The 72,089-nt window shown below is 39.4% G+C and overlaps 2 protein-coding genes across 2 annotated transcripts; one reads left to right on the top strand and one right to left on the bottom strand.

Annotated features, from left to right (window-relative positions):
• Positions 1-16,712: 16,712 nt before the first annotated feature.
• LOC115254336 (proteoglycan Cow) lies at positions 16,713-44,840 on the top strand. The gene is made up of 3 exons (XM_029851760.2): positions 16,713-17,125; positions 17,202-17,342; positions 43,551-44,840. The coding sequence occupies exons 1-3, from the start codon at positions 16,744-16,746 to the stop codon at positions 43,661-43,663; spliced, it is 636 nt and encodes a 211-aa protein (XP_029707620.1). The 5' UTR covers positions 16,713-16,743; the 3' UTR covers positions 43,664-44,840.
• LOC109621549 (cilia- and flagella-associated protein 36) lies at positions 44,483-56,340 on the bottom strand. Its single transcript, XM_020075600.3, has 4 exons — positions 56,003-56,340; positions 55,448-55,910; positions 55,169-55,343; positions 44,483-47,473 (listed from the first exon to the last, which is right to left on the bottom strand). Exons 1-4 carry the CDS (start codon positions 56,103-56,105, stop codon positions 47,198-47,200), a joined length of 1,017 nt encoding a protein of 338 aa, XP_019931159.3. The 5' UTR covers positions 56,106-56,340; the 3' UTR covers positions 44,483-47,197.
• Between the last annotated feature and the right edge of the window lie 15,749 nt (positions 56,341-72,089).

Genomic DNA, 72,089 nt, shown 5'->3' with positions numbered 1-72,089 from the left:
AGATAGAAGATAGAAGATAGAAGATAGAAGATAGAAGATAGAAGATAGAAGATAGAAGATAGAAGATAGAAGATAGAAGATAGAAGATAGAAGATAGAAGATAGAAGATAGAAGATAGAAGATAGAAGATAGAAGATAGAAGATAGAAGATAGAAGATAGAAGATAGAAGATAGAAGATAGAAGATAGAAGATAGAAGATAGAAGATAGAAGATAGAAGATAGAAGATAGAAGATAGAAGATAGAAGATAGAAGATAGAAGATAGAAGATAGAAGATAGAAGATAGAAGATAGAAGATAGAAGATAGAAGATAGAAGATAGAAGATAGAAGATAGAAGATAGAAGATAGAAGATAGAAGATAGAAGATAGAAGATAGAAGATAGAAGATAGAAGATAGAAGATAGAAGATAGAAGATAGAAGATAGAAGATAGAAGATAGAAGATAGAAGATAGAAGATAGAAGATAGAAGATAGAAGATAGAAGATAGAAGATAGAAGATAGAAGATAGAAGATAGAAGATAGAAGATAGAAGATAGAAGATAGAAGATAGAAGATAGAAGATAGAAGATAGAAGATAGAAGATAGAAGATAGAAGATAGAAGATAGAAGATAGAAGATAGAAGATAGAAGATAGAAGATAGAAGATAGAAGATAGAAGATAGAAGATAGAAGATAGAAGATAGAAGATAGAAGATAGAAGATAGAAGATAGAAGATAGAAGATAGAAGATAGAAGATAGAAGATAGAAGATAGAAGATAGAAGATAGAAGATAGAAGATAGAAGATAGAAGATAGAAGATAGAAGATAGAAGATAGAAGATAGAAGATAGAAGATAGAAGATAGAAGATAGAAGATAGAAGATAGAAGATAGAAGATAGAAGATAGAAGATAGAAGATAGAAGATAGAAGATAGAAGATAGAAGATAGAAGATAGAAGATAGAAGATAGAAGATAGAAGATAGAAGATAGAAGATAGAAGATAGAAGATAGAAGATAGAAGATAGAAGATAGAAGATAGAAGATAGAAGATAGAAGATAGAAGATAGAAGATAGAAGATAGAAGATAGAAGATAGAAGATAGAAGATAGAAGATAGAAGATAGAAGATAGAAGATAGAAGATAGAAGATAGAAGATAGAAGATAGAAGATAGAAGATAGAAGATAGAAGATAGAAGATAGAAGATAGAAGATAGAAGATAGAAGATAGAAGATAGAAGATAGAAGATAGAAGATAGAAGATAGAAGATAGAAGATAGAAGATAGAAGATAGAAGATAGAAGATAGAAGATAGAAGATAGAAGATAGAAGATAGAAGATAGAAGATAGAAGATAGAAGATAGAAGATAGAAGATAGAAGATAGAAGATAGAAGATAGAAGATAGAAGATAGAAGATAGAAGATAGAAGATAGAAGATAGAAGATAGAAGATAGAAGATAGAAGATAGAAGATAGAAGATAGAAGATAGAAGATAGAAGATAGAAGATAGAAGATAGAAGATAGAAGATAGAAGATAGAAGATAGAAGATAGAAGATAGAAGATAGAAGATAGAAGATAGAAGATAGAAGATAGAAGATAGAAGATAGAAGATAGAAGATAGAAGATAGAAGATAGAAGATAGAAGATAGAAGATAGAAGATAGAAGATAGAAGATAGAAGATAGAAGATAGAAGATAGAAGATAGAAGATAGAAGATAGAAGATAGAAGATAGAAGATAGAAGATAGAAGATAGAAGATAGAAGATAGAAGATAGAAGATAGAAGATAGAAGATAGAAGATAGAAGATAGAAGATAGAAGATAGAAGATAGAAGATAGAAGATAGAAGATAGAAGATAGAAGATAGAAGATAGAAGATAGAAGATAGAAGATAGAAGATAGAAGATAGAAGATAGAAGATAGAAGATAGAAGATAGAAGATAGAAGATAGAAGATAGAAGATAGAAGATAGAAGATAGAAGATAGAAGATAGAAGATAGAAGATAGAAGATAGAAGATAGAAGATAGAAGATAGAAGATAGAAGATAGAAGATAGAAGATAGAAGATAGAAGATAGAAGATAGAAGATAGAAGATAGAAGATAGAAGATAGAAGATAGAAGATAGAAGATAGAAGATAGAAGATAGAAGATAGAAGATAGAAGATAGAAGATAGAAGATAGAAGATAGAAGATAGAAAATAGAAAATAGAAGATAGAAGATAGAAGATAGAAGATAGAAGATAGAAGATAGAAGATAGAAGATAGAAGATAGAAGATAGAAGATAGAAGATAGAAGATGCTACTGTTTAATATTGAAAACCGCCAATTGACAAGACTTTCTCAAAATTCGTAAGTAACATAAGCCTACTCCTGGTATTTGCTAGAAGCAGTGATTTGTCAGTGGAAACTGGTACGCGGAGTGTAATAGGTTCAGGGAAGTTCGAACATGATGTTTTCCTGTATATGAACACGAAATTCATTCCTATCAGCTCGGTGTATGTATGTACAAATGTACACGTCCCGAATATCAGAGCATCAAGAACACGTCGGGTATGGAACTCGAATTAGGATGAGAACGGAACGAATTACATTGCCAAGCCAACAGCTCATAGCAAAAGCGGAACCAAGTACAATGGCAAACACGAGAGGGGGCGTTCAGGGCTGTCGGATATAAGGTCATGAGAGCGTAATATGTTTTCTGGAGGAAAGGGTTGTGATGAGTGGAAGAAGAGCAGAGGAAGGAATGATTTAAAATCTGCAGGGTTTTGACTAGATGATTTATGCCACATAATGAGGGATCAAAGAAATGTTCTTCGCAGCTATTTGACTGGCTTGTTGAAATAATTTATTGCTACCACCAGTCGGTGTTGTTGAGGTGTATGCTTGTGTGTTTGTGTTTTTAATGCCAAACACGAGAGTACATAAATTTGTAAAGACTGTTTGAGCAACAAAGATTGAATGAAAAAAATGCCCTCAAAAGTGTAGAGTCAAGAAAAAAATAAAAATTAAAGTAAGATTTGCCGAAAATTTAAAGTGCTCTTCAGGTACCATCTTGAGCAGTAAAAGATGGAGTCATTCCGCGTGTAGTATTTATTTACATTAAAGGACCCAGAAGCTGCTGCTCTATAGTCCACTAGGGCACTACGAGAGCGATTACAGTTGACAGCTGCACTTTTACTTTTGACAGCGCCTAAATGTACTCTACTCTACTATATCGATTATCGAACTGGTTGCTTTTTGTGCTTTCACCGTTCTACTCAATCCATAATAGATCGATGGGCACGAGAGTATTAATGTGTGACTGTTGTGTCTTTTCCAGTCCGATTGAAAGTCTATTGTGAGTTGCCTTCCGCCGATGTCCAAGTATCTGGGTCTGTGGAGTTTAGGATTTCTCTGGGAAGGAATCACGTGCAGCACACTCAACTTACCCAGGCTGACGCCGGTTCGCAAGTAGCAAGAGTAATGCGGTTGGGTGTCACCTGGAGTGGTTGCAATGCAAGCAGGGATACAAGCATTGCCCGCTTGACAGTTCATACCACAGCCAAACGCACCATAGCGCCTGCTGTGGTTAATCTCACTACAACAGCTCTATGCAGTAAATCATATATCTCACAGGGCCCGAGGCTTAATGGAGCGTTTCAAGGAATTTAAAAGGGTTGCATGGGTATTCAGAAGCGTTTCAGGAGATTTCAGGCTGATTCAAAAGGTTTTAGACGGGTTCCATGGAGTTCATGGGATTATATCAGGCTTCAAGAGTAGTTCAATGGCGTATTGGTGAGGTTCATGGGTGTTTTAGGGAGAATCGGAAGACTTCAAAGAAGCCAAAGTGTTTCAAGCGCGTTCCAGCGAGTTTCAGGGGGTTTCAGGTACTTCAGTGGTTCTCAATGGCATTTCAAGGGATTACAGATAGATACTTAAGAACTTCAGGGGATACCAGGGGGTAAAGGAAGTAACTGGGAGAGTCAGCGTCGTTCCAGGACGATTCCAGACGGTTTTGGGTTACTTGCATGAAACTCTCATGCAACTCCCGAAGATCCCAGAAACTCACTCAAAACCCCCGGCATGAAGCTCCTTGAATCTTCAAATCTTCTTGAAACTTCTTTGAACCCCCTGAATGCTTTTTGAAACCTCTTTGAAACCCCTCTGGAACCCCTTTGAAAATATATAGAAGCTGCAATGCAACGGCGGTCAGACGTCAAACTCGTTTTGACATCGACTTTGACATTGACAGTGCCCAACCAGTGAACATTTTACCATCGAGACAGCCCATCTAACGAGCCGCCAATGAGCGAATCGGCACTGGATCCCTTACCGATCAACGTTCGCGGACTCGACCGCGGCTGATCGGATATTGGGTTCTAGTTCGCTAGACCCTCACCTCAAAGGCTTCGGTCGGTGCTGCAGGTAACGTGTGGGCTGGCAATGCCGTGACGCTCAGAGACCACCAACCCTGAAATCGCAAAGCCGTCCGATCCTGTTCCAGCACGTGTAAATGATATTGTTGAGCATCCTAAACCCTCACCTCAATGACTTTGGTCATTTTTGCCCATGGCTTGTGGCACTGCAATGGTGAGACGCATGACAATCGCCAGAAAGTGACTTGCTTTCATGAAGCTGAAGGATGACAGTGTTACGAACAATATCACTTCGACTATTCAGGACTTTTCTTTCACCGTCTTATGAAAATGCGTCCGCGCGGTTTGAAGGACCTCACTATTCTCCCCTTTCTACCGCTTGTGCTCACATCACCAATTCGCCACTCTCACTTTCTATTCCATCCCCTTCTCCTCCTTTGCTTCTTCTGGTGAATCAGTGATGACAGCCGCTTCGACTAACAGTTGACGTACTGGCCTTCTACGGTAGCCGCTGTTATCGGCTTTCCACCGCCAGCCTCAATATCAAATTCCCTTTCACAGCTATCCATGCTGGTCAACGTTTTAGTCCCGGCTCCGGTCCCTTCACTGGCAAAGATCCTCGTCATCATCGACTTTCAACGCTGGCTTACACAATCGTTTTGTGCGCCAACATCTACCGCCGACTTCCATCGCTTGCCCTTGTTGTCGGCTAATCAAGCCGCTCTCGTCAACCATCATCGCCAGTATTCACATTGTTTTGTGCATTTCGTGAGTAAATAAACATTCTTAAAGTACTCCCCAAAACAATACAATAATAAGGTTCGAAACGTTTCCTACGTCCTCTCTAGAGGCATTTCAGGGCATTTTAGAGCGTTTCAGGAGGTTTCCGAGGCTTTTTAGGGGGCTTCAAAGGTCTCAGTGGAGCTTCACAGGCGTTTCAGGACATTTCAGAATGTTTCAGATGCGTTACACGGGGCTTCTGGGGAGTTTTCGGGGGTTTTCACAGTGCGTCAGGTGAGTTACAGGGGATCTAAGAGAGTGTCAGGGGGTTTTTGGAAGCATTTATTGATGTTTTGGAGGATTTTTAAAAGTGTCTAAAATGGTTTCAGTAGCGAATCAAGACGTTCCAGACTAATTGCGCTTGTAGATACGATGACCTAAAGGCAGCTCTTCGAGATTATAAAACAAACATCACCTTTTGACAGCACCTTATTGAATAAGGCTGTACAAGCATGAATTTCATTCAAACACACAGATTATGTATGTACCTTTAACCTTCAATAGTCCCGATAAGCAGCCTATACCGTGTCTTAAAACCACCATACAGCTGCGAATAGAGCCTATGACAGACTGAAAAACCTGCGCAGTTATGAAGTAGCCAATTGTGGTTTTGAACTCTATAAACTAACGCGACAAACCCTGTTCAACATTGCATCAGAACCTCAAATCCACAAATCTCAAGAGGAAATTCAAGAGGAAATTATCTTACAACAGTGTAATTTTATTTGGTTCTTGGTCACTTGTAATAAACTTAACCCTAGTAAGATGTTGGGATCAATATGTCCCATCCAAGCTCACTGAGCGTGCGCTAAGCCATCATGGAGTTTAAATAATAAGAACCGGTGCACTTGGTTCAGCTGTTTACTGTTTGTGATATGTATGCGCTCAAAATCACGAATAGGTGCAAAAGTCGACCATCTTGGGATTCAAACGAGCTTCTCCTTAAGCATAGTGAGCACAAATGGACAATTCCGAATTGTCCAGTCAAACAATAAATAAATAAATAGAAGCATTGCTGTAATGATTAATCTCATATTGAAATTTTCAATAATGCAATGCTTCAAGCGAATCTGCCATAGAAGTAAATACAAACTGAATATCTCACAGCTTTTTCAAAGATTCTCATCTGTAGCAGCATGCTGCAATCAAGCTGTTCAAACAGAAGCTTGTTCAGATCAAAAGTATGCAAGAAATCATCAATCAGATGAACAATTGAATGCCAAAGGTATTAGGTAGTTGGAATGCAAATTACATGATGTTTCTGCTCTTGGCGGGTTTGGGTACTGGTGACGGCATCGGCATGGTCGTCGTCCCGAAAGGAAGAAGTGCAATCAATGTAATTCGCTCTTCTGGTGTTTTACAATGTAACGCTATTACATTCAATCCGCCAACACGAGCGAGAAGCGCCAAACACAGCAGAATCCAATCCAAAATGCATTCCAATTTCGTTTCATCTCATCCACCCACTTTCCGTCTTTTTGGTGAATAGAAAAGAACGACTCACTAGCTCTTTACATTCAGGACGGTTGGAGACAGGGGTTCTCAACCTGCTCCATGTCGGACACTATTCAACTAAACTCCAATATTATAATAAAAAGTGCGTTATTGTCTCCTATCACAAGAAACATCAAATCGGCACCAACATTTCAAAAGGTCGTAACTGCATTTACAACCAATGCCTTCTCACAAAGCTGTGGAGCGTATCTCATCCCTCTCGAGCAATCCACTAGCACAAATAGAAAGATAGAATCCTCCTCTTTCGACTAATGGATGTGAATTGCGTGAAATGAATGAAATACGACCCACAGCTCTGTGAGAAGGCATTGGTTTCAAAAGCAGTTACGCCCTTTTGAAATGTTGGTGCCGAAATACATTGGAAGTGAATCAATCTCCGATTGAGAACCACTGTACCAGAGGGGAACATGTGATGATGACGATGATGATGCAGCTCGTGAATGTCGGAAAGTGTGTCAAAATCACCATTCCATCATCCCACAGTATGTAGTGGCAAACGGTACGAAGCACCCAGGATGTGAGACAACGGCAGAGAGCAAATGGCCACTCCAAAAAGTGGCCAAATGGTTCGGCGAGTGGTTGAATTCTAATTAAAAGCCAACCGTAAGCTTCGCTGGCCGTTCGTTGTCGTGTGCCAGAAACGTGTCCAATTCCACACCATGGCGTTTTTGGGGTTTTACGTTGAGATTTGCCTCCCATTGTACGGGGTGTGTTCCTCTTCTTCGGTTGGTTCGGTCCGGACTGGTCACTGCTGGCTCAGCCAGGCATGAAACGGTTATTCGCTTGTGGAAGCTGGTACCCGAACGCGGTTGGCTTCCTCCTGACCAGTGGCTTGATTTGTAGCCTTAATAGGCCTATGCCTGCAGAAAGCGCACTAATCCGAAAACTGGAGATTTGTGTTGCGTTGTCGGTCAAACCGGGATGGACCGGGGATGGGCATCGGTTGGGGATTGTCGGCTTGGCACTTCATAAATATAATTAAATTCTTGCACTCCGGACCAAACTGACCTGGAACAATTTCGTTTTATTTGGATTGAATAATGGTTGTGGTAACTGCGGAAGCTGGGCATTGCATCGCTCGAACTAGGGACTTTGCCATCACTGCATGTGTAGAGCAATCAGAGTTATGTTTAGTTGTATTTTCTCGGTGGATGGAATCGAATGAACCAGGAACAGCTTTCTAGACTTTAAGAAAGCATGCTTTATATAAGATGTACATTCGTTAGGGTAGGTCATATCAGATCAATGCTATTTTTTTTTTTGGCGTGGCAGGCAATCAGACGTCGCCTCCCTCTAGACAGCATTGTTGGGAGCCCTTGTAGGAGCCCCTAGCAACACTGCGAAAATTAACAAGCCTGGTCAAGAGTCCGGCTGTTTCCTCAACCAAACTCCGTGTACCTAATTCAAACGTATTAGTTCGCTTTATTCACTGTTGCACCATGCACCACCATTTACTCCCTAGAGCCCCCCAGTCACATATTTAACAGGGCATAAACACCAACGCAAAGGATCTATCCTTCAACATCCCATTGCTGCGTAGAAGGGGAGCAGACTTCCAGAAATGGTGTCACCGCGTACGTTTGTTCCACGAAGGATATTTGAACTAGTCTGGAAACAACCGTGGTGAGCAAAACTTGAATTTGAAGGTAGTTTACTCGTCTGCGGATGAAGGGAGGCGGACGAATACGTTCAGACGCATCTTCTGGAGTTTGACGGGCTTTTGAGGAAGTTGAAGATGGCCGGGGCACTGCTAACGGAAATCGATCTAGTGTCCCAGCTCTTCTGGGCGCAACCAGACTCTGTTGATCCTCTGAACAAGTCAGCAGCGTTCCCAAGTGATGAGTGGATAACTGACACTGAAGAAGATTACAAGTGGTATTCGAAATACGCGTATCTGTCAAAGAATAAGCTAAATATGTATTTTGTATTTTTATTACGTGAATTCAACGTTTGTAGTATTTAAAAAGGAAGTTCCTTACGCTACATTAGAGTAATGCGGGGCAAAAGTTCGCACGGGGCAAAAGTTCGCAGTGAGTCTTTTTCTGAGCACGAGTTAAGAACCCAAACAAATCTGTATGGGTTCGACACATAATCAGGTCAGCTACTCGTCAATAAAATTTGGAACGATTTCGTTATGGTTAGGCAGAGTTATGCGAAAAAATGTGTTTCTAGGGGTTTTGATAGAATTTTTGGACCTTTTGGAATAAGAACTTTTAGTAACAGGAAGAAGAAGAATCTCATAACCTCTTTATGTCGGAGAATCGTTATTCCATAGTAGTTCGCGAGGTGCACTCGAATAAACAATAAACTACTAGTACCTTTTGCAGAAAGGGACATTGTTGAAACCTCGACAGTGGGGCAAAAGTTCGCAGTAGCTGTGGGGCAAAAGTTCGCACTAGATTTCTGAGTCTAGTACATCAATATAATTACAGAATCTTTGAAGCAATGATAATTTCGTATAGAAACTACTATATATGCATAATATGAGTAGTATGCACCCTGAAATCGTTGCGACAGAGGGTCTGAACTTAGTTTTGTAAGAAGATTGATTGTAAATCAAACATTATGTTCACGCATTTAAATCAATAAATGAAAAATGGCTAAAAAACATTTTAAAACATTTTCTTCGTCATCCTCGTCGTGTCCTTTCGTATGTTTCTGAAGGTCTTATGTTCATCTACTTTACCGGGGTCTTTCATAGCTTAGTTTGTAAATTCACAGTTATAATCCATCACCATACTGCGGGGATAAGATTCAATAACAGTCCCGTTCAACAATTTTGCTCCATATTTGATTTTTTTTTTCATGCGTTTTGTGCAACACGTATCTCTATGATTACCCCACAATGTATTTTAACAACTTCAGTAACGCTGTAAAGGACAGCTCTTAGGTAATAGTTGTGGAAGTCTTCATAAAACACACTCTATACAAAAGTTGAACACCTGGTCGTATTCCAGTTGGGTCGTAATTCTAAGAACAGAAAGAAACAGATTTAATGGATAGAGTGAAAGGATGAACTTGAATTAACTTGAAATAAATGAACATCACACCAATAAACTACCCTGTACAAGGTGCGAACTTTTGCCCCGCAGAATGCGAACTTTTGCCCCCACTATGGGGCAAAAGTTCGCATTGGAGTACTTGTTTTAAAAATTGTATTACTAAAACTACAAAAGGAACGCGAAAAAATCTAGTACTACGTTTTGAAGGCAACATGATAGGGACGCGTTTAACGAAGAAAAACGATATTATTTTCTTTTCGTTCAATAGTTATTTTGTGAAGTCTGTTAGGTGCGAACTTTTGCCCCGCATTACTCTATTATATGAGAAATAAATAAATAAAAAAATAAATAGGGCGGAATTAAAAGGTACAAAACTGATTATACTCATTCGAAAAGGGTATTCTGCTTAGAGTGTTTGAAAAGTCGGTACAGTAGCAAGTTGTTGGCCACCGGGCACCTCCGGTTGGTCTGTACGAGCTTGAGTTATCGTTGGTGGAAGCAAAGACGAATCACTGAGAGGTAGTAATCCCTTTGCCATAGTCGACTCGAGCATATCGGCCAACGTGGATTGGAGACCATGGCCTGTATAGGTATACTGAAACATATGGACGAAAAGGCAAGCAAGATCGATTTCAGTGACACTTGTGTACAAGCCAAGCAATGTCGAGAACTGTTCAAAGGAATACGACCAAGGACTAGCCGGCCCTGGAATGGAATCTTTCTAATGTTTGCGAACCTATTAACTTGCACGATTGGTGCTCGAATGGTGCATGGTTGGTTCTCGAAACGTCAAGTTTGATGAGTCGTGCTTTTCGAACGCTTCGATGAAACAGGAAGACGAAGTCTCGTTGACTGTTTACTTCCTGCCTGAGCGAGAGGGGGGAAGGAATGACATCAACGAAGCCAACCGAGACCGTGGAATCCAAAATAAAGCAGAGGCCATTGGTCAAGGTTAAGAGCCAGCTAGAAAGCGCATTCCATTCGTCCACAGAAAAACGCAAAGTTTCTGCGAATTTACGTCTAGGCATTGCGAACGGATACGCCGGCTTCTGGTGAGTTATTTGACTACTTCATCGGATAGGATGTAGAGCTGTATTATTATTTGATTTCTGCAAATGTGCCTGAATCCTACGGAAAAATGACCAAGCGTGCTAATCAAGCCAAGTGGATGACTGCCGTCCCAAGTAACGCATTCAAATGTCACAGAAGAGTCACGCCAGCGTCGATTTTGGTTGCGCAGAAGTCACAATGACTTAATTCGAACAAATGGCACTTACTTACTCAATTCTAACAAATAGCACTCACGCCCAAGTAACATATTAAAAAAAAATCACTACACCATCTTAGGACACCAAATTAGGATGATAGTGTGTTATAATACACAGAACACCTAAATTAAGTTGAAGAATGTAAAAATTGATTAAGATACTAATCATGATTATTATAAAAAAATAAAAAAAAATAAAACTACACCATCTTCAGCCAGAGGCTGCACATACTAAACATTACACTAACACGAGACAACGGACAACACACATAACACCTAGTGGCCCAATGGATAATTTTTCGTTTTGACGAAAGGTTTCACCGATTGGAGCGGGAATCGAAACGCTACGAAACGCTTAGACGACTGACGCCGCTAACCGCACGGCCACGAAGCCTATATTTTAGTCAAACAGACTATAAGATGTTCTTGGAACCGTCATAAAATAAAAAGAAAATCTATTCGGTTTATATTGGAAGGGAAATGGCGTTCAGTCTTTGGAGGAATAACTCAAAAACGGATTCTTAAGCTTTCATCCGACGTTTCGGTCGCTATATTGCGCCTTCTTCTGGGAATCTGTGGACAATGGTTCGATTTATGTTGTGTTTATGTTTGTGTTTATGCTACTCACTAACTATGCTCCGTTTTGTCGTCAGTATGAGCCCACAGCATAGGCCACATTTGTCCCAGACGTAACGTATCGCTACAACAAGAATTCACATGAGTACCAGGCAAGCATGCTGCGCAAGTAAACTTTCCGTTTGGTTTTACTTACTCTGCCGCCACCGGCGGATGGATGGGATAAAATATCCGAAAAATATCCGAAAAAACTATCCGGGTCGCAGAACAGCGATGCAGTTGCCCGTTTTGGCGCCACTTTTACTCTGTTTGTGTTAACTCTTGTTGTACCGATTCGTTTGCCTGTTGGACGGCCTGGCTTCGTGTATTGTTTTTTAAAGTGTGTAGTACGCCGGCGTACGTATTGCTCAGATTGTCTGCATCGGTGCGCTTGTTCACTGTGTTCGGTGTGTTTGTAATATGACATGTTTCTAATATGTGTAAGTTTTGCTTCTTAAGACTAGCATCCACGATTCGTGTACGATCGAAAGCGAAGACATGGCGGTTGGCAGCCGAGTGATCTAGCAGCGCTGTTCGTTCTCGTAGCTGCGCTACCTCCACGTCCTCCGTCGTCTTCCCTTGGTCCCACATGTTTTCCAGCCGGTTGGAACAGGAGCGGTGACTGGAGATCCTCGTTTGTAGTTTGTTTGATGTCATGCCTACTGCATCGCTGTTCTGCGACCCGGATAGTTTTTTCGGATATTTTTCGGATATTTTATCCCATCCATCCGCCTGCGGCGGCAGAGTAGGTAAAACCAAACGGAAAGTTTACTTGCGCAGCATGCTTGCCTGGTACTCATGTGAATTCTTGTTTTAGCGATACGTTACGTCTGGGACAAATGTGGCCTATGCTGTGGGCTCATACTGACGACAAAACGGAGCATAGTTAGTGAGTAGCATAAACACAAACATAAACACAACATAAATCGAACCATTGTCCACAGATTCCCAGAAGAAGGCGCAATATAGCGACCGAAACGTCGGATGAAAGCTTAAGAATCCGTTTTTGAGTTATTCCTCCAAAGACTGAACGCCATTTCCCTTCCAACATAATCACCAACAGTCGAAATTCGAAGAAATATTCGGTTTATAGCTGTTTTCAAAACCTCTTCAAAACTGATTTGTCATCAAAATGTTACTTGGGAGTGAATTCCGCGTAACCAAAACCTGCGCTGCTGTAACTCCTCTGTAACATGTGTGTTGCATGGGGTATGTGACGAGGGTCCATGGTTCCATAGAGGACAATGGACTGGCGAATTTTGAACTGTCTTAATTAAGTGAAGCCACTGAAATCAAAAAGGGTTATACTTCTGAAGGATGATGCGTTCGGCAATGCTGTCAAACACAAGGCAAGACTGGTGGTGAAAGGATTCCTGCAGAAAGCTGGAGTTGACTACTGTGTGGGGTGAGATGGCAGCACAATATGCCACTCTATATTACGTACTCGGCCGCTGATCGCTGTCCGATCAGGAGTCACAGTCAGTCAACGGCAGTGGAGCGGTTCGTGCGGTGTTGCCGTGCGGTGTCACCCGAGGCAATGGATCTCCGTAATGGGTGACTTCACGGTGGCGATTTAGAGTTGCGCAACTACAAGGAGACTTTCGCTACTGTCGCAAGGCTTGCCACCTTCAGTTGCTATATGAACTGCTGGAACCAGAAGTGCAAAAATCGATCGCAGCCCCGGTACTTGTAAATTTTCCTCAGCTGTTCTTCCATCGGAAGCGGCTGGCACTAACCCTCTTCTTTGCTAATAGCTCTAATGGACCCTGATAATTAAATATCGGCAAACGGCAACTTATAATGGACCCTCAGTCGGAATGGAAAAGGAACAAGAGGATCATTCCCGAACACCAACTTTGCATGGTTGTTGTCTGGCACTCTTGCAACCTGCACACCGCCGAAGATCGTCTTTTGCACGCATCGGACGAAAACAGCGAGTGCTTGCAGTTTCTTCTTGACCATGATCCATGTCTCGTGTCCGTAGAGGACCACCGGTCTTATTAGCGTTTTGTACATGGTGCACTCAGTGCGTGGGTGAATCTTTTTAGACCTCGGCATCTTTTGGAGACGGTAGTGGGCACGACTTCCACTGATGATACGTCTTCGTATTTCACGGCTAGCATTGTTGTCAGCCGTCAGTAAGGATCCAAGGTAGACGAATTCTTGCCCTTTCCGTCTATCGTCACATTACCACCTAGACGGACCCGGTCGTGTTCGGTTGTACTTGTATTTCGTTTTGGACGCATTCACCAGCAGTCCCACCTTTACTGCTTCGCGTTTTAGGCGGGTATACAGCTCTGTCACCGTTCCAAATGTTCTGGCGATAATGTCCATGTTGTCCGCAAAGCACACAAATTGACCGGCTTTTGTGAGAATCGTTCCCCGGCTTTAGAGCCCAGCTCGTCACATCACACCATTCAGAGCGATGTTGATGAGTAGGCATGAGAGTCCGTCACCTTGTCGCAGTTCCCAGCGAGATTCGAGTGAACTGGACAGTTCACCCGAAACCTTTACGCAGTTTTGCACACCGTCCATCGTTGCTTTAATCAGTCCAGTCAGCTTCCCAGGAAAGCCGTTTTCGTCCAAGATTTTCCATAGCTCTGCGCGGTCACTACTGTTGTATGCCGCCTTGAAGTCGATGATCAGGTGATGCGTTGGGAATCGGTATTCACAGCATTTCTGGAGGATTTGCCCTACGGTGAAGATCTGGTCCGTTGTCGACCGGCCGTCGGTGAAGCCAGCTTGATAACTTCCCACGAACTCATTCATTTTGGGTGACAGACGACGGAAGATGATCTGGGATAGCACTTTGAAGACAGCATTCAAAATAGTGATCGCTCTGAAGTTCTCACATTCCAAATGGTCGCCTTTCTTGTGAATGGGGCAGATTAACCTTGCCCCTTCCTTCCACTCCTCCGGTAGCTGTTCGGTTTCCCAGATCCTGACTATCAGCCGGTGCAGACAGTGGCCAACTTTTCTGGGCCCATCTTGATGAGTTTAGCTGCGATACCATTCTTACCAGCTGCTTTGTTAGTTTTGAGCTGATGAATGGCATCCTTAACTTCCCTCAGCGTGGGAGTTGATTAATTTCCGTCCTCCGCTGCACTGGGGTCGTCGTTTCCTCCGTTGTCGTGGTCTCCCGTGACTACGTTCTCCACGCCTTTCAGGTGCTGATCGAAGTGCTGCTTCCATCTTTCGATCACCTCACGTCCGTCCGTCAAGAGGCCTCCGTCCTTACAAGCAATTTAAATTTAAATATTGAAATTTTGATGCATATTTTGCACCGTGAAGCACTGTTTGCAATTCGAATAGCATAACTTGACACTAAAATTGTTTTCCAACACAAGGTTATTTCATTTATAGCGAAATGTATTATCGTCGCACCACCAAATGAAAGTCGTCGCTAGAAGCACATACGGAGTTGCAGCTGCGAAGTAAAATTGAATCTATTTCTGTTGCGATTGTCATTAAGCTAATTAAGAGCTACAATATGCACTAATCCAAACTGTGTTTCGACATTTCTAAATAGACTAAAAATAAATTTTCACACCACCACTTTACTTTACTTTGGATTTCAAGCAAAAGTAAAATATCAAAAATTCAATTTAATTAACGCCAAATCAATGGTTTTTATCAATATTCAGGCATGGAAGTCAGATTAAGTTAATTCACATTTAACCCTCGAGCGATCGCGCTGTTGTATTTTGTACAACACGATGAAAAAATCTCGCTTTTTGTACTCAGCATTAGCGTGGTGCTGACGGAAGTAGTAAACCGCGCGAGTTACGGAAGGTTAATTTCTGACATGTTTGAGGCGATAATGCCTGAATAATAAAATACAATGAATTTTAATATTAGTATCAATTGCCAAACCTACAAACTAGCAACATGGCCAAACCAAGAACTAAGCGATCTGCGGTCTCCGTTTGGCAGCAAATTGGTCTCAAAGTGGTTGACTACGTGTCGCATCCTATCCTAGCTTTTGCCTTACTCTTATTTAATTTGAACGTAGTAGGTTAATTTTAAGTTTTGACTTAGGGTGATCCCTACAAGAACAGGTTTTTACAATAATTTTTTATTTGATTTTTTTTTCGAAGATGGTTAAGTTCCAGTGGTAACATAGAAGAATGGCGTTTCTGCTACCGCATTTACCGGTAGCTTTTGCGAATCCACTTCAGAAATTCAAAATGTTCAATATGCGTGGCAATTTTGAGCGACAAAACAATGTTTGTGCATCACGTATTCCTATGGCAATTCTAATGAACAATTTGGGACAGATTTTAATGTGATTCCAGTTGGTTGTTGTATTTTATGTATGGTTGCAGAAATCCAATCGCGTCCAGCTGTCATCACGATTTGATTACTATAGTTGGCCATGGAATCAATAAGTACTATAGGTCACTGCATGAAATTCTATCCATCTCTTTCACTCTTACAGAAATTTTGTAAACAACAAGGCCAAGAAACTTCAAAATCCCATACAAATTCAAAACAGTGCAGTGCCCTATAGGCCACTGCATGAAATTCTCTCCTTCTCTTTCACTCTTACAGAGATTTTGTAAACAACAAGGCCAAGAAACGTCAAAATCCCTTACATAATCAAAACAACGCAGTGCCCTATAGGGCACTGCATGAAATTCTTTCCTTCTCTTTCACTCTAACAGAAATTTTGTAAACAACAAGGCCAAGAAACGTCAAAATCCCATACAAATTCAAAACAGTGCAGTGCCCTATGCTTCATATTACATACTACATCTTAAGCTACATAGCACTTATATTGAAACTTTTCACACAAATTTTATACGATAAAAAACACTGCTATCTAAATTCAACTTCACGATATAGGCATAAGTGAACCCTATTGCGCTAGGTGATATCAAGATTGTGTATTATTATAATACATGAACAATAATTCATACTCACATGTGGAACAACCAATTATTACCTTCCTTCTGTATGAAGCACATTCCAATGATAGTCCTCCACAATGCCGCATCGACGATGCGGCATCGTCGAATTGAACAGGTGATAATTTGTGCTCAACCTATACGCAGCACTTCCTCATGCATTACTCAGGACTCCACTCCTCCCTCTGGAACATATAATATCTCAATCCTTTATGATTAATTTCTAACACACATACAAGGTGATACATTCATCACACGCGACTGACCTCATTTCACATTTATGAACTTTACCACCCACCACCCCCACTCGCAGGCTACCCGATGAAATCTATCGAGTGCAAACCGCAGCAGCTGACCGCCATCGGTAACCGACTGCTCGATTGGTTCTCGGTCATCATGGCCGACAGCAAGAAGCGCCGCCAGCACCAGCAGCAGAAGAACAAGGTTCACTTCCCGGCCGCGTGCAAGCTGGAGGCCCGCTGGATGTTCGGCCATCTGGATCTGAACAACGACGGCGAGCTTTCGTCGCAGGAGCTGTACGACTTGGAACACGACCAGAACGAGCGCTGCATCAAACCGTTCATCGACACGTGCGACCTGGACCAGGACAATACGATCGATCCGCGAGAGTGGTGCCGCTGCTTCGAGAAGACCGACCGGCCGTGTGCCGCCGTCCGAAGGCGTCTGGGAACTGATTTGAATGGTGAGTTCTAGTCGTGGTCGTGGGGAGTCAAGTAGTCAAGTAAATATGGATTTATAATGCGAGCGTCTTTTTCCAGGATCAGGATATGCACCGGATTGCGACAGTCAAGGATTCTACAAGCCGACGCAGTGCCACCAGGCTGTTGGGGTGTGCTGGTGCGTGGATGAGCATGGTGTTGAGTTTGCTAATACACGCACACGCGGAAAGCCCAATTGCGGTGAGTGATTAATAATGTATTGTAGCATCATTCAAAAAGTTTATGTAAATGAGCGGATGTCCCGGATTGTGCAGGGAAGTCCCGGATTTAAGCAAGCGGATTTAACTAACTTCCCCGATCAGAACTATTATAATATGTCAAACATATATTATTGTACTATTGGAATATCTAGGACTGAAAATAAGGATTAAGAGTTACGTGTAACGCAAATGGTTTTGCTCCCAGGTATACGTATGTTATTGTTACAATATATCATGTATTTTGAGTATCATGAGACATAATTGGTTGTATTGCTTATACGTTGCAAGAGGACAGTAAGCTTCCCTGAGCGTTGGTAATGCCCCTGGTCCGGACGGAGTTCCCAATTTGGCCTTCCCGGTGAGTATGGAGATCGTCGGCTTCGCTGTCGACATTACGCTGGCAGTCTACGGTTAATCGATCGAAGAAGTAGAGTTGACTACTGCCCACTCGATCGAGGTAGTGGAGGCGTGGATGAGATCCAGGAAACTGGAACTCACCACAAAACTGAGGTGGTGGTTGTGAACAATCTAAAGTAGGAGCAGCAAATGGCGGTCAGTGTAGGCGATTGCACCATCACTTCCTAGCGCTCCGTCAAACACTTGGGTGTGATGATCAACGATAAGCTCACCTTCGGTAGCCACGTTGTTTATGCCTTGTACAAATGAGCCTCCACAGCTATAGTGGCACTGTTCCAGATTACGTCCAATAGCTATGGTGCCTATCGGTATCCTTATCGGAGAAGACATAGAATGCTTCGAAATTTTCGGCAAAAGAGGCATACGCAGGTCTACCAAGATGGCTTCCGTGGTTAAATGGCAGCGCGCGTGGGACATTTACACCACAGGAAGGTGGACTTTAGAGATGGGCAAAACAGTTCTTTTAGGAGAACCATTCGCGATTGAACAGTTCCCTTTATAGAAGAATCTTAGGCATTCTTTTTCCATCAACAGGAGTTGTTCTTTCTGTAGTTAGAATTTTCCGTGGCGTAAATTTAAATTAAAAACACTATACAATAGGGTCTTGTACCATTTGGGCAGGTGTACCTATTTTGGGCACTTGCCGCTATAACTAAGTCAATTTCAAATCGATTGATTTGATTTTTTGTATGGAGTTAGATACTGTGCGTGCCTATCTCTATACAAAAATTCAAATCAATCGGTATGAAATTGACTTAGTTATAGCGACAAGTGCCCAAAATAGGTACACCTGCCCAAATGGTACAAGACCCTACTTATTAGCGTGGGACACAAAAAGATATTTTACTCCTGTACCCTTTTTGAGTTCCATTTTGGCCCCATATCAACTGTGCAAAATTTCAGCTCGATCGGAGAAACTATATTTTAGCGCCAGCCGTTTTAATTTTTCATACGATTTACTATGGGGAAAATCACTTTTTCAAAGAAAAATCGCCACAGGTTGCCCCTTAACTCCTAAAAATATATCAATGAATGGTTTCTGTTGGAAATTTTACGAGGAACAGACCCTCCGAAGACCGCAAAGCGATCTAAGGTATGTGGAAAAAGTTATTCACTGAAAACCGAATGACATACCAACGCTGTTTAACATGTAAGGAATAACAATAAATAATAAAATCTCGTCATTTTATCGATCGGGTAAGGCTTAATAACTTTTTTCACAAATGTAGCATCGCTTTGCGGTCTTCGGAGGTCTGATTCCTCGTGAAGTTATCTACAGAAATCATTCAACGACTTATTTTTAGGAATCAATGGGTGACCTCAAGCGATTTTTCTTTGAAGAAGTAGATTTTCCCCATAGTAAATCGTATGAAAAACTAAGAATGGCGGGCGCTAAAATATAGTTTCTTCAATCGATCTGAAATTTTGCACGGTTGATATGGGACCAAAATGGAACTCAAAAAGTATACAGGAGTTGGAGTTTTTCCATTTTTTGTATTTTCCCATATAAACCGTGTACCAGGCTACTACTTATCTGTATTGGACATAATATCTCTAATGTTGTTACACCTGATATATGACATATGAACACTGTGGGGAGAGTGAAGAGAGATAAGAAGAAGAAGAGAAAAAGGAGAGTCTGAGGTCGGGAGTGAAGAAAAAAGGATTGGAGAAAAAAAGGGGGAGAAAAGTATTGATCACAATCGTGAACGGTCGCATGTTTTGGAGCTCCGGTCGAAACACGGAATCAGAAAAAGGTGAACGCGGTACACGTGTCCGAAATACCGTCGTAAGGGAAGTAAATACCCGTGAACCCGTGAAAGCCCGTACATCTGAGGGCACGACCTCGTGGTACGAGCTGAATCGGAGCGGGCGAGCCCTCTTGTGCTGGTGGCTGCCCCCAAAGTTATCGTCACGCCACACGCCCCAGGTGAGCCATAGTCTGCGTCATTGAGGTGAGGGCCTAGCAAGGTCCGGTGGGTTTGCCCCCGCTTGCTAGGTTCAATATCCAAAAGCAATGTCGGCTGTTCGAGTCCGTATGAAGTTGATCATCAATATTAACTTCTTTTCTCGATCAGCCTAGATAGCTGTGTAGTGTCGGTAGCGATTGTCTCAATTGGCTAAGAATAACACTACGGACCGCCTGTTCCGGTGGTAAGAATCCACCAACAGGTGACCCCTAATTCATGGTGTGATGCGGCTTTATGCTTACCGTGCCTAGGAATGAATGGCTAGGGGGGTCTAATAAAAAACCTAACCGCTAACGGAGCCTGTGGAGTACCAGGGCGCCCTCCACAGTATGTAGCCCTTACTGTGCTAACCGGAGCAATGGTGCAGTGGACCTTGTGTTTCTCCGAGACAATCAGCTGCCCTTCTTTAGTCTCACTTGAGGCTAAATAAGGGCGGGATTATGAAGATGTTGTTAATTAGTTTAAATTTTCACCTATATGGTTTCGCATTATGCGATTTACACAGTGTATTCTGTGTATCCTCGCCTTTGGCGTTTTCCAATCGATACCGATTTGGTTTTATTGTTGCTGTTCTTTGTTGTGCTGTTGTTGCGAAGAGTTTAATCTTACCTAGTTTGGGTAGTGGCTACGGTTAAGATAGCTCAGATCAATCTTCAGCATAAAAGAACAGCAACGATCAATCTTTGCAGACTTATGCAAAATGGTACAGCCCAAGTGGCCTTGCTACAAGAACCTTACTTTCGTAAGGGAAATTTCTATCTAGGAAACCTTGTGAACCCGGTGTTTCAACCTTCAGTAAACATGAAATGGCAAATTCGCGTGTCATGCCTCGAGCCTGTGTGCTTGTCAACAACGCAATAGTTGCTACACTCATCTCTGAACTAACCACCAGAGATGTATGTGCTATCACAATTGATGTATCTGTTGGAAACCTCAACAGGAAATACGTCTATTGTTCTGTGTATTTACCGCATGATGAACCATCCCCTACGGATGCTTTCAAACAAGTCATCGCATACTGCACTTCAAAAGGCCTTCCGCTAATTGTTGGTAGTGATTCTAATGCTCACCATATCATCTGGGGCAGCTTAGACATTAACTTGAGAGGCTCCAGTTTGATGGAGTACTTAAGTAGTACAGATCTTGCATTACTTAACATAGGCAACCGCTCAACCTTCATGGTATCTGCTAGAGAGGAAGTGTTAGATATAACGCTTTGCTCTAGCAGAATTAGTCACGAGCTGACCAATTGGCATGTGTCAGATGAAGAATCTTTATCTGACCATCGCTACATCTTTTTTGAACATTTAAATGTTACTTCGCAAACATTGCGTTTCAGGAATCCTCGGTCAACAAACTGGGATCTTTATACTGATTTGGTTGCAGCCAAATTTCATGGATATTCACCATCCATTGACACTCCAAGTGATTTAGATGATGCCGTTGATACTACAACGACCTTCATCATGGAAGCTTTTGAAGAAGCATGCCCTCTACGGTCTGTGAAGATCACAAGAGGAACCCCTTGGTGGAACTCTGATCTGGCGAAACTCAGGAAACATTGTAGAAAGAGTTGGAACAGACGACGTTCGGCTGGTTCGGAGGCTTTCAGGTCGGCTCGCATGGCCTACAGGAAAGCTCTCCGGTCTGCTGAACGATCCGGCTGGAAAAACCTTTGTACAAATGTTTCCAGCTTGAGTGAAGTCAGCCGGTTAAACAAAATCCTTGCGAAATCTAAGGACTTCCGGGTGAACGAACTTCGTTTGCCAAATGGCGATCTGACTTCCTCTGATGAGGAAGTTCTGGAATGCTTATTCAGCACACACTTCCCTGGATGTGTAGATATTACATCTTCGGATGATCCTGATGTCTTTTCTTGTAGTTATGATTCCTTAGCTTCGGCTCGGAGTATTGTAACTATAGAATCGATTGAGTGGGCTCTTAATAGCTTTGCTCCTTTCAAATCTCCTGGGGCAGATGGGATTTATCTTATTTTGCTTCAGAAGGGATTTGATTATTTCAAACATGTTTTGAAAAACTACTTGTTTGCAGTTTTGCTACAGGGTATATTCCCAAATCCTGGAGGGATATTACTGTAAAGTTTATTCCGAAAGTGGGTCGTGCGTCGTATGAAGAAGCAAAGAGTTTCAGACCTATCAGTTTGACCTCTTTTCTTCTGAAATGCTTGGAACGCATTGTGGATCATCACATCCGTGATGTTCATCTGGCCAACGTGCCTCTTCATGTGAACCAACATGCCTACCAATCTGGTAAGTCCACTGTCACTCTTTTACACAAGGTTGTTTACGATATCGAGAAAGCATTCGCTCAAAAGCAATCTTGTTTGGATGTTTTCTTAGATATCGAGGGTGCCTTTGACAACGTGCCTTTCGATGCCATATTGGAAGCCGCACGGAGTCATGGTATATCTCCAATGATTTCCAATTGGATTCACCAAATGATGATGATGATGATTGTGTACCCACCATCAGCGCAAGGATTACCTATGGCTACAGAGTCATACCGAAACGGAATGATCTACCTGATGGTTTGTTGTAGCAGGGTAAGCTAAATTCACTGGAGACCTTCGGAAAACAACATGATAATTGTTATCTCGTGACAAAGTCTGGCCACCCCACGAACATTTGCCCGGAAACCAGTTCATTTAACTTCCTTAGGCTACCCCTCCGAAATCCCCATATGTCATGTTCAAATATAAAAAGTAATAATAAGGAACGAACTCACCGGGTAATCCTAACCAGCTGGTTTTCTATGTTTGGCTTTGGTCTCAGCATTTCCGAACTCGGAATAACGACGGACACGAGCACCACGATGCAGACAATGTGGTCTCTTGCCACCGAGACACCGTCGATCGTTTACACAAAGTGTGAACAAAAAACACAAGGAAAAATACGAAAACGCGGGAACGACGAAATGCGGCAAGTTTCAGCCTTCGCGCCCTGCTTGTCACTGACGACCGACGACCGTTCACTCTTCCACCAGCGTTCCACTCAAGTACGAACGAAAACACAAAGAAAAATACGAAAACGCGGGAACGACGAAATGCGGCATGTTTCAGCCTCCGCGCCCTGCTTGTCACTGACGACCGACGACCGTTCACTCTTCCATCAGCGTTCCACCCAAGTACGAACTAAAACACAAGAAAAATGCAAAAACGCGGTAAAGACGAAATGCGGCATGTTTCAGCCTCCGCGCCCTGCTTGTCACTGTTATTTTTCTAATACACCAATTTATCCAAAACTTCATCTTCGTTTCTAAATTCACTCTATTTAATTTGAACATATTTATGTTTCGAAGGAAAGCAACCAAGTGGCCGGTCTTCCAATTGGATTCACCAAATGCTCAAAAACCGATATCTCTTCTCGACATTGCGTCTAGCAGGGATTAGGAAATTGAGTGTTTGTGGATGCCCCCAAGGGGGAGTCTTATCACCGCTTTTGTGGAATCTCGTAGCAGATACGCTATTGAGGCAACTCAATAATAGCGGTTTTCCTACTTATGGTTTTGCCGACGACTACCTAACATTGTTAGTTGGTATGTGCATCAGCACCCTTTTCGATCTAATGCAAAACGCCCTTCAGGTAGTTGAGGGTTGGTGTCGCCAATATGGCCTTTCGGTTAATCCGAGTAAAACATCTATTGTTCTTTTCACGGAAAGGCGAAACCGTAATGGCGTTCGACCTTTGCGTCTCTTTGATTCTGAAATCGATGTGACTGAACAGGTAAAGTACGTTGGAGTCATTCTTGATTCCAAGCTGTCCTGGACACCTCACATTGAGTTCAGAATCAAGAAAGCTTGTATGGCCTTCGGGCAATGCCGGCGTACTTTTGGTACAACTTGGGGTCTAAACCCCAAGTATATCAAATGGATCTTCACAACTGTGGTTCGGCCAATATTGGCTTATGGATGTCTTGTGTGGTGGCAAAAGGGTGAAGTGAGAACGGTCCAATCAAAATTAGGCCATCTCCAAAGGATGTGCTTAATGGCGATGTCTGGAGCGTTCTCTTCAACTCCCACGGCAGCGCTCGAAGTTCTCTTTGACGTTGCCCCACTACACATTCATCTCAAACAAGAAGCCCTTTCTTGCACTTACCGGTTACGGGTACTCGGTCTACTAGGGGAAACTCCTGTGAACCGCACATCAACACACACCTCGTTGTTTCCACTTTTAGTGAATTGGGACAAAATTGTCCTTGCTCCAAGTGATCTTACAATTGCTTGTAATTTTCCATATAGGACATTTTCCACGAAATTCCCTTCCCGGGAAGAGTGGACATCTGGTTATCTCGAAAGAAGTATTTCAGACGGCATCGTATGTTACACTGATGGCTCCCTTCTTGAAGGTCGAGCAGGTGCTGGTGTTTATTCTCGTGAGCTAAGGCTGTATCAGTCTTATTCACTTGGTAGACACTGCACCGTTTTTCAGGCCGAAATCTTTGCTCTTATGTGTGGAGTGCAATCAGCACTTCAGCAGCACGTAATGGGCAAAGTAATATTCTTCTGTTCAGATAGCCAGGCTGCTATTAAAGCACTTGCTTCGGCCAACTCCAGGTCGAAGATAGTTATCGCTTGTCGAACTCAAATCGAGGAGCTGAATTCAGCAAACGCTGTTCACCTTGTATGGGTACCTGGCCATTCTTCCATCGCTGGAAATGAATTGGCTGATGAGTTAGCTCGCACTGGAGCATCACATGACTTCATTGGCCCTGAGCCAGCTATTCCGGTATCCAAGTGTTGGGTAAAGCTTCAGATTGACATCTGGGCTGCCACTCAGCACAAACAATACTGGAATAGTTTGGAGTAATGTCGTCAAACCAAATTGTATAGTGCTGAGCCATCTCTACGGGTGGCGAAGTATCTAACTAATCTGTCTAAGCAGAACTGCAGCATGCTGGTCAAAGCATTGACTGGCCACTGCCGACTCAGCTATCACATGGCGAATATTCAGCAAGCTGATTCATTTGCCTGTGATAGCTGTGAATCCGATTATGGAACTTCGTATCATTTGATATGTAACTGTCCAGTTTTCGCGCAACTGCGTTTCCGAGTATTCGGTAAACACTTATAAAGTGAAACTGACTTCAGAAACCTGAATCTTCAGGATATTCTGTTGTTTTTAACCCGCTGTGGTAAAGAGCTATAGGCTCTCTTTCGCTTTATGCGTTATTACAGTGCCCTTTTCAGGGCGCTGTTTGAACCCATTGTGGTACGCTTGTGCGTTAGTACCCTCTTCCAGGGTATTTTTCCTATTTCCCTACCTGTCCCTATCCCCATCCAAATCCTTTTTCCTTCCTTTTCCCTCAGGTAGATGATGAAATAGGCTGTTTTTTTGGCGATGGCACAAATGTCCCAAATGGAGGATAACGTGCCTCTGGATCCGGCCTTCTGATACCTGATAGGTTCAATATCCAAAAGGCCATGGCCCCGCCGACGAGCATGTGAGACGACAGCTCAATAATGGTAAGACTGAGCCTTTTACCGGACACCCGTCATGAAACCCAGAAGTCACTGCTAAAACGCCCCAAGAACCCCGCCGAATACCTGGACAGCCCAGCAGTAACCCACGTCAATCGGAGGAGATGATCGGGCAACGTCAAACTTTCCTTCTCTCTACATACTCACACTTGCACTTGTTCTGTTTCTTGATATATTTATTGTAGTTTCTTTGTTAACCCTCGTTGGGTAAGTCGGTCGTGCAGTCCTCCTGAGCATAGAAATAGCGACCCTGAAAGAGCATAGCCATAGGCGCCAACTTAGGGAGGGCAAGCATGGTTTTGACAACCAACCCCCCATGTTTGACAGTTTTTCGGTTTTCCCATATAAAAAATCAGAAAAAACAGGCTTTGCCCCCCAATAATTTGACCAACTAGGCGTGTCTGAGCATAGCCTTGGGGCTAGCAATCTTTACACGGTTAGCAATCTTTATACGGTAAGTAGTTTGCTTGAATTTGATGATTGGAGCGATGTATTTTCATATACGGGAGCAATTTGTTTGGATCACTATATTGCGACATTTGCACCCATTTAGACTCAGCCGAAATACATTATTTTCACAGTCGAATTTCGCACAGCCACTGCGAAGGCTAACGTACACAAGTTCACGTGAGTTCATGTCAGAGTCGTCTGTTGTGCAGCAGTTAAACGACATAAGTTTGATTAATGTGAAATGTAGCTGGGAAATGATAATTCAGTGGATTTTCAAATTATCACAGAAGTCGAAACAATTATGAGAAACCCAATAGTAGGCGTTCTAATAGACCGCCTCACGGCGAAATTCTATCTCTTTCGCTCTTTCAGAGAGTCTGAAAACAACAGGACCAGTACCTGTCAAATTTGACAGGTGTTGGTCCTGTTGTTTTCTAATTTTCCGTAGGAAAGAAAGAGAGCGATTTCTTAATGACGTCACCGTGCAATGGAGTATAAATCGCTACAGTAGCAGCTACAGCGCGGGAGCTCTAAATGAGTTTCATTGAAATTCGTTTGTCGTACAAAACAGATTTACTCAAGGATTCCCTCACGGTGCTTCATTTACCGTTATTATCAAAAAAATATACCATCAAAACCTGAAATGCAGGGCTGTTACAGATGGCGCGGATTTTGCGTTTTTCGCGGTTTTTGCGTTTCACGTGGATTTTGCGCGTTTTTGACTATTTCGGCGCGGATTTTGCGGAAATGGTTTTCAAATGCACTTACGTCAAACATTTAGACAAGGAACGAATTAGAGTTATGGTTATGGGATTTTGTACTTGTGTAAAAACAATGTTAATACTCCCTAGCATGGAGTGCTAGACAAGCTCTACTGCACTAAACGCTCGTTAAAACTGACACGGAGAAAAAACAGTACCGTTTGAATCAACAAACACGTTTGTTGTTTTACAACCCAATAAAATAGTAGTTTTTAACCGCATATTTGTTATTTAAAAACCACGGTTTCGGTTTGATATAAACCGACGAATTTGTTGTTTCTACTGTGAGCAACTTTTCCATAATTATTACTGACGTCAGTTACTTCAAACTGATGTTTTGTCATTTTTACCGGAATGCAACCGTTTATTTTTTACTAAATCTTAGGTTGATTTAACTGGCGTAAACAAACCAACATATTGGTTTGATTGTACCATTTCGGTTGTTGAACCGAACCAATATTCCGGTTAACGAAAAAATAACAAACAAATTAGTTTGAACCAACCCGAATTACTGGATTGTATTTTCCTCCTTTTTCCTTCTTCCCATTCCACAAGCCCCATCTTTCAAAGTCTCATTTTTCTAAAATGGTTTCTCTTCGAGGTTTCATTACTCAGACCGCACGAGAGTTACAGGTAAGTTTTAGTTTTAAAAATATTATATATGTGAATCAATAATGTTGATTATAATCTGATTGAATTTACAGAGAAAACAGAACGCATTACGTGAGATTACGTGAAAAGTGCCCTGATGCTTGCCCGGATCTTCGATTGTTCCATACGTCTGACCGCAGAGGGAACATTGTACTCCATAAACGTTGGGAAAAGATCCGATATAGCGAAAAATCAGCATAATATTACGTGGAGCTGTTGGAATATTGCTAAGAAAGTGTCGGAAACATGGAAACTGTATCTGTGTTTCTTTTACCGAAACAAGCTTTGGTGACAAAACCGTGCTACCGGAGATGTTTGCCGTCGGCTCAGCCATTGTACCCGACGGATGTACCCGAGGGTATAACCAGGTGTATAACCGTTCGGAAACAAGTCTGGCCAATATTGTACAAATGATTGTATTCGGTTTATGCGATGCGTCGAATTTTGTTAAGTATACTTATAAGCCTAGTATTACATAATACATATTGAGAGAATAAACATGTGTAATTAAAAACTTTTTTTTAATTCCCTTGTTATAAAAAAAAAAAACAAGAATTATGGGAGGAATAAGCAATCGAATAAAAACAACCAATTCGTTAGTAAATTTAAACGACCAAATTGTTCGAAATAAATCACATAACGGTAACTTCAAACGACTGCATTTGGTTTGAAACAACTAATTTCGTTTGTTGTTTTTGCTGCCGTCTTAGGAAACAACCATCCGGGTAGTAATTTCAAACTGATTTTGGTTAAATTTACTAACGAATCCAAAATTATTACAACTACATACTTTGGTTTGGTTCAACTAAGGTCGTTTGTTTAATTTAACCAAAATGCCGTTTGTGCCAAAATCAATGCAGAAATCCGGTTGAAATAAACTAAAAAACGTTTGTATTTACTAACTTTTTTTCTCCGTGGAGAAGATCATCTTCTGAAGTTCTTAGTCTTGAAGTAGTTTCTGTCTTAACCTTGAAATCAATTTTTGGCTAAAGTTTTGGAAATAATTTAAATTTTGGACGGAACTTATGGATTCTGAGGTTCGAAAAACACACTGAATCATGGCAAGCTTTCTGAAATAATTGCTAGAGTTTCTTGGTTATTCTGGAAGCTTTTCTTTAGAATTAGCAAAAGACGTCTGCCATAAGTTTTGGAGAAAAATTTGGTTTAATTTTCTAGTTAAATTTAACAGAATTCTCGTAAAGCAAATGATTGGTTTTTTAGACTGTGTGTTGCGTAAGAAATCAAAATTTATCCAATTAAAAAAAAACTAGTCTGTCTGAAGCATGCTCTTGTTAGATTTAGTTTAGATGTTGTCATCCAAAGTCATAATTAAAAATCAATTTATCAAAATAAATGTTTTTCGCCATGAGTGCAACAAAAGTCATGAATAGTTCACTCTTAAAAAATGAGAAATTTACACGTGACGTAAACCATCAACGTACGTAAACATTTCATGACTGAATGGCAAATTTGACTCAATTTTACATCCATCATGTAAGTTCGAGTTGGTTGCACAAGATGTCAACTAACCTATCCTTGAACCTATCTGACCAGATAGGTACAAACAGTTTTACATTTATCGTTAGTCTCACAACTCGATGATACAGCCGAGAGGTATTAGTCCTTGCCTCTCAATTAGCGGACCAGAGTTTGAATCCAGTTCATTATTTTTCTAACATATGTTTTATCTCTCGCTTCGGCTCTAGCGATTGCTAGCTCGACTTTTTTTGTGATAGAAGACGTAAATTTGTGTCGAACGGGTCGCTCCTTTTATGTGCATCCAAGTGAACATAAATTTACATGATTATTTCTAAGATTGTTGATTTCTCTGAAAAATTCCGGCTTTTTATGAATTTGAGTCATCAAAACCATATGTTTCAAATGGCGCGGATTTGATGACGTCGGCGCGGCTTCCAAATGGCTTGGAGCGAATTTTGCGGTTTCTAAATCGACATTTTTGTAACAGCCCTGGAAATGCCATTCTCTTTCTTTATCATTCCTACACCTCTGGACAATTTTTTTTAAAAAAATCGTTAGATGAAATTTCGAGTTACGCCCTTTTAAAGGGCCTAACCTCTAAAAAATCAGGATTTCTATTGAAAATCATCATATTTCATTACAGAAGCATGCTTCTGTCATCAAAACCTGAAACGCCATACTCTTTCTTTATCATTCCTACACCTCTGGACATTTTTTTTAATCGGTAGACAAACGCCCTTTTAAAGGGCCTAACCCCTAAAAAATCAGGGTTTCCATAGAAAACCATCACATCTCATAACAAAAGTATGCCTTGATGTCCCAAATTATAAAACGTATCATAAATAATGCTTCAATTTGATACTATGCGCTAATATTGACTGCATTTTGTATTGCGCGCAAACCCCAAAATTTTATTCCCACCTTTTGGTTTCCGCGCCGAAGACCCAGCGCCAGATTCGGCGACAAAGAGATTTGACAGCAAGCGCCGAACAGTTGGCAATCCTGATATTTGACGGTGGCCATCCGTTAGCTGTGGGAGTGAATTGTTGTCATGCATATAGAGCACTCCGCTGAAAATGCATGTGTATTATGCTATTGTTGACAAATATTTTGCTGTGTTAGTGATAAATATAGCGATTTGCTGTATCGCGTAAGCTTTCGCTGGGAGAAAACGTCATAGAACTCAGCGAGGTGAGGAAAATTTTCAATGAAAAAAGCAATATAAACCTAGGGGCAAGACAGATACAACGAGAGTAACTCTGTTATCGAAGTGTTGCTCAGAATTACTCTGGCTAGCTCTGGATCACTCTGGTTTTTCCGTAGTGTTGCCTGATACCAGTGAAAAATCGAACAGTCTTGCCCGATTTCCCGCTTCGTAGAGACGTTTCTGAATGGATTCGAACAAAATGAGTTACTCAGGATTGCTCAGAGTTGCTCCGGATTTCACAGTGTCTTGCCCCTAGATATAAACATTAGCCATTACGCCAATATAAGCGAAGTACACTGAGAAAAAAAGTATAGTAACGCGAACCATGACATTGTGCTTAATTTTACTATTCCCAAATATCGTAACCACAACTAAAAACTTCTTTACACGTACCACAAGCCAGTGAAAATTATCATGCTACATGGTAACTGTAACATGGTGAGATTCATAATGTACATATTCAACAGTACCATTCCATTTTTACCATTCATCGAGCAGACATAGTAATATTGACTAAAAAAATATTAGCCCAAACTTCCAACATTTTCGAGCTTACAACTAATCATAGTTGTTGCAAATATGCAGTTGTTATTGTAATTCCGGCCATTTTGGCGAAAGATTGACAAATGACAGAAGTCTTTGGATAATCCAATTTACAATTAGAAATCTCTCTTACATTGATAAAGCTGGTGCAAAAAGTTCACGGCAAGGTTCACGGTAAGTAAATGCATTATCCATCGCAAATAATGTCTAATCAAATAAATCCACCCTCAGTAAACGAATCATCTCTCAAATGATGCTCCCGATATCCATCCGGCAGTTAGTCGAAGCACCTCTGCAAATAAACCACCGCTTCTTAACTAAACCAGATTGTTCGCTATTCTGCCAGCTGCAGACCCTGATTATCGGTGTTACCGCGGTGACAACACCAGGTAAAGATAATAACATGAATTTCCGTCGCCCAAGCTTTTCCAAATTGACTTCCACTTTCTCTGATTTGTATCTGTCATCAATACTAATCCGGTGGGAACGCTCAAGTGATGCAGAAATCCCTGAATGAGGCACCAAGCTGAATGAAGAACCTGTGGAGAAACTTATATTTCAGCGCAGCACTCATGGGGAAACTCAAGTCTCGGGCCGCGGACGATAATTTTGGCTGAAATCCTTGAGTTTGATTCCATGGATATTGTCAAGATGTACATCCATTTAGTTTATACATTTATATTTAGATTGCCTATGTAAATTATTAAATAAAATGTGGAATGAAATAAGTCAAATCCATTTTTTTTTCTAAATAATAAACAAAGAAAATGACATTACCATGCTACCACACACATGGTTATTCATACCAAAAACGATGGTCAATCGTACTATGTGCACATAGTAAAACTAAGTATGGGATGGGGTTCGAAAATACTATAAAATGTAAACATAAAGCGACATGGTAAATTGAACCCAGCACATGGTAATTTCAAGCAGGAAGCATGGTCTACCAAAATCAAGTGGTAAAAGTGTTTTAAGTTGACCCTCGATCCGGTCATAATTACTATGTCCTTTTTTTCAGTGTACGGGGGGAGCGACACTGGTTTTACCAAGCCAAAAAACCTCAAAAAAGCCAAAACAAGACATAAAAAGTCGCTAAAACCCGCAAAAGTTTTGCGGATTTTACCGGTTTTTTTTTTCGTCTTTCTTTTCGTTTTTTTTTGTTTTTTTTTTTTGGCTTGGCAAAACTAGTGTCATTGCCATTCATAAATAAGTTTTTCTGTATTGCTATTTTATGGACAAATAAATCACTTCGAAAATACTTGAAAAAATACATGTAAAAACTTTGTAGAACGTATTTAGAAAATAAAATTATTGGTAAAATTGACTATTCTTGACTACTCAGCCTTGGTTAATCACCAAGAGGAAATCGAAGCGACCTGGAAGATTCTGGAGAGCATGTCCATTGTCAAGGTATACTGAAAAAAGTGATAATGGAGTTCTTGAAGACGATCATATCAGCAGGAGGATTTTCAGTAGCATGCATATTACAGCTCAGAGAACACCGGTAAGATACCAACCTGCCAAAATCAAATGTTGTTATGTTGTACGTAAGAATGTTTTCTAGCCTTACTAGTCAAAGACTTCCATGTTGTGCGAACCTCAAAATTTATTTGTTTTTTATTTATTTATTTATTACAACGCCTTCAACACTTGGTGGTTGTACAAACTGATTTGGTTGACTTAAAACTATTCCAATATAAACATTTGCACTTATCTACAACACATTAAAACAGACATATAATAACAAAAATTTTTAGAATCATCTTAAAATCTAAACATAATCAGACAACATGTTACAGATAGGTATTCAAGAACATTATTAGCACGAAAATTCCCTAAATTAATCATCAGGGTTTCTGTAGTATTCACCTCCGCGCCCGCCTGTCACTGACTAATCTCCTCTCTCTCTACCTTTCGCTACCTGTCAATGTATCAATCAAGGTCTTCTATATAAGGTAGGAACATCTGGTATCTTTACCAGTATTGGTGTTGTATAATTTAGTATGACGTAACATGCCAGAAAGTCGGGACGGTTCGTGTTAATACACTACAATCCCCCCTCAACAATAAATAAAGTGCTCGTTACTATAGCCGAATATTAATACATAAATCTTGGCCAAAAGAGCCGTACAACATGTAAGAGTAACTCCTTTATACAGAAGAAAAGTTGCAATTATTTCGAGTCCCATATGATTGACTACATATTCTTAAATCACTTCAGATCAGTTAAAATCTGAATAATCTAACGTATACGATCATCCAAGAAGCATGTGATTCGTTTAACAACAAGTCCAACCTTTGACCTATCCTCCTCATTATCTCGATCATTAAACAACGTAAACATGTTACAGTTATTTTACGTCTACTGTACGTTGATTCCTCGGTTGATTCTGCCATAATCTCCCTTACTTTTTTATTTTAGTTTAGAGACGTCTGTAGCGATCTATGCAGTAACTATTTTCTTCATACCACTTCAAATTCCTTCTCTTCATCTAAATGTCACGTGCGATATAACCAAACTTAGCCTAAACGATGGCAATACCATTCCAATTCAAAACATTAGTTCATGTTACGTTGCACCTACATGAATCCGTTTTTTTTTTTCATTTATCGAGTTTCATTGCTCCGTGTAATTATTATTTTTAACATCGGAGACATCAATACTATTGTAACGAGCTCAATCCACATACGCTTACGCCAAATTAACTCTATCTCTATCATCGAAACATCTCGAAGTTTACATACATGTGGATCAGCTGTTCATTCGGAAAAAGGGAATTTCGTCTTGTCTAAATTAGATATATGTTGAAATTCATTTATATTTCAAACATACCAAACATTTTGCCTTGCTTTTCTTTATCTGAAGAATATAACAGTTCTTATTTCCGATTATTCGTTACAGCGCTTGCCGGCAAAACATGATCAGAATTGGGCTTCACAAGTACTTCGATACTTAGGATTAACACCAAATTGACACCCAATAATCAATTCACAGTGACGGCCTCCAAATAATTCCTTGAAACACTCTTTGAATTCAAACTTTCTAAATTAGTAATCGGATGCTATATTGAAGTTTGTATCCAGTGTACGGGAAAACGAGAACAGCGTTTCCCAAGAAAGATTATTCCAGTCGCTAGTTACTGAAATTATTAAGAATGTGACCAGAATCAACGCATCCACAGCAATCAGATATTCAAATCCATGCTGATTTTTCGTTTAACGTATGATTAGTTTGTGAATTAGTTAAATAGGCCGTAAAGTTTTCAAAGTGTAATTCACCTCTGTGGGTCACATACCTATAATACACTCACTCAATTTTTCGGTTGTTATGCGGTCAGCAGCAACACGTTAGAGCTGCGTTTAATACTTTGATTTTTTTTATTGAGTAGTACAAAACACAACAGTAGGACAACCAAAAGTGTATTCTGTGATTCTCGACATTTTCACTCAGAACTAAACGAAACAATTCATTAGTTGATGCTTTTGCTTCTTTTGAAATCCTGACTCTCACTAGAACGCGACCTGTCTTTCTTTAACCCCGTTCTCTTTGTGCACTATCAGAGTTATTAATTGAAGTGCCTCCTCCCACCTGCCATTGCGTGAAATTGTATATTGTGTTGTAAGCACAATGAAACCGGAAATCTTTTTTTTTTCGACCGGAACGGGAATGTAACTTGCAGTCTCCAATTTGACAAAACGAATGAGGCGAGCATGTATGACAATAAGGTATGTTGACCGTCACGATTCTCAACTCTCCATATCAGTTGGGACACTGATCCATCCTGTTCATCTTCATCTCTCACTATTTCACACAACTCAACTGACTCCATTCTTCTGGATATTTTTTTTTATTTCATCCTTTTCAAATCAGCTGATTCATATACCGTTCAGCAATTCCACCGAAATCTCACCACATGATTATTAGCTACTCCATGTTGCAAAGCTACACAGACATCATGTGCAGGCCGTCATCTTATAAACCACTTCCCTTAGACTCATCAACGATCCAATCTTAGCACTATCGTTCGTTGCCTCTATCTTTTCTCGAATTCGGCAGCTTCTTTCAGCTTCAGTAACACGAATACTTAGTATTTTTGTAAACACGAACAATTAGTATTTACGTAAATATAAAACAATCACAAACGTACAACTCCTTGCTAATTCCCAAAAATGCAGTGAATCCTTACTTCGATTCCTTTTCTTAATGGCGTGACGGTCCTAATGGGACCAAACTAGTTTCTCAGTTCAGTGTAACATGAACATTGCGACTATGCTGTTGCTTGGAATCCGAAGTGAACTGGGGTGCGAAAATTGAGTTTTTACTCACTTTAATGTGTCACTACTCGATTCGGATGAGTGCATGTAGTAGCTCTTAACTAGCTGAATGATGCGCAATGCTAATCATTTGTTCAAATTTACTTCGCATCTATAACTTCACATGTCGCGCGTGTCACGACTTCGATTTAGTGCTGCGACGATAATATATTCTCAGAGACCTCTCTTCGCCAATCACATTTTTTTTTCTCCCATCGTGTAACATGCCACATTATTGTGTGATGGATACACTTTACGTTCAAGAAAATCAAGTAAAATTCCATATTAAAAGTTACTTGAATATTCTGCAATAAACCCCAGGCACTCTCAGTGTAGTTAAATACTCCAGCGTTTACCACATCGACTATATGGATCCTCCAGTATAACCACGATTATCTTAACTGGAACATTCTTCTTTTTTTCGACTGTTGGTTATATAGTGACCGAAACGTCGGATGAAATCTTAAGAATCCGTTTTTAAGTTATTATCTTGTATCGTTGCCACCCAATGACGTTCCTTGTATTTACGTAGCTTATACGCTTCTACATGCCCATGGCAAATTCTTTACACTTACTGAATCCTCGCGATTCTTGCAGAAAATCCTTCCGCCCTCCGTAACATGGTTGAATCCTTAAGATTTTTGTCACTGGAAAATCCTTCCGGTCTTCGCAAACTTAGGATATTTCAAATTTTCTTAACGAGGAGGCTCCTCAAGTTTCTCACAAATGGAAGGTCCTTCATATCTTAGCAACCTTGAAACACTGAGGATCCCCGAAACACTCGCCACTGAAAGATCCTTTCGATTTTCGCAACACAAGAAAATCCTCCTGATTTTCTTAACACGTAGAATCGCTAGGATACATGCGATTGGAAGATCCTTCCGATTTTCACTACCCGGGTACCTTCCAGATTTCCTGAATTCAGAGAATCCTTGTGATTCTCGCAACTGGAAGACCCTTCCGATCTGCGCAACTTAAGAAAATCCTCCTGATTTTGTGAACACGAAGAATCCTCACAATTCTTGCAACTGAAAGATCCTTTCAAACTTCGTAACCCAAGAAAATCCTCCAGATTTTCTGAACACGGAGAATCTAAATAATTCTCACAACTGGAAGATCCTTTTGATCTTCGAAACCCAAGAAAATCCTGGTATTCTAAACACGAAGAATCCTTACGATTCTCGCCACTGGAAGATTCTTATGATCTTCGAAACCCAAGAAAATCCTCCTGATTTTCTGAACACGGAGAATCCTTACGATTCTCGCAACTGGAAGATCTTTCCGACCTTCGCAACCCATGAAAATCCTCCTGATTTTCTTAACACAGCGAATCCTTACGATTCTCGCTACTGGAAGATCCTTCCGATCTTCGCACTCCGAGAAAATCCTCCTGATTTGCTGAACACGGAGAATCCTTGCGATTCTCGCTACTGGAAGATCTTTCCGATCTTCACAAACCGAGAAAATCCTCCTGATTTTCTGAACATGGAGAATCCTTACGATTCTCGCTACTGGAAGATCCTTCCGATCTTCGCAATCCGAGAAAATCCTCCTGATTTTCTGAACACGGAGAATCCTTACGATTCTCGCTACTGGAAGATCCTTCCGATCTTCGCAATCCGAGAAAATCCTAATGATTTTCTAAACGCGGAGAATCCTTACGATTCTCGCAACTCCGATATAATCAAAAAATGCGCAGCAATAAGACGTTCAAAAGGTATCGTTGCGCACACTTGACCACTTCTCCCTTTTCATTCAAATGCATGCAATCTTCTCTTCCTTGCATGCAAGCCACACAATGAGTAAAAATAAACACTTTACTGGGTAACTTCCGCTCATCGTGCAAATCACGAGCATCAAAATAAACATTTCTCCACCGGCTACCGAAAACCGTCCATTCTTGGTCAAATCCAAATCATGCAAATGGATTCCTTACCTGGCCGTTCCTCCACTTGATCCGGAAACTGTTCACTAAGAAGGAAAACAACAACAACCCACCGTGCTGTTTAGAATCCATCCTCGTTCGCCAGTTGTAGTATTCACCTCCGCGCCCGCCTGTCACTGACTAATCTCCTCTCTCTCTACCTTTCGCTACCTGTCAATGTATCAATCAAGGTCTTCTATATAAGGTACACGGAGAAAAAAAGTTAGTAAATACAAACGTTTTTTAGTTTATTTCAACCGGATTTCTGCATTGATTTTGGCACAAACGGCATTTTGGTTAAATTAAACAAACGACCTTAGTTGAACCAAACCAAAGTATGTAGTTGTAATAATTTTGGATTCGTTAGTAAATTTAACCAAAATCAGTTTGAAATTACTACCCGGATGGTTGTTTCCTAAGACGGCAGCAAAAACAACAAACGAAATTAGTTGTTTCAAACCAAATGCAGTCGTTTGAAGTTACCGTTATGTGATTTATTTCGAACAATTTGGTCGTTTAAATTTACTAACGAATTGGTTGTTTTTATTCGATTGCTTATTCCTCCCATAATTCTTGTTTTTTTTTTTTATAACAAGGGAATTAAAAAAAAGTTTTTAATTACACATGTTTATTCTCTCAATATGTATTATGTAATACTAGGCTTATAAGTATACTTAACAAAATTCGACGCATCGCATAAACCGAATACAATCATTTGTACAATATTGGCCAGACTTGTTTCCGAACGGTTATACACCTGGTTATACCCTCGGGTACATCCGTCGGGTACAATGGCTGAGCCGACGGCAAACATCTCCGGTAGCACGGTTTTGTCACCAAAGCTTGTTTCGGTAAAAGAAACACAGATACAGTTTCCATGTTTCCGACACTTTCTTAGCAATATTCCAACAGCTCCACGTAATATTATGCTGATTTTTCGCTATATCGGATCTTTTCCCAACGTTTATGGAGTACAATGTTCCCTCTGCGGTCAGACGTATGGAACAATCGAAGATCCGGGCAAGCATCAGGGCACTTTTCACGTAATCTCACGTAATGCGTTCTGTTTTCTCTGTAAATTCAATCAGATTATAATCAACATTATTGATTCACATATATAATATTTTTAAAACTAAAACTTACCTGTAACTCTCGTGCGGTCTGAGTAATGAAACCTCGAAGAGAAACCATTTTAGAAAAATGAGACTTTGAAAGATGGGGCTTGTGGAATGGGAAGAAGGAAAAAGGAGGAAAATACAATCCAGTAATTCGGGTTGGTTCAAACTAATTTGTTTGTTATTTTTTCGTTAACCGGAATATTGGTTCGGTTCAACAACCGAAATGGTACAATCAAACCAATATGTTGGTTTGTTTACGCCAGTTAAATCAACCTAAGATTTAGTAAAAAATAAACGGTTGCATTCCGGTAAAAATGACAAAACATCAGTTTGAAGTAACTGACGTCAGTAATAATTATGGAAAAGTTGCTCACAGTAGAAACAACAAATTCGTCGGTTTATATCAAACCGAAACCGTGGTTTTTAAATAACAAATATGCGGTTAAAAACTACTATTTTATTGGGTTGTAAAACAACAAACGTGTTTGTTGATTCAAACGGTACTGTTTTTTCTCCGTGTAGGAACATCTGGTATCTTTACCAGTATTGGTGTTGTATAATTTAGTATGACGTAACATGCCAGAAAGTCGGGACGGTTTGTGTTAATACACTACAGTTTCCAAGCGTTGAACGAGCGGTTGACGAACTCACAAAATTTGATTCCATACGGCCAGGTCGATGCGCGCATGGCCAAGTCTTTCCATCTCCACTTCAAAACAATTTTAAAGGATAAGTAATCCAGCAACCGGTAATCCATTCATTTTGGAACAAGTTTAATTACGTTCACACAATCTCCAATAAGGGGCACCAAGACATCTGTGTACCGTGATTTCGGGTGAAATTGATCACTTTTCACAGTTTTTGGCTTCTAGTTTTTGAATAGTTATCGATATGGTCAAACTCAATGCTTTAAAACAAGTACGACCACGGGTTGCATCAGTCAACGAGGTTGAAACTTTTACTGCAAATCATATTATTGCAATAAATATCAGTTAAAACAAAAAATCAGAAATTACAGTTTCGGGGTGAAATTGATCAGTCAGTGAAATGTCTTTGTAAGTGCTGAAAATAAATTTTTTATATGACTTCATCACCCCAGAATGCGAAATGGTTTGTAAAACTTATACAAGATTGGTAAATTCTTAATTATTTAAATTTAAAGTTTAATAAACCTAAAGAAAACGCCTAAAAGTATGCAATTTTCATACTAAACAAGTCATTACTTTAGCAAAAGTACAATTTTATGCATAAATATAAATATTTGTAGAACTTTTGATGACGAAATCGGATTAAGCAAACACTAGTCAGCTATGAACATTCATTCTAATATTTATTCCATGTGCGATACAGCTATGGTAACAAAAGTTTGAAAGTGTCTTTGAAATTCGCCAAACACGCAATTTTGGAAAATATTAAATTTAATACAGAAATATGTGACTAATTAGGTGTAAAACATGTAAACTCATCATTCAATAACCCTTGAGCCAGATGATGGTCATTTTCTACAAATTGTTTTAAGTTCAAAGCTTTATTTTTGACATATAAAAATTGCCCTCACGTGGATCAATTTCACCCCACTGATCAATTTCACCCGAAATCACGGTACCATTATTTCGATATCATGTTCGGTAGTAGCGCTATCGATATTTGTTACCAGTAAGGAGAAACAATCGTTTGCTTTTGCCTCTTGCGTTTCGTTTTGTTCGTTCCGATCAAGTTTAGTGTCACTCAGGTAGCTGTTATTCGTTCCAGCCATCGGCTCAAAGTTTGTTGTATTTGGAGTAGAATGAAGTGGATTCGCGCTAATTCGATCAACGATCAACGATCAAACGATCAAATCTGACTATACATGTCAATGGTTGCTACTCCGTTATTGATCTGAGCTGGTACCAATTGCACTGAGATCCAAATGAATAAGGGCTGGGACACTCCACTTATTCTCAAAGTGCAATTCTAGCAGCTCATACATTTTGGATCAATACCGGCGCCGGCCACGTCCTTATAGTCAGTTGGGAAGGGAAAGGAATGTTAGAGTGTGCTGGTTGTTGCTACTAAAGACCGAGATCACCTCTGCATCCCCACATGCAGCACGGACTGGGGTATTTGTTAGACGGAAAGGATGGGAGATCTGGGAGTCACCGTTGGGTCGGTGATGCGATACATGGATAGGGGGTTATTTATAGTGTTCGTAAGGTGATAGATTGTGTGGTGAATGAGGTGAATAAGGTCACGCGGCACAGCACGCTTTGGTTGCATAACTTGTAGGCGTTATATACACTGTGCTGTGAGTGGAAATTGGAAGGGAGGGAAACGACTTTTTTTTTTCAAATCGTTTCTGGTTCTAGCGATGGCTATGAACATATGAATATACATGAGTTGTATATGTAGAGAAGAGAGAGAGAGAGAGAGAGAGAGAGAGAGAGAGAGAGAGAGAGAGAGAGAGAGAGAGAGAGAGAGAGAGAGAAAGAGAAAGAGAGTGGATAGAAAGATACAAAGTAGGATGAAAAGGGACGGGCCAGGGATTGAACCCATGACATTCTGCATACGAATCAGAAGCGGTAGCCACTAGACCACCAAGACCCAATAAAGTGGATTCGCGCTAATTGTAGAATTACTATCGTGCATGATGAGTTGTTTGAGCGTGTCTTTTATGCAAGATAGGGTAAGAAATCAAAATTTGAACTAGTCAAAATGTAATCTTAATTTGAACTACATATTCTGAAATTCATTGAAATGATTACTTTTTGAGCAAATATTGTCCCGAAAAAAGATGTTAAACAGCTTTCCGTAACATAATCTGATAACATAAACTTTAAAAGCATTGAAAAAAGCGATTTTACCATTGAAAATAAGCAATTGAAGAATCACTGTGATTTTCACCTATTTCCCCCCAGAGAAACCACATTTTTGGTGCACCCATACAGGTCAAGCATTGCATCACACGCAATAAGTGAATCGTCAAATGAAAGCTTATTTATCGTAGAATCGACCAACCGAATAATATTCCGTATTATTTGTCATAAAATTATCAAATTTAAGTGATTCTTTTTTTGAGAATATTATCTTAAGTTGAACCGTTTATAATCTAAATTTGAACTAGTAAACGGGGACGAGCTTCCAGTGTTGGCCTGTAGACTGCGCTAGTGGTTGCTTTGTTTACTCTTGGGGGATGAAAAATTCCAAATTTAGTTTCCAAATTCCTAGAGAATGTCGACTATTCGGAGTTCAAATTCCACTGCCTAATGATAAATAGGTGTAAGAATTAGCAGATTCATGTGATTTTTAATTGTTTAGCATGGAATTGGCTGTTTCGTACTGTAACGATCATTTGACTGCTTTGTATCTGGATTGTGTTGGTTTGAGCCGAGTCGTTTGTGAGATTATTTATCATTTCCGAATTAATAATACCGACGAATATCACAGAAATTATATGACAACGAGGGAGCAGGAAAATATCAACAGTGCAGACAAACTTTTGAGCAATTTAAGTGTTTTAAACACGAAGAAAACGTTCAATATTTCAGCGAACGGAAAGTCAACGCAACTCGGCACTCGGTCACTCTATTTACCTACCTGATACTATACAAGTATGAAACATATATAAAAAAAATAAGCGAATATGTTAATGAGCGATGACATACGCCTTTGTCTTTCGTTAGTTTTATAAGTGAATGCCGTTTTCAAAACTGAATTAATAAACATCCAAAAATAAGAATTGAGATGATCAATTGTAATGATAGTTCTAAATTTAACTACCAAAGAATAAACATGATTTAAAGGAACTAAGTTTTATAATAATTCAACTATAAGCACTTATGACCTTCAAATGGGCGTAACTGAAGAATTTGATCAACATTATTTTTGAAATTCAGTTTAGGGGTGTACAATAGCTATATAAATGAATGAACTGTCGTCTATGTTTTTCATTGTATATTGTTCTGGCTATAATAGTAAATGAAGCCACCAAAGTCCGTATTCTACAGGTTCAAGAATACTTCCCTTATATTGGCGTTATGGCCAATTTTAATACAAAATGCAGTCAATATTACTGCATAGTATCAAATTGTAGGATTGTTTATGATACCTACTTTTTATTATTTGGGACTTCAAAGCCTGCTTCTGAATGTGATGGTTTTCTATAGAAACCCTGATTTTTATAGGGGTTAGGCCCTTTAAAAGGGCGTAACTCAAAATTTTGTCTACCGATTTAAAAAAAAAAATGTCCAGAGGTGTAGGAATGATAAAGAAAGAGTATGGCGTTTCAGATTTTGATGACAGAAGCATGCTTCTGTAATGAAATATGATGATTTTCAATAGAAATCCTGATTTTTTTAGAGGTTAAGCCCTTTTAAAGGGCGTAACTCGAAATTTCATCTAACGATTGTTTTTTTTTTAATTGTCCAGAGGTGTAGGAATGATAAAGAAAGAGAATGAAAGAGAATGTCATTTCAGGTTTTGATGGTATATATATTTTTTTTAATAATGGTAAATGAAGCACCGTGCACTCGTTTCCCAAGTTGGGCTAGGACATGATCTGATTAAAAAGCATTCGAATCTCAAAAATCGATGTCAAACTGACTTTGACGTCTGACTGCTGTCACATCGATGATCCTTATCCTACGTACAGCAAGTTTGAGCAATTATGAGTGTGATTTGTGAGTTATTTCTGGTCATTTGCGTTTTTTGACAGCTTCCAGTATGCAATCTAAGAATTAATCCGTTATTACGCAACGAAACGCAACGCAATGTGCAAAAGTACTGAAAGTGAAGCAACAAAAGTAATCATACAGAGGCCAAGCAGGAGTACGTGGAGGTTATAAGAACCCGCTAAAAACTTTTTAATGTGGCAAAAATTGCACAAAGAGCTTGTTCAGGACCTCACACGAAAATTTCCAAAAAACAATAAGAATATTACAAGAAAACATTCTATGTCGAACAACTGTGTCAATCCAACGAAGCTTCGACATGTAGTAAGAACAAAATGAAAGTCAATGTCATAATCACATCAGTGTGGGAAAAACTACTGATTTAACAAATTCGATATTGCATTCTTTGGACAATAATGACCAGATGCGCCGCGTAGAGATTTATTTCCAAAAAGTGCACCGCAAACCAAAAGGTCTGAAAATCCCTGTCCAAAGGAAGTGCCCAATGAATTACTCAATGAATTCCTATAGGAATTGGAAAAGATGTTCCCAGAAGAATGTGGAAGAAATTCCTTAATCAACCTTTCAGGACGCGTGCCATCAAGCATCTAAAACTGCACCACGCTTGCGCTGTATACGACGAGCGAGGTTTTTAGTGGTGTTGTACTTTTTACAACGGCGCGCGTCCTGAAGGGTTAATAAATAACCATAGTCTTTTCTGCGCATTATGGGTCTTTATTTGAATACCATGCGTCTCCATCATGCTGTACAATAATTCATAATTCGGATTTCCTATTCTCTATCTCAACCAGTTACCTATTGCTGGTTTGGTGAGGATTATTGGTAGACAAAATAAACGATCAAAGTTTTTACAACGTAACAATTATCATTAAACGCATTTTTAATTAAACAATCTGGGCAATAAAATCCTATTCTGGCGAAAAACGCTTTGCATTTTGGCAAACGTTGGCTGTCAACTTCTCAAAACAGATAAATTTCTTAATCCTACTTCTATTGCTCTAGACAGACGGACAATTAACGAAACCAATAAATCAATACCTTGCCACCAATCCCGTTTTAAGTTTATAATCCATATTTATCTTCCAATCTTGGAATAAATTATAAACTGTCAAACTCTGGGGCCATCAGGCCTTCGACACGAGCTCGAGAAGTATAATCACACTTTTTTTTCCTTTGCCCATTTCCAGACGAGATAATCAACAACGCGAACACGCTCAACACCGACGACGAGGACGCCGAGGATTCCGAAGATGACGATGACAGCCAGGAAGGCAGCGCCGATCGACTGTTGGTTTTCTAAGGCGAACAAAGCCAGCCAGCCGCCAGCCACAGCAGCAGCATTTCCCTTCTGCCGAAAAACCGAAACAGAAGAAAAAGTTTTTAGTTCCATCATCCTTCCTCCCGTGGGGGGGCTTCCGGCTTTTCATTTTCTTTTTGGATCAGACAGTTCTCGGTATACAAGGAGTTTGCCTTTTTTCTTGGTTGGTTTGGAATAACCGTTGATTTTGGTGGATGCTGTTTTGTCATAATTGAACGCTGCAGCAATTTCATCGTTTGTTCAAAACTTGTTGATTGATATGTTTTTGTACGGAAAACTTTTTCGTGCCCTACATTCCCATATACTGTTTTGTTCCTCTGAAATGGATGAGATTTATCTTTTTTTCTCTTGTGATTTCCGTATGGAAGCGGATCTGAAGCGTGAACACTCGAAAATTAGAAAAGCAAACACTAAAACATCCCCGTCCTTTATTAGCGTCGTGAGTCTTAACTGTTATTAAGTTTGAACTTTTGGATAAAACTGATTGTGGAACACTTAATTAGTAGACGAAAAGTTATCTAAGGAAAATTGTCGTCCGTATGGTTGGAGGAAGAATTCAGATTAAGTTTGTCAATCAAGAAATAATACCTCTGAACGGTGCTTAGTAGGCTTTTGCGTAGACAAGATGTAGGAACTAACCCATGATTTTCATCGAGGTAGCCCTGAAATTCTTGAAAAGTTCGAAGCCTTCTATAGCACGCTTTGATGAAAGATTCCATGCTAGCTAGGATTTAATTTTCAGGAGTTTGGCGTTTCGTTGTTGTTCACAATTTAAAATTGTAATTACTAGCTTATTTGAAGAAAAAAAAACTGACAAAGTTTTGCGTAAAATCACAGAAGAAGTTCCTAAGAATTTTCTGGAAAATTTCATTCATTAACCACGTAGACTTTTTGGAGGGAAGAAGGGGTTATGGCCATAGTCCACGTTCCACACATAACAAGGAGGAGAAGGTCTAAGATTATTATTTTTTTTTATCTACGGTCCTAAAAAAATCTAAAATAAAAAGAAGTGACCCATATAGCTCTGCCTGCCCAGCTATCAAGTAAAACTATGCTAAGGGTATCTAGGTTCGATTCTCGATGTGGTCCACAGTCTTTGTCAACTGAATTAGCAAAATCTAATGTCGTTTTCGTTTTTGATTCAGTTCCAACCTGGGTTGGAACTGGATCAGATCACAGTTTCAACCCCAACCCGACATCGGTTTCGCTTGTACTAAAGTTTGTTTGACGTTGTTTGTTTACACATTTTCCGCCGATTCAGTTCCAACCCAGGTTCAAAAACGAATTCGGCATAAGCCATGCGTATGAACCCATGAAACGTCAAAAACTGAAACTTTTATCCCGGCAACCGCGACATGCAGGGTCCTGGTATAAACTCTTACGACCTACTGAGGTACGAACGAATTTGACTAGCTAAGTAAAATGAAATCCAGTTTCTTTTGGCGTCTATCGTCAAATGTCCAAAACAACTAAACCAGAATCACTTCCTCTAGTTTGTCAGCCATAACATTTATGTTGTGTTACCGTATTATGTAAGAATGAATACACTCTACTCATAAGTAAAGATAACAGACGTAAGAATATTGTTGTAAAAAGCCTTATTTTTGCAAGTAAAGATACAATTAAAACTACTACTAGTAAATAAATGAAGAAGAAAACAGAAGAAGTCGAAAATCAAGAACACAACTTTCAGTAATCGTAGTAGGTCATCAGTATTTATACTAATGTTAAGCAGCAAACGAAGGTCAGCCACTCTTGATTCAAAACAAACATGCACCGCGCTTTGAATGTTGGAAGGGTTAGCAAAACAAACAGCAGCAAAACAGTTTGCGATTGTATACACAAATTCTACAACTACACCACCATCATTAAACCAGATAGAAAACGATTTGGTTTGACCGTTAAATTTTCATTGCATTCTGGTTCTGTCAAGCTGAACGCCGCCATCTTGGAGCAACATTTCTTTTGAATTATCCTATAGAGAACAACAAAAAAAAACAAGCTTAGGGTCAAGTGGGGTAAAATGCCATTTTTCAATCTTTCATCGTTTTCGTTGATAATTAGCCTTATTTGTTAGGCTTTCAAAGTGGTAACAGCAACTAGACAATATTTGCTCGATACTTCAGTAAAACTATTCACTAAACTATTGCATTTTCATCGATTTTCAACGATTTTAAAAACTGATTCGTAAAACGGAAGTGGTGCAAAACGACCATCTGCCATGGGGTAAGATGCCACTTCATGAAAACATTCAAAAATTACGTCCATCAGTTTTCGGGCATTTCCGACTCCTTTCCCCCCTCCGTCCCGCTTTTTTCGTATACTCAATAAAAGAAGTGTTACCCCCCTCCGCGCAAAACGATGATCATAATATTTGAATGACCCCTAACATGGAAAACGTAGACATCAACAACCATGCGTCTCCATGCGTGCCTCAATCTAGTTGGAAACACTTGGCTGGTAATAAAATCACCAGAAAACCTTAATTGCAAGCACGAAAAACCGGAAGTTGCCAATTTTCATTGGGAAATCAAAAGATTTTTCGTGGGTTTGGTGGCCTAGCTTCTAGAAGAATGTTCGATGCAAACATATCTTGACACCATTCACCTATAGTAATGATCAAGCCCCATTCAGAAATGATTTTATGGGTTAGGCCATTTTACCCCATCTTGGCATTTTGGGCTTTGTTCCCCTACTAGAAAAAAAATCGTCGCAACCAAAAGTAGAATCAAAGCAAGCAACAAATCAAGAATGCCATTCACGTAACCATTTTAGTAGATGAATGAATACGGATAGAAAAACGGGGGAGATCGCTAACCCATCATACGAAAGCAAGCCAACTAGATGAAGAAGCTAAAACTCAACACCCTAATTGGATTAACATTAAAACATAGCTAATAGGACAATTATACAACACAGGAAGAAAATAGGTCAAAACTCGCGATTCAAACACAAGTGACAAATTTGAAACAATTCTCTGTGCATTCTTTTGATATAAAGCATCTAAAATACATTAACAATTAAACCATCCGGATGGAGGAAAGCGCAAGTGGATCAGATTGGGAATGATTTCGATACAACAACAGTCGTTGTGGCTTTGGATTAGCGAAGAATTCGACAATGTTTGACAATTTAGTAAATCTTAAGCATTTTAATGGAGGAAGAGAAATAAAACAACATCTGGTAAGGTAAAATGGATTTTTTTTATTTCGGATTATATCAAATCCCTCCCATACTGCCAAAAATTCGAATCTTTATTGGTTCTCTAAGGCAAGTACAGTTATATCACAAACGGCATATTTGCTGAGTATTAGTGTTGATTCAATGCACGATTACGCAAGCCACGAGTAGCAAAAACACTTTTGATTCATTTCTCCTACCATAAGTAGCATTTTAGGTTATACCTTTGACTGCATAACTGCGTTAAAACCAAATGGACGTGAATAATTCCACAACAAAACTTCAAATGCTATAGAGAGTGACATCCCTAGGTTTTAATCAAGCTCTCCTCCCATCCTAATTGTCATCGATGACTTCGGTGCGGAGTCGTTGTGCCAGCATCTTACGCAGCTGTAGCGACGACTCCGGAGGATCCGAAAGAACGACGGAACCAACGGTCGCATCGGATTCCAGCAGTTTCTGCGCAACCTGGGCCGATGCAGGGCGTTGTTCGTTGTTCTTTTTGATGGATTCGTTCAGCTGGCGTGCACGAGCTTGCTTCTTGATCTGAAGAATCTTGTCCCGCTGGGTGCGAAGGTGTTCCTGTCGGGCACGCATATCGGCTGTGTTGATCTGGAAAAGGTAGATATAAATGTTTCATGTAATATTAGGATTTTTAGACCTTTTTGTCTTATGGAGATAACTCCTGCAGATACACTCAGCTTAAAAAGAAGGTTACTGAAAGTGACCCTTCCCAGCGGGGTAGGGGTAGCGTAGGTGGGCATAGCCAGAGGGAGGCAGGGGGAGGATCACGCCCTCCACTCCCCCTTGGCCGATACAGCATTTTCTACAATTCGAGCCAACTTAAGATAATCAATAATTCTGAGATTCAAAAAAAGCTTGTCAAGGAATAAACCATACTAATAATATTTTATCATTTTTTTCTTTCTTGCAAACCACAAAAAAATTCGCCAAGTATTCCTCTAAGAGCACGTTTTCAATCTTAATATAGAATTTTACCAAATAACAAACATTTTTCTGCGAATTGTGGCAGGGATTCCTTTAAAATTACTTCAAGGATTCCTCCAGGAACTCCTGCAAAGATTCCTGCAGGAATTCCCCAAGGAATTTGTCCAGAGATTCCTCAAGGAATTCCTCTAGAGATTCCTCCAGAAGTTCCTACAGATACTTCTCCGAGAATCCTCCAGGAACTCCTTCAGGGAATACTCCAGGAATTTCTACAGGAATACCCACAGGAATTCCTTCACTGCATTCCTCCAGGCGTTCTTCCGAAAGTTCCTCCAAGAGTTCCTCCAGGGATTTCTTTAGGAGTTGCTACAGGAATTCCTCCAGGTATACCTCCAGGAGTTCTCCCAGGGATTCCTCCAAGAATTGCTTCAAAGATTCCTGCAGGAATTCCTCCAGGGATTTCTCCACGAATTTCTTCAGCGATTTCCCCAGGGATTCCCACAAGAAATCCTTTGCAGATTTCTCCAGCAATTCCTCCAAAAATTATTCCAACGATTCCTCCAGAAATTCCTTTGGGAATTCCTTCAGGAATTTCGCAAGAGATTCCTTCAGATTTTTAATCAAAGATGCCTCCCTGAATTCTTCTGAAGATTCCTCCCTGAATTCTTCTAAAGATTCCTCCATGAATTCATCCAGGAGAGGAGGATTGTTCCAGGAAATCATCCAAGAATTTTCCCAGGAAATCCAACAGATATTTCTTCAGTTATTCCTCTAAAAATTCCTCCAAGAATTCCTCTAAGAGATTTCTCCAGGAATTCAATTTCTCCAGAATTCTTCCAGAGTTTCCGCCAGAGAGTTCCAGGAATACTCCAGGATTTTCTCCAGAGATTCCTCCAGGTATTGCTTTAAGTATTTTCTTCCTCCATGAATTCCTACAAAAATACCTAAAAGAATTTCGCCAGAAACTTCTCTAGGAATTTGCCAAGAGATATTTTCATAAGTTTGACTAGGAATTCTGCTCAGAATTCCTCTAAGGATTCTTCCAAGTATTCCTCCAGGAACTCTTCCAAGGATTCCTTCGGGAATTCATCCAGATATTTCTCCAGTGATTCTTCCAGGAATTTCTCCAGGTATAATCACAACAATTTATTCTTCCAGTGATTTCTCCGGGAATTCTTTCAGGGATTTTTTCAGGCGTTCCTCTTGGGATTTCTTCAAATATTACTTCAGGGGTTCTGTGAAAAATTTCAGAAAAATTCTTCCTGCATTTTTTCCAGAGATGCACCCAAGATTTTCCCTATGATAATCCTGAGATTTTTTTTGAATTACTACAAGGATTTCTTGAGGAATTCCTCCAGTGATCTGTATCGCAATTCTTTAAGACAGTTTTTAAAGAATGCATACAATAACCTGGAAATTCTCCAAGAAATTATGTCACATTTTTTTTTTCAATCCAAGAAACCCAGCAATAAATTCCCATAGGAGTCTCTAGTTGTTTTTCCAGAGATGTTTTGAGGGTGTTCCTTTAAGAAGGTCCTACAGGAATTCTTCCAAGAATTTGTTCAGAAATTCCTCCGGGAATGCATCAACTGATTCCTCTAATGATTGTTTTGGAACTTATCCTAGAATTGCTTCAGGAATTTCACCACGAGTCTCCTTCCGAGTATTGTGTAAGGATTTCTTCAGAAATTTCTTTTGTAATTTCTTCAAGAAGTTGCGTTAACATTTTCCATTCTCCAATAGTTTCATCGAGAGTTTACTCAGCGATTCTATCAAGAATTCTTCCAATAAGTCCAGGGATTCTTCCAAGCAACACAAATATGTTTCTTTGAGCCACGGCAGCGCACTCTTACTAAACGAATTCCTATTAAACGGACTCCTACTAAACGGACTCCTACCACAGAGAACAGACATACAAGCTAGAACAAATTTTCTCTAGAAAGCTGTGTAGGAACTCAACTATTTTTAGCGTTGACATCACTAGCCCTACCACAGAGCAAGTTGCCACAATCAGTGGTAAGTATACATTAGGGTGGCTCAAGCTTGTAAGGAAAGATCACATGTCAAAAAGTTCGATGGGCCCCCATCTTATTTCGTTATATATGACGCCACGATGCTGTGGTCAAATTTTCAGCTCAATCCGTAACATTTGGGCGGTGCTAAACTTGTTTGAAGTTTGTATGAGAGTTTATATGGAAAAACACCGTTTTTTGCATTTTCTCGTGAGGGGCACTATGTTTTCTTAAATCACGTAATGGATTCAATAGAAATACAGCCTAGGATATTCCGAAAAACCTTTGTCGAAGACCACAACGTGATCAAACACTTGTTGAAAAAAAAGCTATACCCTAGACAATACATGCCTACGAGTAATATCTTTTCTCAGAAGCTTCGGATGACTTTACGGTCTTCGACAAAGTTTTTCGGCACATGTTAGGCTATAGTTCTATATAAACGGTTATGTTATTTAAGGAAAAATAGTGCCCCTCACGAGTAAAATGCAAAAAACGATGTTTTCCCATTTAAACTTTCATACAAACTTCAAATGAGTTTAGCACCGCCCAAATGTTAACGGATTGAGCTGAAAATTTGACCAGAGCATCGTGGCGTCATATAGAACGAAATAAGAAAGGGGCCCATCGAACTTTTTGACATGTGGTATTTTGAGCCACGCTAGTATACATATCTAGATAAGTTTCATATTTACCACTGACAACGGCATGGGAACATTGCGATAACAGCGCCGCTACGAAATTGCCACTTGTGTTGCCATTTCAAATGACCGTTAAATTCCTTACACAGTTTCGGAACTGGATTGACTTGGATGTCTGCTCTCTGTGCTCCTACTAGACAAGAGTGAGCGTTATAGGAGACTAAGAGCTAATGGGATTTCGCCTTTTTGGACGTGAGCTGCTATTTTGTTTATGTTAACTTAACTCAATTTAGGGTTATTCTTTTTGAGCCATTTCCAGGAGAAAACATCGGTAGGCCAGTACCCAAAGTTTGAGCGTTACAACATTTTGATTATCCCATCCTCGATCCCGTCACTCTGTTAAACTTAATTCCAGGGTTCGCATCAATTTCAACCACCTTTGGATTTCCACTTGTCGGAAATTATCCGTTCTCCGAGGGATCTCCACATTTGTCTCAGGAAGGAATTTTTGTTAGTAGGGTAAGGTACATTGTCAGTCCGGGAGTCACCTATGGTTGGTGATATGATTTGACAATGGATCAGTATACACAAACCGCCGTTAACAACCGACCACTTTTCGACGCAAAAACTAGCCAAAAATAAAATTTTATCGCGCGTCTCCACTCCACTAGGGAGCAGAAACCTTTAGTCTATTCCACACAGAAATACACTGAACGCGACTCACTTGTCGGCGCCCGGATTTTTTCTCGACCGGCGAGCCCGAACTAACACTTTTCACTCTTTTGTGTAAATGCAAAGAATGAAAGAAAATATTTATTATCAACTAAAAGTGTATTGAGAACTAGCGCCGACGGTAAGCGAAAAATTCGGAACCGACTCGAACCACGACGCGTCCTACGTTTTGGGCAAATGGACTATATTCTCCATTCATTGAAAGTTCAAAAAAGTTCGCATATTTCAAAATATTGAGGGTGTCCATTCTGCCCCGGGTGTTCATATTGCCCCGCCTACCCCTACCGGTACGTCCAACTAGCATAGGTTACACTTAACAAATTATACACTTTATAACACAGAACAATACGCACACGCCAAAAAATTGGATCTTTAATAAATTATGTGAGCAAAGTGAAGGATTTGTGTTACAGCTTTTGTATCGCGAAAGTGCCCTTGATTACCCAGTAACTAGCCGACCCTGGGATTGCCGGAGAGTCTCTTGTGTCCTGAGTTGGCCCGGCACTGTTATATTGTCGATTCGTTTCAACTTACATAGAATGGAACACTTGCTTCGTAATTCTGCCACTTAGTGTATAGTAGAGATTCAAATTTAGGAAATCTCGTAGCTCTGAATACTGATAACTTAGAAAGATGGAGTCTGCGAATCAAGTAGGGCATCGGGATGCTTCGTCGGCATAGTCCTCTCGTTCGGCCTATCTCAACGTAAACCAAAAACTCAAACAAAAACGCTTAAGTGGATATCGGAAAGGCTATGCGCCAAACAACAGTAACCTTTCGTTTCAATTTTAGCATTTTGGAGCATTAAAATTTAATGAAAATGTCACTTTGTTTAGCTTTTGTAGACGCCATGATTTTTCGGCTTAGTGGGTAGTCTATACACATGATCATAAATTGCATGATTCTGGAACATTTCGAATTGACTTTTCAATAACTGAAAATTTGATGCGACGGTCAAAAATGCTATTTTGAGCTTGTGTATTTGTTTTCAACGAATAATAACTATTTTACAAATTGAATATGGGCCGAATATTGAGGACATTTTTTTCACTATGTACCCAAATCTTGGCCCATCAGTAAAATGATGTCATAACACCGATAAAAAAAAGTCAACAACATTTCTTGCGTAAGAACCAGAAAGAACGAACAGGAAGAAAGATTTTGTGTGCGGTGACTGTAAAAATATAACACAATAATAGGGTTGCGTTGTTTTCGTTACTAAATTAAGAAAGAACTTTAGTTAAAGTGATTTATTTAGAGTTTTTTGAAAATGTAGCTTCGAAAACGTAATTTAAAAGTAAGATTGATGAACAAACAGAGATAATGCTTCAGCAGAAATATTGAAAAAATGAGATATTAGTGGTTCTAGTGCATGGAAAGCAATAGGCCAACGTTGTATCCACTAATAGGCCAATTTTTGTACCATAGACCAACGTTGCATACCATCGCATCGAATCTTTTCAACTAAATTAAGTAAATTCTTGAATATTTACATTAGTTTACTTCCAATTGGTGAACCATGCATTGCCTAGAGTGTGTGATAGGGTCAACATTATATTTCTAGTGCAATTAATTCATGAGTTATGGTCAAAATTGTCAAGGCGGCTTGCAAATTAGGCCAAGGAATGGTACATATACCCTATTCCATTTTATGTACGTCTATGTCATAATGATCAACTTTGTCGAAAACACCAACTTTCTAAGTTATCAGGATTCTGAGCTATGAGGTTTCTTAAATTCGCACGTTCACTAGTGCCGCCTTGTGGCAGAATTGCGAATCAAGTGATCCATTTTACGTAAATCAATGTCAAACTGATCAACTTAGTGGAAACACCAACTTTGTAAGTTATCAGGATTCTGAGCTGAGATTCCTAAAATTTGCATGTTCACTAGCGCCGCTTATTGGCAGAATTACGAAGCAAGTGTTCCATTCTATGTAAGTCTATATCATACTCATCAACTTTGCCAAAGACACCAACTTTCTAAGTTATCGGGATTATGAGATATGAGGTTTTGAAAATTTACATGCTCACTAGCGCCGCCCAGTGGAGGAATTTCGAACTTTGCCACTCATCATTGTAGGAACAGTAATGTAATAGTAACATTTATGTACTGAAATGAAAATAACATTAGAGCGGTTATTAGAGTAAGTTAGAAATTTCGATTTTCTCTCATGTCACCCCCCCCCCTCGGAAAATTTTGATCAGAATTCGACATTTTGAGGGGGGTTACAAAATAAATTATTCAACAAATTTTTAAAAATTTTGAAGTGAAATAAGAGTCGCCGAGAAAATTTCTTAACAAATCCGAGGAGTTTTATGATTTTGCTTAATTGTTTGGGTAATTTTCCATCAAATACATTTATTACACTAGTTTACAGCATTTTTGAACTCGGTAAACTGATGATCATTTTTGGTGTAGAATCATGCCCTGAGTTCAAAAACGCGAAGGAAAAAAAATACAGTAGAGCGGAATTTTTTTCGACTTTCCATACAAGGTTGATGATTTGAAATCGATTTTTGTTCTATTTTCAAGCAACGTCGCTCACTTCACACATCTCATTCTCCGTAATCAATGCTTCGATTGAGCTGAAGTTTTTACTGTAACTCGCCTACATATGATACATCAAATAAACGTTGAGAAAGAATTTTTATATTGATTTTATCTTATTGATAAAAATACATTTCTGCATATATTTTTGGAAATTTAGCTAAAAATTAAGGAGATCGTCCCTCCTCTCTCTCCTCTTCTTGGCGTAACGTCCTCACTGGGACAAAGCCTGCTTCTCAGCTTAGTGTTCTATGAGCACTTCCACAGTTATTAACTGAGAGCTTCCTCTGCCAATGACCATTTTGCATGTGTATTTCGTGTGGCAGGCACGAAGATACTCTATGCCCAAGGTAGTCAAGGAAATTTCCTTTACGAAAAGATCCTGGACCGACCGGGAATCGAACCCGTCACCCTCAGCATGGTCATGCTGAATACCCGTGCGTTTACCGCCTCGGCTATATGGGAGATCGTCCCTACAACTCGCCAATATCTTGAATTTCATCAATCTGACGCAAAACCTGCATTCAGATGATCGAATAGTATTGTATTCAACTTTTAATTTATGGAAAAAGATTTGAAATCGGTTGAACAAAACGCAAGATATTTGAATTTTAGTAAATTCCATATTTTTAAAAGTTGTAAAACTCAATATTAGGCTAAAACTCAAAAACTGCTCTACTTAAAATTTTTTGAAGCACGGTTTCGAAATCAGTACTAAATTGTACTTAAAAATTTTGGTCGTTGACAGAAGTTCACGACTTTCGTTTTATTTTGTAAACTTGTGTTATTTATCATCCACCCCCTTGCCGAGTCAACGAGCAAAGTGACAAAAGAAGAAAATGAGATTTGTTCCGGTCTTATTGGTGTACCCAACAACTTTCCCGAAGGCGCTATCCTTTCAAATTATCAGGGTCTTGAGCTGTCGCATATCGTAACGTTTGCTTGCCAACCCGATATGGTTCCTGTAGTGCATTTTAGCATCAAACTGTTGATAGTGCATCTAGCGGCCAAGTGGCCAACTAATCATATGAACCAAAGTTCTAAATGGTAGATCTTTTCAAGCCCTAAAACTTTGCCGAAGAAAGTATTGCGCTATCTCTTAACACACCCGAGATAATACGTCACACCCCAAAAAAGCCGAAATCCCATAAGCTCCTATTAAGCCGATTCCTATTGCGCCCCCCTATTGCGCCCCACCAGTGATCTTACAAAAGACTTGACTGTATAGCTCAGCATTGTGACGAGCTGGAGCAAATCTGAATCCAGATTCGAATCCAGCGGCCCAAAGATACACATACATTTGCTTTTGAGACAAAACAAATGTTTCGCTGTGTAATAGTCAATTAATTAATAGTCAAAAGCGTGTCTCATTTTTGTAAGATTTCAATAAGTGATGAGTACCTAATGTTACGCATCCAACTTACTCTGTCCTGTTCGAAAAACAAATTCAGACGTTGAAATTTGTCATTGGTTTCGTGTAAAACATCATCACCCACTGCATCGGCAACGGGTTTCGGTGCAAACGGAGCCGTTTCCTTAACCTCATCGTCCACAGATTTGATGATATCCTGTTCAATTTCCTCTTCGGTAGCCGAATCACTGCAGAATGACGAGAAATTGAAAAAAGGCATATTATAGAAAAATGAAAAATCATGTTCATGATGACGGTCCAAAAGCCGGTTTCAACAAATCATTATGCCTACCCTATGCCCTCGGCTGAAGCGATAGCAGGGTTCTGTTCTTCCTTCCGCTTGGCGACCAATGGCTCCGACCCTCCAAAGTCGTCCTTTTCCACTGACGACGACTGGGAGGCCTGTCTCCGTTCGATCAAATCCAACGCCTGCAACTGTATCTCCACGTTCCGTTGCGTCATCATGCGGATAAATATCCGAATGTCGTTGGCGGCCCAAATCTGCTGAAACAATCCCTGATGGAAGGAGAACGAGCGGCCTTCCTTGTCACCAGCAGCACCATTATTGTGCGCTGGAGACTGGGACATGGCCGCCGAATTGCGACCCTCCAGACAGGCAAATTCGAACTGTTCCGGCGTGATTTGCATTTCCTCCATGAACGAACCGAGCATGTAGTCGACCAGATTTTTGTACTCGTCATGGACTTTCCGGAACTCCGGATTGTTTTCATCGGGCTTTACGTTTGGATCGAAAACTACAATTAGCACAGAGAAATGTTATTAATTATTCACCCGTATCGACTGGTCGTGCTGTGCTTCCAGGGAGCGAGATCATTATCCTACTTACTAATCGATTTGTCCTCGATGAAGGTTTGAAGCGGTGCATTCCAAACCGGACCGTGCAGGAAGCACACCAGCGAATCAAACACCCAGGAATTGTCCTCTGCCATTGCGGTTGCGGAACTTGGTTTGTATAGGATTCCACGAAGATTTTCGATTTACTTGTTTTATTCGTATTTATTTAAATAACTTTCCAAACTAGTCCTGTATATGCTACTTTCCTTAGGACTGCTGTCTATCTAAATGGATAGCTAATGTGCAGCAACCCCTTTTGGCCTAAAAGTTAGAGAACGTCAATGCGGGCCATGTGTTTGTTACACGTGGTTTCCAGGGATACAGGCTTGAATGGTCATTCATGCACTTTCGCTGGCAGATATATTTATACCGACACCTAACATAAGTGATTTTTAGCAGACAAGTGCTGGGTGCTTGCCCTGAAGTGATTCATATTGAGCTGATCGTGTATTAGATAATATTAATTTGGAGTTATTTTCTTTTGGCATGGGAAGGGAACACCGGTGTGTAGCTAGACCTTTAATGGTAAAATCATTATCACAATACTCTTGTCAATCAGCCCCGAAAATATCTCTGCTGGCTGACCTATGCATAGCAACTAAATGTGAATGAAGCATGTATGAAAATTTCACAATACTATCTACGTTATTACCTACTTGCCGTAGGTCACCGTCTAGAGAACTAGTATGCATCATTTGAGATGTTGAAACTTTCTTCGATTCAGTACTACATTCATAAGTTCATTCATTGACGTCAACATTGTTAAATCATCTTTAGTCTCTTTAGTCTCTTTAGTCTCTTTAGTCTCTTTAGTCTCTTTAGTCTCTTTAGTCTCTTTAGTCTCTTTAGTCTCTTTAGTCTCTTTAGTCTCTTTAGTCTCTTTAGTCTCTTTAGTCTCTTTAGTCTCTTTAGTCTCTTTAGTCTCTTTAGTCTCTTTAGTCTCTTTAGTCTCTTTAGTCTCTTTAGTCTCTTTAGTCTCTTTAGTCTCTTTAGTCTCTTTAGTCTCTTTAGTCTCTTTAGTCTCTTTAGTCTCTTTAGTCTCTTTAGTCTCTTTAGTCTCTTTAGTCTCTTTAGTCTCTTTAGTCTCTTTAGTCTCTTTAGTCTCTTTAGTCTCTTTAGTCTCTTTAGTCTCTTTAGTCTCTTTAGTCTCTTTAGTCTCTTTAGTCTCTTTAGTCTCTTTAGTCTCTTTAGTCTCTTTAGTCTCTTTAGTCTCTTTAGTCTCTTTAGTCTCTTTAGTCTCTTTAGTCTCTTTAGTCTCTTTAGTCTCTTTAGTCTCTTTAGTCTCTTTAGTCTCTTTAGTCTCTTTAGTCTCTTTAGTCTCTTTAGTCTCTTTAGTCTCTTTAGTCTCTTTAGTCTCTTTAGTCTCTTTAGTCTCTTTAGTCTCTTTAGTCTCTTTAGTCTCTTTAGTCTCTTTAGTCTCTTTAGTCTCTTTAGTCTCTTTAGTCTCTTTAGTCTCTTTAGTCTCTTTAGTCTCTTTAGTCTCTTTAGTCTCTTTAGTCTCTTTAGTCTCTTTAGTCTCTTTAGTCTCTTTAGTCTCTTTAGTCTCTTTAGTCTCTTTAGTCTCTTTAGTCTCTTTAGTCTCTTTAGTCTCTTTAGTCTCTTTAGTCTCTTTAGTCTCTTTAGTCTCTTTAGTCTCTTTAGTCTCTTTAGTCTCTTTAGTCTCTTTAGTCTCTTTAGTCTCTTTAGTCTCTTTAGTCTCTTTAGTCTCTTTAGTCTCTTTAGTCTCTTTAGTCTCTTTAGTCTCTTTAGTCTCTTTAGTCTCTTTAGTCTCTTTAGTCTCTTTAGTCTCTTTAGTCTCTTTAGTCTCTTTAGTCTCTTTAGTCTCTTTAGTCTCTTTAGTCTCTTTAGTCTCTTTAGTCTCTTTAGTCTCTTTAGTCTCTTTAGTCTCTTTAGTCTCTTTAGTCTCTTTAGTCTCTTTAGTCTCTTTAGTCTCTTTAGTCTCTTTAGTCTCTTTAGTCTCTTTAGTCTCTTTAGTCTCTTTAGTCTCTTTAGTCTCTTTAGTCTCTTTAGTCTCTTTAGTCTCTTTAGTCTCTTTAGTCTCTTTAGTCTCTTTAGTCTCTTTAGTCTCTTTAGTCTCTTTAGTCTCTTTAGTCTCTTTAGTCTCTTTAGTCTCTTTAGTCTCTTTAGTCTCTTTAGTCTCTTTAGTCTCTTTAGTCTCTTTAGTCTCTTTAGTCTCTTTAGTCTCTTTAGTCTCTTTAGTCTCTTTAGTCTCTTTAGTCTCTTTAGTCTCTTTAGTCTCTTTAGTCTCTTTAGTCTCTTTAGTCTCTTTAGTCTCTTTAGTCTCTTTAGTCTCTTTAGTCTCTTTAGTCTCTTTAGTCTCTTTAGTCTCTTTAGTCTCTTTAGTCTCTTTAGTCTCTTTAGTCTCTTTAGTCTCTTTAGTCTCTTTAGTCTCTTTAGTCTCTTTAGTCTCTTTAGTCTCTTTAGTCTCTTTAGTCTCTTTAGTCTCTTTAGTCTCTTTAGTCTCTTTAGTCTCTTTAGTCTCTTTAGTCTCTTTAGTCTCTTTAGTCTTTTTAGTCTCTTTAGTCTCTTTAGTCTCTTTAGTCTCTTTAGTCTCTTTAGTCTCTTTAGTCTCTTTAGTCTCTTTAGTCTCTTTAGTCTCTTTAGTCTCTTTAGTCTCTTTAGTCTCTTTAGCCTCTTTAGTCTCTTTAGTCTCTTTAGTCTCTTTAGCCTCTTTAGTCTCTTTAGTCTCTTTAGTCTCTTTAGTCTCTTTAGTCTCTTTAGTCTCTTTAGTCGATCATGATCCCCAATTGCTTCAGTGAGTGCTTAGTAATGATCGTGCACCCGCCGATCGGTGGTGCCGATCGGATCACCCCTCGGCCCGTGACAGCACCCCTCGTCTTTGCCAATACAAGAAAAATCCAAGTTTTCCCTTCCTTTTCTTAATTTATAGCTTTGAAACTATAACATATACACATTTGTGGCCTTCGGCTTTTTTTTAGAAAATTGTTGGAGGAATCCAGGAAAAATATTATTTTTTCGAAGCAGTGTTGCCAAACATGGTATTTTTCAATTTTAAAATTTAAATCGATTTTTCGTCGAATGAGTATATTTTGATTTCAAAAATTTAAATTCCATCGTGTTTATCAGGCATTTTCCAATCGAAAAAGCTCAATTCCCCGAGGTATTTTTGGCCGTTCCAGAGATACAGCGTTTTGAGGCTTGGAAACCGTTTTTCTCTAATATATAAAATAAGTCCAATTTACAAGTTTCGCTAGGAAAACATTATTCGATGCAATTTAAAAATGATTTGGGCTGATTTAGATCAAGGAGAATAGAAAACTATGTAAAAATAATAATATGCCAGTGTTGCCAGTTTATCAATAATGGATTTATTAGAATGGATAGCAATAAATTGCTAAAGTTTAAAATTTATGTATTACTAGCTGTCCCGGCAAACTTTGTCTTGCCAGTTTGACAACCGTGGAGGTCATTGTTGAACCGTCTTCTAGATTGGTTTCATTTCAATCGTGTTGGTTTTCTTCCCAGCTCATAAAAAATCTATACTTTATTGATTTTCTTACTTTTATAGCTTATTTTCGTAACTTTTTGTACATATAAACACAGCCACCATGAATATGAATCGAACCGTGCAAGAATCATGCCGATCGGTTCATCCGTTCGTGAGTTTTGTTGCCTCAAAGGAACTTCAAACTCATTTATATATATATATCCCTTTCGTGACGGAGCTCAAAAAAGTGAAATTTCCATACAAATTGCTCAAATATGGCTCTCCAGAACTCTCAGACTTTTTAATATATCAACATTTTTTCTTTGGCATTTGCTAGAACAACTCCTTGTCTTTCGATTCCTAGCCTTGTCCACCTAGATAAAGCGAAAATATAAAATTTGCGACAGATAAAACTTTTTCATGTTTTACCATTTTTGCTCACTTTTTGTTTAACTTGTTGTGGAAAATTTTACACACAACATAAACAAAAGTTTGTATGCACACATGCAAGTATAAGTAATGGCTCAATCATCAAAATAATTTACATCAGGAAAACCAAAGACTAAACAGTTGAAAAAGTTACACAAAACTGTTGTTGCTCAACAGCACAATTGTGCTGGTTCGTCACGAAAGGGATATAGATAATCCTTATTTCAATTGAAATTCTATATAGTGGTTTCTGCTTTTAGTGGTGTTGCGTGTACGTACACGTTGCATTACACAAACACTACCTGAGTTACTGGTTGAAAATAGTAAACAAAAATCAGCTGTTCCCGGCAAAATCAAATGGGTATATTTTCAACCAGTAGATTTGCATTAGTGTTCGTGACGCCGCGCTGCGAAACCACTATTCTATACATATGTAAACATTAACACGGAGAAAAATGGATATACTTGTTAGCTTATTAGATAATCAAAATTATTCATTTTGAAGATTTAAGCAAATGCTAGCGGTTCCATATCATTTCAGCAACGAGTAATTTTCATATATCTTTATTTGGATGAAACCTTGCATACAAGTCTTTGGGGGAGAAAAACGCCGTTTTGCATACTTGGTTCGCCATTTTGAATCTAGCCTTACTTATGAGAAGGGCCTATGAAAAATGCACATGATATCTTCAAAAAATTGTATCTCGAAAACGGTTTTTCCGATCGGTTTGGTGTCTTCGGCGAAGTTTTAGACAATTGTTGGTGCTATATGGAGAAAATATGCACGGTAAAAAAATATGTTTGGTTTTTGTGATTTGAACTAAAATATAGATTTTCCCTCAAAAGTGACATGTCAATATTTTTTTTATTATCCTTATGTTATAGCTGACTGAAAATGCTACCTAGTGCAAAGTGGGTTGTTCTGAAGAAAAATAGGTTACAATGAAAAAAAAATGTTTTAAAAAATTACGGTTTTCAAAAAAAGCTATTAAGTAAAGTCAAAAAAGTTTGTCGCCCTAATTTTATGAAAGTACATCAAATTTGCAAGAAAAAAGTACTTCGGTAACATTTTTCTAAGATGCACCGTTTAGAAGATATTACTAATTTAATATTGATTTTTTTGATAACTTAATAAGTTTTAGCCCTTTTCGGATGTACTCCGTGTTTCTCCAGTTTCAAAAGTATTTTTTTCGGAAAGATTGGAAAATTTTGAGTTAAAATGACACTGACAGCTTAAAGATTTGAGTGAAATTCTCTGCCTTAAAAGTATTTTGAAACAAGTTACAAAATCCCACTATCAAGAACAATGATTTCTTTCAGTGGTTTTTGGTGTATTGTGTTGAAAATGTGCATTCAACTCTTGCATATCGCAAGCTCCTCAATTAGCAAGATTCAAAAGAGCGAATAAGGCTTATTTTTCAGGGGTGGTATTTGTGCGCAATAAAAAATAACATTATACTTTGTACATCAGTTTATTTTTATTCCTGTATTTTTATCAAATTATTGTTTACACAACTTTCTTAACAATATCGAATATTTTGGCATCATTGTCAGGGCAGTTTGAATAAAGCTTTGCCTTTATTGTATTTTCTGATAGAGGAAGAAATGAGTGGAATTTTTGAGTTCCTTGAATTGTTTTTGCATTATTATATTGATTATTTAGCTGCAAAGACATATTTTCGTATTCTCCTGTAGTAGAATAACAAAATGACAACTTTGTAAGTTCTTCTTCTTTTCGTTTGTTTGCCCAATTAAACAACTCTCTTGCAGTCTTTATCGGGTGTTCGCGTTCTTTGGCTAAACTTGCTCTGGTAGCCATGCGTTTTATCGTACCTCCAATAGCATCGCATGGACCTTTTCCGTGCGATGTTGCGAAGAAATGCCATTCAGCGTCAATACCATACTTTGACTTAAACTTACAAAGGCTAGAAAAGTTTTTTCGGTTTTTATACTGTGAAGCAGCACTATCTGACATAAAATAAATTTTTTTCATGTTTTTATTTTGATCAATTTGTAAAAAGTTCATCATTTTATCAATAAACAAATTAACAGCGACTGAATCATGTCTTAGTTCTTCTGAAATTATAATGAAGCTAAAATGTTTAATTTGCCTATTTTCAGTATAATATATTACGAAAGGATGGATTGTGGCCTGTTGCACGTTCCAATGGTGTGATTGAACTTCATCCTGCAAAACGAAGCTGTAATTTTCAGAAAAGTCACAAATAGCCAAAAATTTACCATCTTGCAAGTTTTGTTTTGTAGTTTTCAAAAAATTGGATTGTTCGGTTTTTACAAAATCATGCGGAATGAAACTTTCTAATTTTGAGCTGAAAAATGTAACAAAGTCATCGGTTTGCTTTACAATAGTTTCTAAATCACATCTGTCAGTGGTAACCCATTGTTCGAATGAAAGCTTTTCAACAAAGTTTTCTTCCAGTTGTTTCAATAAACTGTCTTCTAAAACTGAGGTATCTGGGCAGTTTTTACATCTTCGTAGATGGCAATGAGTTGTCTTATTTTCGCAAAGTAATCTATTCGTTAATGTTTTTAGATCATTCAAGACATTGTATTTTTTTAAGCTATGTAGAATTAAATTGACATTTTCATGCGTAGTGCAAACGCAAACATTATGTGTTCCTGTGATAGTCAATAGTTTATATTGCCTTGGCCGGAGGCTTGCAAATGATGAAAACCCTATTTTTACCCTGACGTACACTTCATTAAAGCGATTAAAAGCTTCTCTTAATGTCATCATTAACAATCTTTTCTGAACAGCTAATCTCTTATTTCCTGTCTTTACGCTAACAAAATCTCTTTGGCCTGGCATTGCACGGCTTATATCATCGTCCTCAAAAAAAATTCAAAACCAGTTCTTTTGTTTCATTACTCAAAGCTTTTCCAGAGCATGAACCTTGAGATGAATCTAATACATTATTTTTTTCCTTTCTTGCATCTGATGCCATATTTCTAGTAGTTTTAAATTCGTCTACAATTTTTTGTACTGACCATGATTTTGGTAACAATGATAAAATTGATAGTTTTTCTTGCCTTGTGGCTGAATTTAAAAATTTAATTTTCTCCAGAACAACCCACTGTGCACTAGGTAGCATTTTCAGTCAGCTATAACATAAGGATAATAAAAAAAATATTGACATGTCACTTTTGAGGGAAAAACTATATTTTAGTTCAAATCACAAAAACCAAACATATTTTTTTACCGTGCATATTTTCTCCATATAGCACCAACAATTGTCTAAAACTTCGCCGAAGACACCAAACCGTTTTCGAGATACAATTTTTTGAAGATATCATGTGCATTTTTAAAAGATTAAAGATTAAAAATGGCGAACCAAGTATGCAAAACGGCGTTTTTGTTCCCCAAAAACTTGTATGCAAGGATCCATGCAAATCAAAAAATACAAAAAATAAAAACTGGAAAATTTCCCACTTGTTTGTGGAATCGCTCCATTGAACTGTTTAAAAAATATGCATTCCGTTCATTTATATTATACACTCCTAAGGATTTCTGATGTTTATTGGCTTCCGTGAATATCGGGATGCTGTTTTTACTCTAAGGACTTATGCAAATATTTTAACTACCAACCGCCATTGATTCATAGTGGATCTGTTTCTTCTGAGGATGGTTTTTCGTGATTTTCTTTATTTCGGTAAGTAAAAGTGAGGTTTTTGTTTAGTAGGCAATAAAATCCAACTTTTTTTTATCCCATCAGTCACAGGAATGATCAAATTCCTGCACCTGAATGGACCCGGAAAACTTGGAACGGCGGAGGAACTTTCACCAACCGAAATTTAAGTCAGGAAGAATCTTCGAATCATCAGTCACGTTTATTCTATTCTCTGTAAGTACTTTGTGCACATTTTCCTAAAAAGCATCGAAATTGAAAATTTATATTTCATAATCAGATCTTGTCACCACCGGAAAGCCACATTTATGCAGTGTTAGCCAACAAACTGATCCACAAAACATGGAGCAATGTACAACGGTGGAGGAATCTCGGAAGACGCTTCTGGTGCACCTACTCGTCGCTTTTATGAATATCCAGCTAATATAGTTTCGTGTTAGATGTATTGTACATTATTTAAGGGTTAAGCTAATAAAATTGTTATGTATTTTGTATTCTTCAACTGAAATTATTGCATTTTTCTTATTCATCGCAATTGAAAAAAAAAAACAAAAACAAATTGAAATATGCATCGACAAATATATTTGACATATGCATTCCAATGCAAAACACCAATATATGCATTGAATGAATAACCACAAAAATATGCATGCCAAAGGGTGGGCAGATCGAATATGGTTTTAGTAAAGATTTTATGCATTTTAGCATTTTCCAATCTCTCCGCACGGCGTGTGTATGGGAAAGGTTTATAACAAAAAATTGGGCATCGCCAAATTTTTCGCTATTCAAAAATAGAGACTTCCAGCTTTCATTTGCACGGTCCCTCAAAAAAATCCACCGAGGGATCTCGAACAACTTTTTCAGAATACTGTTTTTCCCCATACAAAATGAACGGTTCCAAATTAATCCCTATTTCTACTTAACAAACATACCCAATTTTTGTATGAAAAAGTTCCCCCGATGGAATATTTCGATGTTGGGCTTGAATGAAAGCTAGTAGCGTCAACTTTCACGTAACGTAAAAATTAGCGATGCCTATTTTTTTGTAATAAATTTCTTATACCAGACACACCGTGTCCGTGAAGGTTGACGAAAGTGTTGCCAGACATTTTGATTTTATTATAAAAATCTACATGTGAACTTTTCTTTCAAATCAAATTATCAAGCAAGGATCATATTGCTGATTGCTTTGAAAGATGGATTTTTGATGCACTTCATCTATCACACTATTTTTGTGCTCCAGCACGGTTGCCGATATCAATTTTATAAATTACACATTTTATGATCTTTTTCTACAAGATAAAAGCATAAACCTGTATAACTGGCCACCCGGTCATGACTCTGGGTGAGAAAAAAGAAAGAAAGCCAAATGCGCGGGTTGTCAGATGGATGAGAATCAAAACAAAATCGAGAAAGAATCAGGCGAAACACACACCACGTGCTTATTTGTGACATTTCTCGACGTCAAAATGCTGTCAGAGAGCGCGGTTGCACTTATCGTCACACTTTTCAACCGTCACACTTTCATACTGTGCAGTTCGATTTAGTGGGAACTGTGCAATAAATTCCTTTTTTACAATTTTATTACTATTGGCAACACTGAACCTTGATAGTTTTTGTTTGGTATGCAACTTTTTATTCTTCGAACAAACCTTTAATAAGGGCAGTGGTAAATTCAAATGTTCACTGTAATTTATTCATGGTTCAGAATTACGCTAATTGATTCCGACTGTTCTTGGTGTATTTTTAGGATTTTTTAGCTTTTCAGTCCGATTGTGAGATCAAAATAACCTGAAGTTCTCATACTCCAACTTTTGGAAACTTTCCTTTCCCCGTAAAAAGTTCAAAACAATGGATAAACAGAAAAAAATGAATAGCAACTTGTACGCTCAGGCATAACATATCATCCAGAATTGGTTTTTCATAATTCTGAACTTATTTTTAGGATTTTTTGGCTTTTCAGTCCGAGTGTGAGTGAGAGCAAAAACAACAAATAACAATGTTCTCTTACTCCGACGTTTCGATCCGTATGCGTTGGAGTATGAGAACTTAAGGTTGTTTTTGATCTCACAATCGAGCTGAAAAGCTAAACAATTCTAAAAATACACCAAGAACAGTCGGAATCAATAATTATTAGCGTAATTCTGAACCATGAATAAATTTCAGTGAACATTTGAATTTACCACTGCCATTATTAAAGGTTTGTTCGAAGAATAAAAAGTTGCACACCAAACAAAAGGTTCAGTGTTGCCAATAGTTGATTGATTTGTCTTTATTAAAGAGACTTTTAGCTCTTGGCTGGTTCGTCTCTCACCAATAGTAATAAAATTGTAAAAAATGAATTTATGATTCTTGCTTGATAATTTGATTTGATACAAAAATTCTCATGTAGATTCTTATAATAAAATTAAAATGTCTGGCAACACTTTCGTCAACCCTAATGTTTACATATGTAGAATTTCAATTGAAATAAGGATTAAAATACATAAATTTTAAACTTAAGCAATTTATTGTTATCCATTCTAATAAATCCATAATTGATAAACTGGCAACACTGTCATATTATTATTTTTAATTAGTTTTCTATTCTCTTTGGTCTAAATCAGCCCAAATCACGTTTAAAATGCATCGAATAATGTTTTCTTAGCGAAACTTGTAAATTGGACTTATTTTATATATTAGAGAAAAACGGTTTTCAAGCTTAAAAACGCTGTAGCTCTGGAACGGCCAAAAATACCTCGGAGAGTTAAGCTTTTTCGATTGGAAAATGTCTGATAAACACGATGGAATCAAAATTTTTGAAATCAAAATATACTCATTCGACGAAAAATCAATTTTAAATTTTAAAATTGAAAAATAACATGTTTGGCAACACTGTATCGAAAAAATAATGTTTTTCCTGGATTCCTCCAACAATTTTCTTCAAAAAAGCCCAAGGCCACAAATGTGTATATGTTATAGTTTCAAAGCTATAAATTAAGAAAAGGAAGGGAAAACTTGGATTTTTCTTGTATTGGCAAAGACGAGGGGTGCTGCCACAGGCCGAGGGGTGATCCGATCGGCACCACGACAAGTGGCCTCCTGCTGAGGTTCCGCCTGGAACTTGTCCGGAAGTTCATCCAGAAATTCCTCCTGAGGTTCGTCCAGGGATTCCTCCAGGGTTCTTTCCAAGAACTTTTTCTTTTATTCTTAATCGCTTAACCTAATTTACACGCAGAAAAATGGCGCTTGTTTAAAACAATAAAATGCATGGTTGATTTTCAAACTGAGAATTTACTCATTCCAAAGTTATATTTAATTGTTTTCATTTAGAGTTTATCGATAGAAACAACCGATTAGCATCATTTCATATAATGTCAAAAATTTCATTTGTTTCAACAAAATAAAAACCATAAACATGGTCCTAAAGCACTCACACATCTATAAAATGCTTACCCCAACATCGCCACAACGAAGAAGGTGCAGCAAATCCATCACGCCAACTTCCAAGTGCAGCTTTGGCCGTGATGGATAACGCGCCGGTACTCACGACAGCATCCACAAAAAGTTGATCGGTTTCGCCTTTCTTGTCTTTTTTTAGTCGTTCTCCTCCCCATCCGCTTACCGACGGTCTAAAAATAGATTTCCGAGCTGCCGCAGCTGCTGCCGTCTCCAACACAATCACATTCCGGGTTTGTTAGTGGCAAAAGTGCTGTCGTTTGAATCAATCCATTATTTCATGTTGAAAATACTATATCTCTGTTTGTTTTAACAAGCTGTCAAAAATTTCGACAAATAAAAATATTTGTATTATCAAACAATAGAACAGGTTCAGCTTAAACTAGAAATCAGTTTGTCGCTATGGTAAACTGAAAAATCGGTTGATTCGAACTAGAATTTAATTGTGTTTACAATTTATTTTTCTGCGTGTACAGCTCACCCGTAACGTGGGTAGATCACCTTAGAATGGTGCGTTGCGGTGTAAGATCTACCAAATCAAATTTTGATCTTGATATTTACCGTATTTTTTAATATTCCAAGATCAAAGTTTGATGCTCTTTTCCTTGTGTTTAGTAGTATTTGTGTTTCAATGTACTGCTAATTAACATTTTATTTCAGCAGGATTCAGGTAAATGTATCGTACGATATAAATAATATTTTAAAAATATGGAACTGTGGCGAGCGTATCACTAATATGTACCTTGTTTGACGTACGATGTTAATATTATTCTATATTTCAGATTATCAACCGAAGAATCTAGTAATTCAACCAAATGCCAACCAGGATGAATTGGGCAGACAACTGATTCGAAGCAGTCTAACAATGGTGTGCCTGAACGTTAACCAAGCGTATCCTTTGGAGTTTACCCTTCCACTAACAACACCCAAATTCCCGTGACACCTAGGCCCAGGGATTGGCGGCATGCACCGTGCGGTGCGAAAAAAGCGTGTGCTTCACACAATCGCAAGTGCTCGTCTCCCGTTTTGCCGAGAGACAAGAGACGTATGAGTGAGAGCTTTCGTAATTGTGCGAGAGACAATCGCAGCACTGGCTCTACGGCGCAGGGAGTAATGCTCGGTGCTTAGGACTGCGCTTGTCTCCAAACAGAAAAAATCAATTTAATAAATTAATTGAAGAGTTTGTGTTTTCGGCAAAGTTGTTAAGCTTTTCAAAGGTTGACAAGTGATGGGTCGTTTGATTCGATTTTTTTCCAATCGTGCGTGGTATCAAGCCAAGTGCCAAGCACGGAGACAAGCACCGAGAGAGTGCATACGACAGAGCGTGAGAGACAGGAGAGCTCCAGCGCGCGGCAAAGTAAGCGAGCAACACACAACCGATTGCGCGTACTCGTCTCCTTCTAGTTTGTTGTGCTGTCTCGTAGCAGAGTGTGCGGCACGCAAAGAGTTTTGAGTCGCACCCTATCCCTGCCTAGGCCTGAGAAATCGTAGAGTTGTCTACATTTTTCATAGGTGTCCAAAACTAACCATCCTTTCCCATTCCTCAGCAGTCGCAAGGACGTGGCCAGGACAGTGCTCGACCATTGGAGGATTGCGTCAGTCTTGTCTAAGAGTCAGAGATTAGTCCCAAATCTTTGTGCTTTGGTTCGGACGGGAAGGAGGCAACCCTCATAACAGCGGTCTAGGACTGTACCACCTACGAATTTGTGCGACTCGCTTAATGCTAATGCTAATGCTAATCGCTTAACCTAATTTACAGCTCTATTGTCCACTGGGGCACTACGTGAGCAATTTCAATTGACAGCTGCACTTACATTTTGTACAGCGCCTAGATTCTTATTCTACTTTATCGAACTGGTTGCCTTTCTGCTGCTTTCACTTTTTCTACTTTATACCTAGTAGAATGGAGTAGTGTGCGGTAGTTCGGCAGCAGCAAAGTTTCGCGCGCTCGCTTTGCTAGATTTTTGCGAGAGTGAGTTTTTGGAGGCAAAGTGTACAGGCCGCGTTTTCATTCGGTCGTCGTCGTCGTCTATTTGACTGCTCATCTTCGTACGGGGCGATTTATGATACGATAAATGCAACAAACAACATTTTTTGCGATTTTAGTCAACAGACATTGAAATGTTCGTCACGTCAAGTGTCGGCCCAAGTTCCAAAGCCACGTTGGTTCAAATCACTTTATTTTCTCTTTCGTTAACACCTATGTGCCTGTGCCTCATTTTGCACCCTATTTCAAAACTTTAAAAATCTGATTCTCAGCCGTTTCTCAACGAAAATTTGTGAAATTTTGACAGTTGATCACAAAATCCTTCTTGTTTATGGAACCGGTATCATGGTTCCGATTTTTTCCGTTGTTCCGGATTTATGGCCTGGGGTACTGGGGTAACCTCCTTATCAGCTAGAGGTGCAACCTATAATTCGCCTTCGAAAACTAGCTTGCGGCATTCCAAACTTTACGATTTTGCAAAACAAGAGTATTGGAGCATATTTCTAGAGATGATGAATACACTGGCCACTTCTCCGGATGTTCCGGAAACCTGGTGCCCTCAGGGAAGTGGCCACTTTCTGACCGGTTCTGAAACCTAGCTTGCGACATATCAAACTTCATGATTTTTCAAAACAAGACTATTGGTACATGTTTTGAGAGATTTCGGATACACTGGCCATATCTCCGGATGTTCCGGAAACCTGGTGCCCCCAGGGAAGTGGCCACTTTCTGACCGGTTCTGAAACCTAGCTTGCGACATATCAAACTTCATGATTTTGCAAAACAAGAATACTGGACCATATTTCAAGAGATTTCACATACACTGGCCACATCTCCGGATGTTCCGGAATACTGGTGCCCCCAGGGAAGTGACCACTTTCTGACCGGTTCTGAAACCTAGCTTGCGACATATTGAACTTCATCATTTTGCAAAACAAGACTATTGGTACATGTTTTGGGAGATTTCGGATACACTGGCCATATCTCCGGATGTTCCGGAAACCTGGTGCCCCCAGGGAAGTGGCCGCTTTCTGACCGGTTCTGAAACCTAGCTTGCGACATATCAAACTTCATGATTTTGCGAAACAAGAATACTGGACCATATTTCAAGAGATTTCACATACACTGGCCACATCTCCGGATGTTCCGGAATACTGGTGCCCCCAGGGAAGTGACCACTTTCTGACCGGTTCTGAAACCTAGCTTGCGACATATTGAACTTCATCATTTTGCAAAACAAGACGATTGGTACATGTTTTGAGAGATTTCGGATACACTGGCCACATCTCCGGATGTTCCGGAAACCTGGTGTCCCCAGGGAAGTGGCCACTTTCTGACCGGTTCTGAAACCAAGCTTGCGACATATCAAACTTCATGATTTTGCGAAACAAGAATATTGGACCATATTTCAAGAGATTTCACATACACTGGCCACATCTCCGGATGTTCCGGAAACCTGGTGTCCCCAGGGAAGTGGCCACTTTCTGACCAGTTCTGAACCCTAGCTTGCGACATATCAAACTTAATGATTTTGCAAAACAAGACTATTGGTACATGTTTTGAGAGATTTCGGATACACTGGCCACATCTCCGGATGTTCCGGAAACCTGGTGTCCCCAGGGAAGTGGCCACTTTCTGACCGGTTCTGAAACCTAGCTTGCGACATATCAAACTTAATGATTTTGCAAAACAAGACTATTGGTACATGTTTTGAGAGATTTCGGATACACTGGCCACATCTCCGGATGTTCCGGAAACCTGGTGTCCCCAGGGAAGTGGCCACTTTCTGGCCGGTTCTGAACCTTAGCTTGCGACATATCAGCTTTCCGGAACAACCGGAGAAGTGGCTGGTGCATCAGAAATCTCAAGAAACATGGTCTCTCTTGTTTCGCAAAATCATGAAGTTTGATATGTCGCAAACTAGGGTTCAGAACTGGTCAGAAAGTGACCACTTCCCTGGGGACACCAGGTTTCCGGAGCATCCGGAGAAGTGACCAGTGTATCCGAAATCTCTCAAAACATGTACCAATTGTCTTGTTTTGCAGAATCATGAAGTTTGATATGTCGCAAGCTAGTTTTCAGAACCGTTCAGAAAGTGGCCACTTCCATGGGGGCACCAGGTTTCCGGAATATCCGGAGATGTTGCCAGTGTATCCGAAATCTCTCAAAACATATACCAATAGTCTTGTTTTGCAAAATGATGAAGTTTGGTATGTCGCAAGCTAGGGTTCAGAACTGGTAAGAAAGTGGCCACTTCCCTGGGGACACCAGGTTTCCGGAATATCCGGAGATGTGGCCAGTGTATCCGAAATCTCTCAAAACATGGTCCAATAGTCTTGTTTTGAAAAATCATGAAGTTTGATATGTCGCAAGCTAGGTTTCAGAACCGGTCAGAAAGTGGCCACTTCCCTGGGGACACCAGGTTTCCGGAACATCCGGAGATGTGGCCAGTGTATCCGAAATCTCTCAAAACATGTACCAATAGTCTTGTTTTGAAAAATCATGAAGTTTAATATGTCGCAAGCTAGGTTTCAGAACCGGTCAGAAAGTGGCCACTTCCCTGAGGGTACCAGTGGCCAGTGTATCCGAAATCCCTCAAAACATGTTCCAATAGTCTTGTTTTGCAAATCATGAAGTTTGATATGTCGCAAGCTAGGGTTCAGAACTGGTCAGAAAGTGACCATTTCCTTGGGGACACCAGGTTTCCGGAACATCCGGAGAAGTGACCAGTGTATCCGAAATCTCTCAAAACATGTACCAATTGTCTTGTTTTGCAAAATCATGAAGTTTGATATGTCGCAAGCTAGGTTTCAGAACCGGTCAAAAAGTGGCCACTTCCCTGGGGGCACCAGGTTTCCGGAACATCCGGAGATGTGGCCAGTGTATCCGAAATCTCTCAAAACATATACCAATAGTATTGTTTTGCAAAATCATGAAGTTTGGTATGTCGCAAGCTAGGGTTCAGAACCGGTCAGAAAGTGGCCACTTCCCTGAGGGTACCAGTGGCCAGTGTATCCGAAATCCCTCAAAACATGTTCCAATAGTCTTGTTTTGCAAATCATGAAGTTTGATATGTCGCAAGCTAGGGTTCAGAACTGGTCAGAAAGTGACCATTTCCTTGGGGACACCA

Source organism: Aedes albopictus, chromosome 1 (genome assembly GCF_035046485.1).
Source record: "Aedes albopictus strain Foshan chromosome 1, AalbF5, whole genome shotgun sequence".
NCBI classification, from domain to species: domain Eukaryota; kingdom Metazoa; phylum Arthropoda; class Insecta; order Diptera; family Culicidae; genus Aedes; species Aedes albopictus.
This window is presented reverse-complemented; position numbering and strand designations above follow the sequence as displayed.

Bases quoted from the DNA above. Each gene is read 5' to 3' on its own strand.
- LOC115254336 (XM_029851760.2), top strand. From the start codon at position 16,744: ATGAAATCTATCGAGTGCAAACCGCAGCAGCTGACCGCCATCGGTAAC. The intron at 17,126-17,201 runs GTGAGTTCTAGT...GTCTTTTTCCAG, and splicing joins TCTGGGAACTGATTTGAATG to GATCAGGATATGCACCGGAT. The intron at 17,343-43,550 runs GTGAGTGATTAA...GCCCATTTCCAG, and splicing joins ACGCGGAAAGCCCAATTGCG to ACGAGATAATCAACAACGCG.
- LOC109621549 (XM_020075600.3), bottom strand. From the start codon at position 56,105: ATGGCAGAGGACAATTCCTGGGTGTTTGATTCGCTGGTGTGCTTCCTG. The intron at 55,344-55,447 runs GTAGGCATAATG...GTCATTCTGCAG, and splicing joins GCTTCAGCCGAGGGCATAGG to TGATTCGGCTACCGAAGAGG. The intron at 47,474-55,168 runs GTAAGTTGGATG...TACCTTTTCCAG, and splicing joins TGTTTTTCGAACAGGACAGA to ATCAACACAGCCGATATGCG.